Here is a 63,413-nt window from a genome sequence, read left to right as displayed (position 1 = left end):
GCCGATTGCTCCCCTCCCACAGAGGGGATTATGGTACTTGGCAGGCAGGAAGGGGCTTCCTCTGAGGGTCTTATCTAGGGCTTGCGGATTCCCTGAAATCTCCCAGGGACTTTGCCACAGTCCAGCCCCTATGCTGACAAATCCTCCCAAGACTTTCACTATCTTAGGAGCTTTATCTACACGAAGACAACCTTCGTCCTAACGCTCTTCTCCGTCTTGCAAAGATCACCCTCCACCCTGTTTAGCCTGGCCCTTCTTCTGTCTTATCTTGTGGTCGTATTATACAGGCCATTTTTTTTTCCTGCTGGGACCTGTATATCCTCAATTTATTTCATAGACTCCATGATTGGCTTACCTCTTTCCTCCACAACTTAAATCAAACCAGGTCTAGCTAGACAAGTTTGAGACAACCAGAAAAATAAACCTTGATCCAGTCCAAAGAGAAAACACTGGGGCCGGGCACAGCACAGTGGGGAGCATAGTCTGAGCAAATGCCAAAGGCCCTGGACCATCCTCAGCACCACAAAAAGGGGAAACCAAAGCTGAGATGGCTTGGTAAATGAGAACTCTTACCGTACAAGCGTGAAAACCTGAGTTCAAACCCCGATACTTACACTAAAGAAAAATTAAAAATTACTTTTGCATTCTATTCTTCTGTTTTGTAGAAGTTTCAAATATTATTGGGGATTTGATTTCTGTGTGTGTGTGTGTGTGTGTGTGTGTGTGTGTGTTTAGACAAAGTCTGTCGGTGTAGCCTGGGCCGCCCTGGAACTCACTCTGTAGACCAGGCTGGCCTCAAACTCACAGAGACCATCCACCTGCTTCTACACCCTATCCTTGGAAGTGCTGGAGTTTGCACTTCCCAGCAAGACCTTTTCTGTTAATTATGTGTATATCTGTGTGGGTATGTGCACTCAACTGCAGGCCTGAGGTGCAGGAATCCCTGAAGCAAGAATTTCAGGCAGCTATGATCCACCCACTATAGGTTCTAGAAACTGAACTCTGGTCTTCTGCAAAAGCAATCTGGGTTCTTATTTTATATGTATATATATATATATATATATATATATATATATATATATACATTTTTTTTTTGGTTTTTCAAGACAGGGTTTCTCTGTATTGTTTTGGAGGCTGTCCTGGAACTTGCTTGGTAGACCAGGCTTGGTCTCCAACTCATAGAGATCCGCCTGCCTCTGCCTCCCGAGTGCTGGGATTAAAGGCATGTGCCACCACCACCCGGCTTTTTTTGTTTTGTTTTGTTTTTTAAGACAGGGTTTCTCTGTGGCTTTGGTGGCTGTCCTGGAACTAGCTCTTGTAGACCAGGCCGGTCTTGAACTCACAGAGATTCTCCCACCTCTGCCTCCTGAGTGCTGAGGTTAAAGGCATGCGCCACCAATGCCCTGCAGTGTGGGTTCTTAACTGGTGAGCCATCTCTCTGGACCCCTCTCCTGTTCATTCTTATGAAATACCCCCATGTTGCTGTGTGTGGCTCTCTCTTCTTAGTGTCTAGGATGCTCTCTGTTTCTTCTGGATGTTTGTTATTTACATGCTATCTTATTGCATTTATCTATTTGTGTGTATGTGTGTGTGTGTGTGCCACACTTTGTGTGTGGCACTGTTTGCCTATGGAGGACAATTTTAGGGAGTCAGTTCTCTCCATCTACCAAGTGGTTTCTGGGGATGGATCTCAGGTTATCAGGCTTTGTGGAGTGTCCTCTTATGTGCTAAAGCAGTGAATATTTTTAATCTCAGCACTCAGAAGACAGAAGCAGTGTGAGTGTGAGTTCTAGGTCAGCCTGGTCTACCTAGTGAGTGTCAGGATAGCCAGGGCTACACAGAGAAACCCTGTCTCAAAAAAAAAAAATTAAGTGGCTGGAGAGATGTCTCAGCGGTTAAGAGCGCTGACTGTTCTTCCAGAGGTCCTGAGTTCAATTCCCAGCAATCACATGGTGGCTCATAACCACCTTGAATGAGATCTGGTGCCCTCTGCTGGCTGTATTTATACACAATAAATAAATTAAAAAAACACTTAAAAAATTAAGTTAAATTTTGTGTGTGTGTGATCCATGATTGAACTTAGATGGTCAGCATTAGCAGCCAATTATCTTTACCTGCCAAGCCATCTCAGACCAGGCTGGCCTCAAAGTCACAGAGACTGCTCACCTGCCTCCACACCCCTCCTTGAAGTGCTGGAGTTCGAAGCATACAGCCCCATGCCCAGCAAGATTTATTTTTAATTATGTGTATATCAGTGTGTGGCTATGTGCACTAAACTGTGGGTGTCCTCAGACTCCGTAATTTTTTTTTCAAAGACAGGGCTTTGCTATGCAACCCAAACTCGGCCTCATTTCTCCCTTTTTGACCTTTCCTCCCTCCCCCACTTCTTTTTTGAGCTAGGATCTCAGGTAAGCCAGACTGCCCTTTAGTTTACTCTATAGACAAGGCCAGCTTTGAATTTAGCCTTATCTTTCTGCTTCCCTGCCAAGAGTGATTTCAGTGTGCCTCCGCCCACCATTCAAAGCACTTCTTAAACAGAAAAGGTGTGGTACAATAGAACTATTCTTCTTGCAAGGTAATGGCAGGGTTGAGAAAAACGCTTCCGAGTACACCTCAGACAGAGTGACAGCACGAGTTTCAAACCATTTAATAAAATGCCTTCTAGCCAGGTAGTGGTGGCGCACGCCTTTAATCCCAGCACTCAGGAGGCAGAGGCAGGCGGATCTCTCTGAGTTCGAGGCCAACCTAGTCTACAGAGTGAGTTCCAGGACAGGCTCCAAAGCTATGGGAAAACTCTGTCTCAAAACAAACAAACAAACAAAAAAGCCAAACATATAAATAACTAAATGAAATGCCTTTTTACATCTTTTGTTCTTGCCATGGAAATATTTTATACTTTTTTTTCCTGTGGAATTAATACACCTCACCCAAGGGGAGACCAGAAAACACAAATGAGCAAAACAAGAAGAGAGATGTTTGAACTAAGGACAGAGCTATATTTTTCATATTTAGTCAAATTAATACTAAAGATTTATTTTTATTTATTCATGCACGAGTGCTTTGCTTACATGCCATGCATGTGTACCCTGTGTGTATCTAGTACCCTTTTAGAAGAGGTCGCTGGAGTTAGGAATGGTTGTGAACCACTACGTGGGTGCTCGGACTGAAACCAGGCTCTCTGCAAGAGCAACAAATGCTCTTAACCCCTGAGCCAACCTCTCTAGTCTCCCCTCCCCATTTAGAGACAAGGTTTCACTGTGTAGCTCTCTATGTAGACCAGGGTGGTCTTGAACTCACAGAGATCTGATTACCTCTGCCTTCTGAGTGCTGGCCGTGATTAAAGGCACGTGCTCCCACATTTTTACATGTTTGAGTGTTTGTGTATGCACATTAGAGCCGTTCCCACGGAGGCCAGAAGATGATGGCGGGTTACCTACAACTAGAGTTACAGGTGGTTGCGAACTGCCTTCTGGGAGCTGAGAGTCGAGCCTCGGTTCTCTGCAAAAACAACCACTTTTTTGTTTTGTTTTTTTCAAGACAGAATTTCTCTGTGTTGTTTTGGAGCCTGTCCTGGAACTCGCTCTGTAGAGCAGGCTGGCCTCGAACCCACAGAAATACACCTGCCTCTGCCTCCCAAGTGCGCCACCAATGCCGGGCCAGCCACTACTCTTAATGGCTAATCCGTCTCTTCAACCCCAAATCAATATTATGCAAAACAAAAATCCTCAGATTGCACATAGGAGAACAGCTTAGTTAGACCCTCAGACGCTTTAAGCACGTCTAGACCCGCCCCCTTATTTACATAGGCCGCGCTCATAGCCAGACTGCGCTCCGCCTCTTCCTGTATAGTCTCCCTTTCCGGCCAGTCGGGCTTCCAGCTCCGCCCCCCAGCGGCTGAGTTTCGGCTCCTGCGCGTGCGTAACCCGGAAGTCTCGCGCCTTGCTTCTGGTTCCCAGTGAGTCTCTGTGAGGGAAGACGAGCGCGTGGCGGAGGCGCTATGGGGAAGCTGCGCCGTCGCTACAACGTGAAGGGGCGACTTCAGGCGGAGCCGCGGCCCGCCAAGGGTCCGGAGCCACCCCCTGTGCGGCTGGAGCTCGAGGGTGAGAAGCCGGGGACCGGGTGGGTCGTTGGAGTGGAAGCGGGTTCCACGTAATCCGGGCAGGGGGCGTGACAGCCTGTCTGTGTGCTGCGGTCTGGGTACGCTGCTGGGAGTTCGGGACACAGATGAGGTCTTTGCATCCATTCCCAGGCCCTCCACAATCATCTCCTTTCCAGTGGCTCGAAAATGTGTGTTTCAGCCCAGACCTGTGAGCCGTGCGCCCGGCTGCTTTGATGCTTGAGTGCTGGGGCACTTGTGAGCAGCAGGGACACTGTTCTTGGGCTCTGGGAGTAGTGACAGCGGAATAGATCTGTGGAAATCCCTGTCATTCCAGGCATGCCTGGTTACCCGAATCAGACGGGCAGAGGGAAATGATAAAACAAAACAAAACAAAACGGGCGTGCAGGTAGGAACTAGAGAGATAGAGCCAAAGACGGGAGTGGGTGGTGTGCTGGGGAAGGCCTCCCACGGAAAGTGTGATGTCAGGACCTTGAGGAGGCCTGGGTGGAGATGAGGGAGGGAACCCAGGGGCTAGGGGACATCGGGTTTGTGGGTTGCAGAGGTGAGTGGGATTTTAAAGCAGGGGGAGGTTGAGGCAGGAAGATCCCTACAAATTTGAGATCAGCCTGGGTCACACAGTGAGACCATGTCTTAATCCCTGTGAGAGATCCACAGACCTATAAACCTAGGGCTAGGCTGAAGCAGGAATGATGTGAATCTGGGGCCAGCTGGGCTCTGGAGCATGTTCCAGGCCAGCTAAGAGTGCAAAGCAGGGTCCTGTCTCAATCCCCAGCTTCTAACATAGAACAGAGGAAGTGGGGAGCTAAGGAAGACTTGGCAGAGGAGGGGAGGGGAGTGGGTAACTGCGGCACACTAGCTGTGGCATTGCAGGCTGAAGGATGATGGGGTGGGAGGCTGGAGTTGATGCTTGGACCAGGGAGATGGTGTTTGGATTGTGGTGTATTCTGAAGGAGGGCTGGTAGGACTTGCTGACTGGCTGGGCTCAAAGGTGACAAGAATGGCATTGGTCAGGCTGCTGGAGAAGGCAGATGTGGGCTGCTCAGGGGGGCCACATGAGCTCAGTTTTGGGTGTGAGTGCTTGGGGCCCTGCTGGGGTTAGACTAGAAGGAAACCCAGAAGCTATTGCATCAGCTGCTCAAGGCAGGCAAGTTCAGGGGCATAAACAATCTTGGGTACAGATGGTGTTTATTTGAGTCTGACTTGGCTCACTGAGAAGAGTCCAGCTGCGAAAGGGAGGGGAATGGAGGAGATCTGGGAGGAGGGTGCTGGTCTTGAGCTTGTGAGGGCTTACCCTTTGTCTCAGATGCTGCCTGGCGTCCTGAAGGGATGACAGGAGCGGAGCATTGGGTGGAGTACTAGAGGGCATGACCACCAGGGTCAGACTGGGCTGGGAGGAGAGTGAGCTGAGCGGAAGAGCCATCCAATAGATTCAAGTGTGTCTTCCAGGCTCATGAGACTAAGCATGCTCCCAGATAGAACGCCACCATCTGTCAGAGAACTCCTCCCAAGGGTGTGCTTTGATCCCTTGGCTGGATCAGGAAGGTGGTGAGTTTGTAGGAAAGGGCATCAGAGAAGTATCTGTAAGTATTAGGTCTGTTGTGGTTGTTACGGTTTGGGGCTAGTCACGTCACATACCTGGGCCTTCGTTTTCATAGCTGTAACACGAGACCTACCTTTTCCTCAGTGGAATCATACACCCCCTGGCTCTTTGTTTGTTTGTTTGTGGCTCTTGATTTAAAAGTAGATGTGGCACAGCCCACAGCTCAGCCTAGTTCTGAGCACACTTGAGGGTCTCATGTATCCCAGGCTGGCCTATGTAGTTGAGAGTGACTGAACTCCAGGTTCTCTTGCCTTTCCCTCTCAAAAGTGATTACAGATGTGTGCCACCATACTTGGTTTTATGTGGTACTGGGTTTGGGACTCAGGGCTCTGAGTATGCTAGCCAGGCTCCCTACCATCTGACCTATATCCCTCAGACCCTCTATGGAATGTCATAGCTTGTGACGGTTGTGACACAGACCCTAGTCCAGCACTCAGAGATTCATAGGTGACATAGACCACCTGCAGGAGTCGGTGACCTAACTTGATACCTGTCATGAATAAGCATCAGGGACACTCCGTGACTTCTGCTGCGCCTTGGTCAGACGTGCTGTCTTTTTTAGACAAGGATGTGTTGAAAGGAGTGGATGCCAGCAATGCACTGCTGTTGCCGGGGAAGAAGAAGAAGAAGACCAAGGCACCGCCCACATCAAAGAAAGAGAGGAAGCCGCTGACGAAGAAGGAGAAGAAGGTGCTACAGAAAGTCTTAGAACAGAAGGAGAAGAAGAGCCAGGTGCGTCTCTGTCCCTCCGTGTACTCTCTGCTGCAGCCAGGTTGCCTTGTAGAACTTCCTGAAAGGAGGGGAGTGTTTTGTGTCCATACAGTGACACTGTAGCCACTAGCGGCATGTGGCATCTGAGACTCTGAGCATGCTGGCCTGTTTTTTAAAATGTGACATGTACTTGAAGAGGTGTGTGTATAAAAATATGGATGTATGTTAAAATCAATGAAGCCAAAACTGACACAGCTCTCACTGGGTGAAAAAGGTTATATGGCCATGTGGGTAGTCCTGGGACTGACCAGATGAGTGGTCATGTCTATCCCCAGGTCAGCAGGGAGTGCGTGCCTTTTTCAGTCTGCTTGCTGGGCATAAGGACAGCCAATAGTCACATCACACAGTGCTACAGAACTGTGTCCCATGACCCTAGATCTTGTAAGCATGAAGGCAGAGCTAACCTGTCTCTCAAGAAAGAGAAAGTCATGTGGAGTGACATCCTACTCTGCGTTGTAGAGTCTAGTAGTAACTAGGTGGAGCCCCCCTTTAAGCCTGGCCTCCTGCCAGGAGAAAGCCTGAGACCCGGGCAGTGGTCAGTAGCTACCTGCTAACTGATGCACTCATGCCTTTCCCAGCGTGCCGAACTGCTCCAGAAACTGAGTGAAGTCCAAGCGTCAGAGGCTGAAATGCGTCTCTTCTACACCACTGCCAAGTTAGGCACCGGGGACCGCATGTATCATACCAAAGAGTGAGTCACAGAGCCTGGGAGGGCTCGCATAACTCATGGCATCTTGCATGGGTGGGAGTGTGTGGAGGGTTATCCATAGTGAATGCTCCTCTGGCAAAGGCCGTGCACCTGCCTGGCATCTTTTTTTTTTTTTTTTTTTTTTTTTTTTTTGGTTTTGGTTTTTACGAGACAGGGTTTCTCTGTATTGTTTTCGAGGCTGTCGGTCCAGCCCAGCCTCTAACTCACAGAGATCCGCCTGCCTCTGCCTCCCAAGTGCTGGGATTAAAGGCGTGCGCCGCCACCGCCCGGCTCCTGCCTGGCATCTTATATGTCACAAGTAAGTCACATTTTTTTCTCACCCGGCATGCCTTGATCCCGTACCTCAAAGGCCCCACTTGTGATTAGGCTGCCTCTTGAGGTTTTTTTGTGGTCACTGTTCAACTGCATATAGGTGACATCAAGAATTCAGAAGCTTGCCGGGCATTGGTGGTGCACGCCTTTAATCCCAGCACTCGGGAGGTAGAGGCAGGCGGATCTCTGTGAGTTCGAGGCCAGCTTGGTCTACAGAGTGAGTTCCAGGACAGCCTCCAAAGCCATAGAGAAACCTTGTCTCGAAAAACCAAAAAAAAAAAAAAAAAAAAAAAAAAAAGAATTCAGAAGCTTCACACTGAAAGCTCACTTTCCATCTCGGCTTGACCATTGCAACTGTGGGGCCATCCCAAGCCAGCATTCCCGCAGGGCAGCGCACCGCAGACCAGCATGCACTCTCAAATAACACGCACAGCACGCACATACAAACACACCACAGCTTCTCTGTTAGGCACTGCTCTTGGTTGAGTGTGCACTGCCTCAGCCTCACTGGACCTGATGTAGAACAAGGAACAAAATACTCCTTTCCCTTTGGAAGTTGTGGGTGTTCATTAGCCAAATACTCATATAGACTCCGCACCAGAAAACTAAGGCAGAGACAAGGGGGCATCTAGGAAAGGTACTGGCGTCTGGACTGAGCCCAGTGACACACGGTCTCCCTGGTAGGTGACTTTGAGCAGACACTTGAATGTGACAGTCTGTACGAAGTGTGTCTTGGGGAAGGAATAGCCAGTGCAAAGGGCCTGGGGGCTAAAGGGGTGTGGCCTCTGGCCCATGGTGAGGGACTCCCCACATATCCATGTCGGGTGTCCTGAGGTCCCTGCCTGAAGTCTCTGCTCTTCCAGGAGGAAGCCTGACCAGCCAGCAGCCCAGGGCCAGGAGAAAGTCAGTAGCCTGGGTGGGGCCCACAGGAAGCGCCACAGATCATCATCAACAGAGGAAGAGTCTGAGTCTTCCGGGGATTCAGAGCCTGAAGAAGCCACAGCTGCCCAACCTGGGGGCAGCACAGGGACAAACACAATGCATCTGCCGCCAGCTCCTTCTGAGGCCAAGAACCCTGCACCTACCCTCCAGCCCCCTCCATCTGGGACCTCTGCACCTTCAGAGTCACTGGCCTCTGCCCCACCTCTACCCCTGGCCAAGCCCGCCGTCTTCATCCCTGTGAACCGCAGCCCTGAAATGCAGGTGTGTTTACTCTTTGTGATTAGAGACACAGGTTAGTGGGGTATCTTGGTGGAGAGGAGCCTTAGTGTCCACTTGTAGGAACGGGGTAATGGTTATGGGGCTCTAGTGCGGGATGGGTGGTAGAGCAGTGTTTCTAGGGCCCAGGTTGTTGCTGCCCCCTAGCCATTCAACAAATGGCTATTCATTTTATTTTTTTTTTTATTTTGGGGGTGGGGGGAGTGGATTTAGAGAAAGAGTTTCTCTGTACAACAACCCTGGCCATCCTGGAACTCACTCTATAGACCAGGCTGGCCTCAGACTCACAGAGATCCACCTGCCTATGTCTCCCAAGTGCTGGGATTAAAGGCGTGCACCACCACAGCCCAGCTATTTTATTTTTTAAAAGACAGTGTTTAAATTTCATTTTACATGAAAGGGTGGTTTGTGTGCCTATATGTATGTACGCCACATATGTCCCTGCAGAGGTCAGATGAGGGTATTGGTTCCCTTGGGACTGGACCTACAGATGATAGCTGTGAGCTGCCGTGTGACTGCTGGAAATTGAACTCAGGGCCTCTTCCAGAGCAGCCAGTGCTCTTAACCACCAAGCCATCCCCTTAGCCCCTGGCTATCCATTTTAGATACTGTGTATCATACAATGACCTGTGTGTGAGTGGGGTACCCTCTCTCCTGCTGTTGTGCAGCCCCTCTCTCTATCTTCTCCCACAGGAAGAGCGCCTCAAGCTCCCGATCCTTGCTGAAGAGCAAGTCATCATGGAGGCGGTGGCCGAGCACCCCATTGTCATTGTGTGTGGCGAGACTGGCAGTGGGAAGACTACACAGGTGCCCCAGTTTCTCTACGAAGCAGGCTACAGCAGGTGGGCTGGGCCAGGGATACCCTCTCCTCCCTGGGCACAGTGGACACTTAGGTTCCGGGAGCCACTAGAGCCTGAGCTCCAGTAGACACAATCCTGACTCTACTGTGTGACTTTAGATAAATTGTCCACCTCTCCAGGCCTGTTGTCAGCTGTGAGATGGGGGTGGTGACACTAGACTCGGTGGTTATGTGGGTCCCGTGACTAAAGCTGGTGCTTTAGTGTAAGGTGCATGGAGTAGTGTGTTTCCTGGTGTTACCATGGCCCCCTGTGGGCCTCTTACGACCACTGTGTGTCAGGGCACTACTCTCGGTAACTCATGCCCACCACTGTGGCTGGCCCCCTTGGCACGTGGCCTTCAGCAGAGGGATCAGCATGTGGGATGGTCAAGGGCCAGACTCCTTTAAGAGTGCAGTCCAGGTGAGCCACCCAAGCTAAAGGGAATCCTCTCACATGCACACTCAGTCTGTGCACATGGAAACTTTTCTTGCCGGGTTCTGTACACTCTGAGATTTTCTCTACCCTGCCACCCACCTCAACTCACTATGAAGTTAATTCAGTTGCCAGAAAAGTTGTCAAGGTGATGCGAGGTTCTAGTATTCCTGTCAGCTGGGCCTGCACTCTGTCAGCATTACACTGTTATCTGAGCTCAGGCCTCATCTGTTCAGGAATGCCATGCAGATCTGCCCTATGCCCTAGAGGAAACTTTCTCATCCTAACAGTATCCCTTAGAGATGTGTCCCAACCATATACTAAGTTCTGCTAGGTCTCCATCAGTGCTGTAGAGTATGGGCTATCCCCTGTAGCTGTGCTGTTTTGACACTAGACAAGCGATATTTGTACCCTGTGCTTTGGGTTTCATCTTCAGTGACTAGTGACCCTGGGTTGTAAGTGTCTCTGGGACAAACAGGCATGGCTAATGTGTCTTCTTCCCCAGTGAGGACAGCATCATCGGTGTCACAGAGCCCCGTCGAGTGGCTGCTGTAGCCATGTCCCAGCGGGTGGCCAAGGAGATGAATCTGTCACAGCGGTGAGTCCCTGATTCCTAAGGAGATAGGGGGTTGTTACAGTCTTGCCAGGAAGAGGGTGCAGGTGGGTGTTATTTTTGCCTTACTCACAGGGATGATCCAGCAGAGCCCTCTTAACCTGCTAAGGCGGGGGCTGCAGAGCAGGGAAGGGGCCTGCTGAAAACCCAGCACTTGTCAAAGGACAGTGTACTTAAATAGAACCTTGGCTGTGAATAAGTGGCAGCCAGCTAGCAAGCCAGTGGTATAAGACCATGTAAACCCAGAATTCTTATTGTAAAACCCTCTGTCTGGGACTTATGTTTCTTTACACTGTGGTTCTGGAAATGGAACTTAGGATCCTACATGTACTAGGTAGCCACTCTGCCACCCAGCCCCAAATTTTTAACTTTTTATTGCAAAATATTTACATGTCCACAAATAGAGAGGCTAATGAACCCTAGATACCTTAGGGCCAGTGTCGGTAGCTGCCATCTGTGCCTAGTCCTGTTTTATCTCCATCATCTTGTCAGGGCGTGGCTAGTAGTGAAGACCGGCCTGTCTCCCAGTGAGCTTGGCCATGCTCTGTCCTAGATCTGCAGTGTGGCTGGTGACATGAATCTGGATATCACCCAATGTTCTCCCTGTCCTTAGCCCCAGAGACTAGAGCTTGGGATGAGCATGTCTGGGGAGGGTCCTTCCCTGTCTCCCTTGAAGGGACCATGTAGCCCAAGCCACAGCCGCCTGTCGCTCTGGAGATGTCATTAGCCCTGAGATGCATTGCGTCTTCACCCCACAGGGTGGTCTCCTACCAGATCCGCTATGAAGGGAACGTGACAGAAGAAACCAGGATCAAGTTCATGACGGATGGTGTGCTGCTCAAAGAGATCCAGAAGGTTGGTGGCCTATCCAGGTGTCATACAGAACACGCAGCAGTGGAGAGTAGAGTGTCACCCTGGTGTCATCACCACTGTCCCTGCCATGTGTGACTTTGAGCAGGTCCATTCTTACTTAGAGCTTCAGTTGCTTGATCAGTATGCTGGTGCCTTACAGAATCATTTTCAAGCAAAAGTTGTCAGTGACTTAAGGTACAGGGTCAGCATAAGCAGAGAGGGCATGGACCAGTCAGCATTGTTACTCTGCACACTCATTTTTGCTAGAGAGTCTGGGGATATGACTCAATTGGTACAGAGCTTGCCTAGAATGCATGAAACCCTGGGTTCCCACTCCCCAGCACCACTGGGGAAAAGAAATAACAAAACACATCATCCAAGCACTTAGGACATCTGTTTTCAACCTTCTTAATGCTGCAACCCTTTAAACAGCTCCTCATGTTGTGGTGACCCCAACCATAAAATTATTTTCGTTGCTACTTCATAACTGTAATTCTGCTACTGTTATGAATTGTAATATAAATGTGTTTTTCCAATGGTCTTAGGGACTCCTATAAAAGGGTTGTTTGACCTAAAGGGGTCATGACCCACAAGTTGAGAACCACTGACTTAGGAGCTAGAGGCAGGAGAATAAGAAGTTTAAAGTCATTTTTGGTCACAGACCTTGAACTCAGATCTGCCTATCTCTGCCTCCTGAGTGCTGATATTAAAGACATGCACCACCCCACCAAACAACAGGAAAAATTTTTCCAAAAAGAAGAGAAAAAGGGAGCCGGGCATTGGTGGCGCACGCCTTTAGTCCCAGCACTCGGGAGGCAGAGACAGGCGGATCTCTGTGAGTTTGAGGCCAGCCTGGTCTACAGAGCCAGTTCCAGGCCCGCCTCCAAAACAATACAGAGAAACCCTGTCTCGAAAAACCAAAAAAAAAAGAAGAGAAAAAGGAGAATTTTGAGTGTGCAATAGCAGCCTGGCTTCTGGTCATGCACAATTCTCCCATGGGCTTCTAGGAGCTTCTAAGGGAGTGGGAGCAGTCTAGGATTTTTTTGTCACATGGTTCAGTGTCTGTGATTGTGGAGGTTTGGTGACACTCTGGTGTGACTCCCACACCCCCTCAGGATTTCCTGCTGCTGAAATACAAGGTGGTGATCATCGATGAAGCCCACGAGCGGAGCGTCTACACAGACATCCTTCTCGGCCTCCTGTCCCGCATTGTGGCTCTCCGGACCAAGGTGTGTGGGAAGTCCACAGGGAGGGCAGACTAGTGCCACCTTGTCAGAGGTTTGGTCTGGGAGGGGTCCCAGAAGGCACAGCTTTCCTGGGCATGAGTTATTGTCAGTGCCAGCCCATACCATTCTGCGATGCCCCTACTAACTCATGGGCCTTGATCCACTGTCACACATGAGTGACCTCTCCACATCCACCAGGCTCAGGCAAAAAGCTAAAGCTGGGAAGGCCTTGCTAGAGCCAGCTAAAGGGTACCCTCAGAGCTTCAGGCTCTGGTGGGTTTGTAGGGCTGCTGGTTTGAGCCCTCTGCTCCCTAGGCCTACTCCTCCCTCCCCAAGCTTGCTCCTCTTTCCAGCTCTGTGCTCAGACAGTGGATATGAGGGACCAGCTTTGGGGACATGCTATCTGAAGGGAACTTGATGAGCGGCCCTGTTTCTCTCCTTCAACAGACCAGCTCAGTGGAGAGGTGGGTGTTCTGGGGGGTGCCGTATACCCAGCCATATGAAAGACACTGGGAATGGACAGTGGCCAGAAAAGGGTAATCTACCATTCCTGCCCTCCTGGAGCCACCCTTTGACCAGGATGGCAGGCAGTAGGCAAATTCAGGGTCTGTGAACTGGAGGTAGATAAAGAGACAGGGGAGCGCCAGGGAGGTCTAAGAGTCAGTGGCAGTCTCCCCAGAATGTGAGCTGAAAGTGAGGGTAACTACAAGCAGCATGGACAGTGGGTGAGGGGAGTTCCCAGCTCTGACACATCCACCTGTCTTTGCATCCAGCAGTTCTAGAATATTTTGTGTCCCTCCAGAAAGAAACTCTTGGGTCCTATGACTGAGCCCTCCGCCATCCAAGTGCTGACCCTATTCTTCATTTGGCTGTCCCGTGAAGGTTGAATCCCACCATGGCCCCTTTAGCTGGCTTCGTGTTCAGGGCACTGGCCCCTGTCACCTGCAGAGCCCCAGGGGACAGGCTCCCTGTGAGAACCTGAGGAATGCAGTTGCGGTTATGTGTAACCAGGGGGCTGAGAGGTCTCCGTGCTGCCTCTGAGTCACCAGACTGTCTTCCACAGAGGCACCTGCCCCTCAAGCTGCTCATCATGTCTGCCACGCTTCGAGTAGAGGACTTCACCCAGAATAAGCGACTCTTCACCACACCTCCCCCAGTCATCAAGGTAAGGTTTGGGTAAACCCCTGCTGGCTTCATCCTGACCTTGATCCATTGACAGTCTTAGGGGTTGGTTCAGAGAGAGGAGGCCCTGGGCTGCAGCATTCCCATACCTTTGGGGATCTGTCACAGGTTGAGTCCAGGCAGTTCCCTGTGACAGTACATTTCAACAAGCGGACCCCGTTGGATGACTACAGTGGCGAATGCTTCCGGAAGATCTGCAAGATCCACCGGATGTTGCCTGCAGGTGAGGCCTGATGGGACTGGCACATCCCTCCCTCACTGAAGACTCGGGTTTGTCCTTCATCCCTCTGACCGCACAAGCAGGGCACAGTCAAACCACAGTGGCATGACGACTGTTCCAGAGCCTTAGCGCACGCACGCACGCACGCACGCACGCGCACACACACACACACACACACACACACACACACACACCCAAGGCAGAAATGGGAGTATGGAAGCATCCTCTTGAAAAGGGCAAGCAGGGATGGCCTCTGTTCCTTAGATTCTGTTGGTTTTGTGTTGGTTTTGCAGTCTGTCAGCTGTCCCTCACCACTCTGCTGGTCTAGGGTAATTGGCTCCCTCCTATGTGGTTCCTGTTTCCCTGACTCCTGGTTCTCCCAGCCCCTCAGCAAGCTGTTCTTGCGAGGATAAGTTTGCCAGTTGACTGGCTGGGTTCTCTCTGCAGGTGGCATCCTGGTGTTCCTCACTGGGCAGGCTGAGGTGCATGCACTGTGCCGCCGGCTTAGGAAGGCCTTCCCCACCCGATGCTCCCAGCCACAAGGTAACTGACCTCAGTCCCCTGTCAGAGCACGCCTGAGCCTGGCAGCTGGTGCCATGATGGGATGTCAGCCTCCACCTCAGTGTCCTTGAAGGGAACCTGCACCTGTGCCCCAATAATATGCTTATCATTGGCAGTAATTTTGCTGTGGGTGATAAGAGTTAAGTGCCAGCTGCCTACATTGGTCACAGGAGTCTCTTTCCACCCTCTTGCCCCTTTCCAGAAAAGGAAGAAGAAAAGGACTCAGCGGAAGGGATGCGGAGGTTTAAGAAGTCCCGGACGAGGGCCAAGAAGGCCCAGGCCATGGTATGTGGAAGCCTGTGGAGCCCTATGTTAGCCAGTTGCCAGCTTCATGTAGCTCTTAGGATTTAAGTGTCATTAGAATGAAACGAAAGTAAAAGTCTGTTTCATCTAAGGTGGCTGGAAGCCACGTGGGGCACAGTGTCCTGGTGGATAGTACAGCAATGGAGGCTGGAAGGGGGGGGTTGTGTTATGATTTACAACACAGGGTCTGCCTGCAAGGACCCTGGAGCATAGATAGAGCCCTGGTTTCTCGCTGAAGGAAGGAGATCTGCTGTCTGAAGCTGGAGGGCCGGCCAGGGGAGAGACCACCCCCAGCATCCTGGATACATCTGGATGCAGCACCAGTGGTGTGGCTATTCAATTATAGCTACTCGGTGGCCTCTACCCTCTTTTACACCTAAGGTGGGCCAGGCAGATTTTTTTTTTTTTTTTTGGTTTTTACGAGACAGGGTTTCTCTGTATTGTTTTGAAGGCTGTCGGTCAAGCCTGGCCTCGAACTCACAGAGATCCGCCTGCCTCTGCCTCCTGAGTGCTGGGATTAAAGGCGTGTATCACCACCGCCTGGGTCAGGCAGATTGTTAAACTCTGTGTATATAACTCAGAGCAGCCTTGTGAGATGTACCCCACACTTATGTCTAATTTATTTGTTTGTTTATTCAGATAGAATGTCACAATATAACCCTGGTAGGTCAGGTACTTCCTATGTAGACCAGGCTAGCCTTGAACTCACAGAGATCAATTTGTCTGTGCCTCTAGAACACTGGGATTAAATGTTTGCACCACCACATCTAACTCATACCTAATTTTTGAAAGAAAGAAATTTTCTTTAGATTGATTTTATTTTATGTGCATGAGGTTTTTTGTGTGTATGTATGTGCAGCACGTGCATGCCTGGTTGGTGCCTGGGGAGGTCAGAAGAGGAAGTCAGATCCTCTGGAACTAGAATTGGAGATGCTTGTAAGCTGCCATGTAGGTGCTGGAAGTCAAATCCAGAGCCACCTCTCTAGCCCCCAAACCTGGTTTTTAATCTAGGAAACTGAGGCAGAGGTTATTGTCCAGTGACCTAACCTCATAGGTCCCTGTGAGGAGATGCCCTTTATGAGCAAGTTTTTCTTTCCCTGTGTGTGGCTTTCTTCACACTCAGGTCACCTCACGGTGTTGATGTCTCCTCCACCAGGCATTGCCCCAGATCAACCTGGACAATTACTCTGTGCTACCAGCAGGAGAAGGCGATGAGGACAGGGAGGCGGAGATGGACGATGAAGAGGAGGCCCTGGGCTCTGACTTGGATCTGGACCTGGGTGACAGTGAGGCAAATGAAGGTGTGACCTGGCAGAGCTCTGCCCTCCTGTTGATTGCTTCTTGATTTCAGCACGGGTCTGCTGAGCCCCTCTTGGCATGATAGGCCCTGTTGGCCCTGGGACCAGAAGAATCTAAGTCCTGTCTTCTTACCTGTGACCCAACACATCCTGGCTCCTGCTGCTTTGTGAGCACAGAGAATGGGTCTCTCTCTCTCTCTCTCTCTCTCTCTCTCTCTCTCTCTCTCTCTCTCTCTCTCTCTCTCTCTCTCTCTCTCTCTGTTTTTTCAAGACAGGGTTTCTCTGTGTAGCTTTGGAGCCTGTCCTGGAATTAGCTCTTGTAGACCAGACTGGTCTCGAACTCATAGAGATCCACCTGCCTCTGCCTCCTGAGTGCTGGGATTAAAGATATGTACCACCACCGGCCTGCAAGGATGGGCCTTTCTGATAGAATAGCTCTGTCCACTGCAGTCTCCTGAGGTCCTAATACTTGTCATGGTAGTGCTGGGGTCATCATCCCTAGGCTGGCCTTTCCTGGGCGGACACAGGTCTCATACAACAGGGAAGGTATCTAGATTCTCAGGTCCTCTTGAGTATGTTGATGTTGATGGGACAGCTCCTTGTTGTACAACTTGGGCTAGGTATGGTAGCACAGACCTGTAGTCCCAGATGCTCAGAAGGCTGGCTCAATTCTGGCATAAGCTGTGTATCTTTAGAGAGAGAAACTTACTTGAAAACTTTTGGGTCCAGAAAGGACTCCTTCCACACAAACAGTGCCACACTGCCCAGACACAGACGTGGGGCCAGCTTGCCCTCTGGATGCTGCTCTGTGGCAGGCATCAAAGGCCTATGCTGGGCAGCAGTAACAGCTTTCAGGGGCTTCCTAGTACTGTATCTGAACATGAGCCCTCAAACCTGGGGATGAAGGGATGGGGAGCTACCAGGTAGCTAGAGGCAGGCCTATGCCTGTGGCATCTGTCCATACCGGACTCCAGTGTCCCATACTTGACCACAGGTGAGCAGCCAGATGCCTCCCTACCCCTTCACGTGCTCCCGCTCTACTCTTTGCTGGCCCCGGAGAAGCAGGCGCAGGTAATGGGACAGCTCTTGGGAACATTAACTTGGGGTGGGTCAAGCCTCAGGTGCTTTTCCATCTGTGTACTGACCAGCCCCTGGTAGTGGGGGGAATGATAGAGACCACTGGCCGTCTCATAGACTTTCACCTGATTCTGATGTTGTCTGCCCACCCCTCATCCCAGGTCTTCAAACCTCCTCCAGAGGGGACAAGGCTGTGCGTTGTGGCCACCAATGTGGCTGAAACGTCCCTGACCATCCCTGGCATCAAGTATGTGGTGGACTGTGGGAAAGTTAAAAAACGCTATTACGACCGTGTCACAGGAGTGTCCTCCTTCCGTGTCACCTGGGTCTCCCAGGCATCCGCTGACCAGCGGGCTGGTCGTGCAGGCCGGACAGAGCCCGGCCACTGCTATAGGTAGGCCACTTGTTCCTGTACCGCACGCATTGAGATAGAGAACTGCCGCTGCCCTCTACGGAATGGGCCCTGTGTCCTCAGCTCCATAGCCCTTCCCACACAGCCGACCGCTTTCCCCTGCCCTGGCTGCTGTGTTTGTGATGGGTGGTCCACAGCCCTTGAGTGGAGGGCATGGTTGGGCCCGGAGGTGTGGTTGACTTTCTTCTCTCTGGCCCCTACTTCTCCCCACTTAGGCTGTACTCCTCAGCTGTTTTTGGGGACTTTGAGCAGTTTCCTCCCCCAGAGATCACTCGCAGACCAGTGGAGGACTTGATCCTGCAAATGAAAGCCCTCAACATCGAGAAGGTTAGTTTTGACCAGTAACCTCCCTCATGCCTTCCCAGTCGTCTGTCCTCCCAGAGCTGCGCCTGCCAGGGAAACCAAGTGAAGTGGTAGCCTGAGGTTTGTCAGAAGGGGCCATGGTGGCCCTCAGTCTCTAGTGAGGACAGCTTTCCTGTCCCCTGTGGGACAGGTCTCACACTGTTTATGGGCATTCACAGATGTCCTGACGTCCTAAGATGGAGTTGGACATTCCTGTCCCCACTCCAGAATGATGTGGTCCAGTGAAGAGGGTCTGCTAATGCTGCATGCTGTGCCCTAACCCTGTCATATGACAATCAGATACCCACTTAACAGATAAGGAAACCAAGGCAGGGAAGAGTGCCCTCTGTTCAAGAACACATCTAGTAAGTGACAACCCAGGTGGCTGAAAATACATCTGTTCCTGTCCTAGAACCCAGAAGAGAGTTAAAAATGAAGAACATACTTTTTTTTTTTTTTTGAGACAAGGTTTCTCTGTGTAGCATTGTAGACCAGGCTTGCCTTGAGTTCAGAAACACCCACCTGCCTCTGCCTCCCAAGTGCTGGGATTAAAGGCGTGCACCTCTACCAGCCAGCTCGAAGAGGGTACTCTCTCTCTCTCTTTTTTTTTTAATAAAGATTTATTTATTCTGCATGCAATATACAGCCTCCATGTATGCCTGCAGGCCAGAAGAGGGCACCAGATCTCATTACAGATGGTTGTGAGCCACCATATGGTTGCTGGGATAGAACTCAGGGCCTTTGGAAGAGCAGCCAGTGCTCTTAACCTCTGAGCCATCTCTCCATCCCCGAGGCTACTCTTAATTGGTTTAGGAAGATGGCTCAGCAGGTAAAGGTACCTGCTGCCAAGCCTGATGACTTACGTTTCAAGGAACCACATAGTAGAAGGAGAGAACCAACTCCTGCATGTTGTTCTCTGTCCTCCGCACTTGTTCTGTGGCACATGTGCACACACACACACACATACAAAAAGTAAATTTAAAATTAAAAAATAATTTAAAAATAAAGAATATACCTTTGACTAGGGATGTAGCTTGATTGGTTGAATGCTTGCCTCGAGAAAACAAGGCCTGGGTTTGATACTCAGCACCACATACACTGGGTATGGGGTGCATAAAACTGAAACCCAATACTCAGGATCTAGAAACAAGAAGATGAGAAGTTCAGGGTTAAAAAGTTAGGCATAGTGACCCACATCTATGGCCTCAACACTTGGAAGCCTGAGGCAGGAGAGTTACCACGGCTGAGGCCAGCCTGAAACATGGGTTTCAGCACAAGAATGAAACCATGTTTTTCTCTTTGTTTTGAGACCGGGCCTGATGATACAGCCTTGGTTGCCTGGAGCTCCCAGGCTCAGACTCAGAGAGATCTGCCTCCTGCTGCTGCCTCCCAAGTGCTGGGATTAAAGGTGTACACCACCAGGCCTGGCAAGACCCTGTCTCTTAAAATAAAAAGGCTGTACCCTCACTGTGTGCAGTGGCACAGGCCTATGCCCTTATCTTAGGATGAGTTCTGGCGAAGAAATCTGTCCCTATAAGGAGGAGTGGGAATCCCCGGTGATTTTATTTTCTTTGTTACAAACAACTGATTCAGAGTTAAGAAAACTCACATCCTTGAATGTCATGTTCATACCTGTGGCCATGGTTATGTTTTTCCATAAATAATACCTTAATTGTCAGGCTGTATTTTGAAGTATTACACGATGATTTGTATGTATGTTGTTGCTTTTAAACTCCCAAAATTTAGGCAAAAAGGATCACCCCTGGCACACAGTAGTAGGCTTAATTTGGGGTCATCCTAGCACATAGACCTGCAGAGATCTTGACAACTTCCAGAGCATTTAGGACCCATGTCTCAGTTAGCGTGACTCATGACCTGGAGACAAACTGGAGGGAAGAGGGACCAGTACCTGGTACAGCCAGTGTGACCTCGTGTGACCTTATGGGGCTTGCTTCTCTGCCCCTCTCCTACCTTCCTGTACCCAGGTCATCAACTTCCCGTTCCCCACGCCTCCCTCTGTGGAGGCCCTCATTGCCGCCGAGGAGCTGCTGATTGCACTGGGGGCCCTGCAGGCACCTCGGAAAGACGAAAGGTAGGAGGGGGTGGGTGGACCCAAGTATGCTTAGAGCCTCCAAGTACAGGTTCTATGGCTCCTACTCACTGTGACTCTTGTACCCAGATTGAAAACGCTGCAGATATCGCAACTGAGCTGCCCCATCACTGCACTGGGACAGACCATGTCCACCTTCCCCGTGGCACCCCGCTATGCCAAGATGCTAGCACTGAGCCAGCAGCATGGCTGCCTGCCCTATACCATTGCCATTGTGGCTGCCATGACTGTGCGTGAGCTCTTTGAGGAGCTGGACAGGTGGGTTGGTGACAGCCGGTCCCTTGGAGCCCTGTGTTCTCTCTTTGATCAGTGGTGGCCTGGGGAGCCTGTCTGGAAGAAGGGGTGCAGCAGTGAGGATCTGGAGATGCTGATGGTCAGTGGGCCATGTGTGTGTTTACAGACCAGCTGCCAGCGAAGAGGAGCTTGCAGAGCTGAAGGGCCGTCGAGCCCGTGTGGCCCAGATGAAGAGGACCTGGGCTGGGCAGGGGGCATCTCTGAAGCTTGGTGACCTCATGGTGCTACTAGGTTGGTGCCTCCTCCAGGCCATGAAGGAGGGAGGGTGGCGGACAGCTGGGAGTGGGTTGGAGCCAACTAGTGAGAACACCCTACCCTGCCCCACAGGTGCTGTGGGAGCCTGTGAGTACTCTGGCTGCTCACCCCAGTTTTGCCATGCTAACGGACTGCGATACAAGGCCATGCTAGAGATCCGGCGCCTGCGTGGCCAGCTGACCACTGCAGGTACAGCCCAGGCGACAGTGTGGGCAGACATCTCGCCCCCCCTCTGCACATGCTTGGGTTTAGTGTGATGGAGACTCAACACGTGTACATTTGCCTGCCCATTAAGGTGGACTCAACCCCAAGTCAGCTCCAAGTGCCCTTAGACAGGTTCCCTTGCACACTCATCAGGCCATCTGCCCCTTGGCAGCACCCCTCTGGTCCTCTTCCCCTGTTCTAGCCAGGACCTTTCTTCCCTCCCATATGTCCCCAGAGTTCTGGTCTCATGGGTACAGAATTCACACTCATCTTAGCCACAGCTGGTTCCTGTTAGCAGCATCTAGGATTCAAGCAGTGATACAGGGTGGTCACCGGGTTCAGGTTGCATCTGCACAGCCTCATCCTTCTCCAAGCCTAATTGGGAACTCAGTGCTGTTCTAGTAGCTCCAGGCTTCGTGGATCAGTGGCTGTTCTCCAGCCCACACTTGCCCAGTAGCAGGTCGTCATTTGGAGGCCTGCTGTCCTGTCTACTGTCATACTTACACAGCTTTATCCTCAGGGCAACAGCCTGCAATTGTGGACAGCCACCTGACAGTAATGACAGGTGACTGTGTGGAGAGACAGTTCTCTCACTGCAGGCCATCTTTCACAGCAGAGGGGATGATGGGGCTGAGGTTATGTACAATCCTACCACCTGGGAGCCTGGAGTGGCTGTCCCTTGGCTGGGCTTTGCAAGCATGGGAATCTAGGCCTTGGCCTTGGAAGGGGCGCAGGGTTGAGCCACTGTTGACCTGTGTATCAGAACCAAACACTATGTGGATGGGGCCCAAGTGTTGGGTGATTTCCTGAAAGTCTGGCCAGCTTCTCTGACCCTGGACTTACACCTCTTTCTCACCTTCATCCCAGTCAATGCAGTGTGCCCTGAGGCTGGGCTTTTCCTAGACCCCAAAATGCAGCCTCCTACTGAGAGCCAGGTGACCTACCTGCGGCAGATCATGGCAGCTGGCCTGGGTGACCACCTAGCCCGCCGGGTTCAGAATGAAGATCTGCTAGACCCCAAGTGGAAGAACGCCTACAAGGTGAGACATAGGCCTGCCCTTTGCGACTGGACCCACGACCCCTGAGAAAGCCCCTCCAAGAGCAAGTGAGGTTTAGATACCACCCTCAGCTTCAAGCTTACTCTCTAGAGATGCATTTTACACCATAAGTCAACTCCATGGCTTTACTATGTTCCCCATGGCCAGCATCAGTACAGTCAACCAAGAGTTTCCTCTGCTCTGGAGAAACCCAAGCCTCCTTTCTACCCATCCCGCAGCGTCTCTGGCTTTCCTTGTGCTAACCACTTTACCAGGAGGACCCATGTGGTGCTTGGTGTGCTGGGGCTACCTCCCTCTCCCAGCATTGAATTTTGAGGTCTGTCCACACCACCAGGGCCTCACCTTCAGTTTTGAAACAGGTTGATCCTCCTGCCTCAGCCTCCCAAGTGCTAGGGTTCCAGGCTGTGGCCCCATAAGGAGATTACATTTTACTTTGTGCCTTTGTGAATGGTGCTATGGTGCATGTATGGGAATCAGGATTTCAGAAATCTTTTTTCTCCTTTCACCATGTGGGTTCTAGGTAGGGAATGAACTCACGTTACCAAGCTTGGTAGCAGATGCCTTTATCAACTGAGCAATCTCACTGGGCTGTAACTCCCTGTTTATTTTAGTGTGTGGGGCACACATGTACAGGCAGACAGTCAACAGGTCATCAGGCTTGCATGGCAAGGGTTTTATTCATTGAGCCATCTTTCCAGTCCCATGCTTCAGCTCTGTTGATGGCCAAGAAGCAATGTATCCTCAGTAGTGCCTGGTCGTTGATTCTCTGGCTTGATGGTTGGATCCTGAATGTTGGACTTGAAGGGCCTAAAGAGCTCAGTCTTTTCTATGACCTGAGCCTCCATCCACCTCTCTCTGCAGACCCCTCTCCTGGATGACCCCGTCTTCATCCACCCCAGCTCTGTACTGTTCAGAGAGCTGCCTGAGTTTGTGGTCTACCAGGAAATAGTGGAGACCACCAAAATGTATATGAAAGGTACTGTGTAGTGGCCAGAACTCATGTCACAGGGTGGTACCAATGGGCCCTGTGGCACACCCTGTCTGGGAGAGCATGTGAGACCTCCTGACTGTGCCCTCTGGTGGCCTCAGGTGTCTCCACCGTGGAAATCCAGTGGATCCCATCCCTGCTGCCTTCCTATTGCCAGTTCGATGCGCCCCTGGAGGAGCCAGCCCCCACTTACTGTCCAGAGTCAGGACGGGTACTGTGCCACCGGGCCAGTGTGTTCTGTAAGTCAGGGACACTTCCTTGGTCTGTCCACCTGCAGCCATGAGCTTCTTAGACTCATCAGTCCATGTCCTGCTCTTGGACATGTGGCTGAGGATGTCACCCTAGCCCTCCTGTCCCTCTGATGGGCTTGGGAGGATGCATGCAACACGGGCCCTTTGTCACGTATTTCCATCCTCCAGACCGTGTGGGCTGGCCACTCCCTGCCGTGCAGGTGGACTTTCCTGAAGGCATTGACCGCTACAAGTACTTTGCACGGTTTCTGCTGGAGGGACAGGTAGGTGCATGGGCTATCTGTGACCTGTTTCCTAGGTGTCATAAACTGTAAGCCCCACTCAACCAGCCTATGCTCTCTCGCCAGGTCTTCCACAAGCTGCTTAAATTCAAGAGCTGCTTACTGTCTAGCCCCAGCACCATGCTGAAGACTTGGGCCAGGTACACGAGTATATTCCTATACTGTCAAGGCAGGCAGTGACAAAGAGGCTCCTCCAGGGCTCCTTTGTCAGTCATGTATGCTGGAGATGTGACGTGACAGCTATAGGAGCCTCCTTCGTTCTGGAGTTGTCAGTGAGCCTAGCACATCTCACTCCTCTGAAAGATGCAGGGGCCCCTGTACTCTTACCCCTGAAACTCCCTACCTGTCTTTCTCCTAGTGGCTGTATCATTCCAATCTTGCCTCCCCTCATTTTTGTGTCCCCTCCTTATATGGTCCCCAGTCTTGGTGGTAGGGCCCAAACTAGCCCAGTGTACCCTCCTGGTAAGTACCCTACGGGCTGGTTGGACATAACGTAGGGAGGGGTACTGATGAACCCTACCGCTGCCGCTGTGTACTGGAGGCTTCCTGTGCTGAGTGATAGGTCCCAGCAGCTGTCACTCATCCCTTCTGAGTAATCAGCTGCCCCTTTCTTTTCCACAGGCTGCAACCAAGGACAGAGAGCCTATTGAAAGCCCTTGTGGCTGAGAAGGCAGATTGCCGTGACGCCGTGCTGGCTGCATGGAAGAGAAGCCCCAGATGTGAGTGTGACCAGACTGAGGTGGGGGTGTTACCCAGTGGAAGGACCTAGCCATACTTACCATGGGCCATGGTAGTCTGTCCAACCAAGTCCTTGGCCTGGCACTAACTAACCCTGGCCCCCTCTTCCCGCAGACCTGCTGCCTGAATACTGCGAGTGGCTCCCGAAGGCTATGCACACCGACGTTGAGAAGAGCTGGCCCCCTGTCACTGACTGTTGACCACACACCCAGCTACAGTCAGCTGGCCCCTAGGCTGTTACTAGGAGACATGCTGTGGTCCTGGAAGCCCTTTCTGACCTTGGCCCAACTCAGAGCCAAGCTTGCTGCTGCACTGACCATGAGTGCCTTCTTGACTGTTCCGACAAGAGAGTAGAGTTTGTCTCTCTTCAGGTGACCTGAGCGCCTGTGAATGTACAGGACCACACTGGGACAGCAAAGTGGACAGCTCCCCCAGAGCACCTGTCCAGCCCCAGAGCATCTTGGGCTCAGGTGCATTTCAGACTTCCGTGACCTGGGGGTGTTTTCCTGAAAGGTTGGCTTCAGGTGAGGGATGAATATAGCCCAGAGCCCTGTTCTGGTTACAAGAGTTCTGCTTTGGCACCCACAGACCTCTAGTTCTTTTTTTTTTTTTTTTTTTTTTTTGATATTTCAAGACTGTATAGCCTTGGCTGTCCTGGAACTCGCTCTGTAGACCAGGCTGGCCTCGAACTCACAGAGAAGTGGACAATTTTCAGAAGATGAAATAGAAGTGGCCAGCAACAGACAATACAAAATATTCAACCAGGACTTATGGTTCAGAGGCACTGGCTACTCTCCTAAAGGACCTGGATTGGATTCCCAGCACCCACATGGTAACTCACAACCATCTGTAACTCCAGTTCCAGAAGATCCACTTCTCTCTTCTGGCCTGTGCAGGCACTGTACACATTTATGCACAGATAAACACATAAATAATAAAAGTAAAACCCAACCTTATGAGCCATCAGAGAAATGCCAGTCAAAACCACAGGAGAGGTTGGAGATTTAGCTCAGAGTTAAAGAGTGCTTGCTGCAGCTGGGCATTGGTGGCACATGCCTTTAATCCCAGCACTGGGGAGGCAGAGGCAGGCAGATCTCTGAGTTTGAGGCCAGCTTGGTCTACAGAGCGAGTTCCAGGACAGCCTACAAAACAATACAGAGAAACCAAAAAAAAAAAAAAAAAAGGTGCTTGCTGCTTTCACAGAGGACTGAGCTGGGTTTGGTTGTCAGCTCCCACACGACTGCTCACAACCATCTGTAGCTCCAGCTCCAGGGGAGTTACATGAGATTTCACCCCTGTCAAATGGCTTTGTACATGAGAATAGCAAATGAACGGGGTGTGGTAGTGCACACCTTCAATCCCAGCACTGGGAAGCAGAGAGAGGAAGGTGGATCTATTGAGTTCCAGCATGGTCTAGGCCAGCCAAAGTTCTTGTACACCAATACTGGGAATGGAAACCAGTCCCATCACTGTGGAAATCAATATGGAGGCACCTCAGAACTATAGAAAGATCTACCTTAAGACCCAGCAATGCTACTGGTATTTACCAGAGGACTCCAAGACAACACGCCACAGACACTAAGCTGCACTACCAGCCGGGTTCCCATCAAGGCAAGGAATGGGTAAAGAAAACGTGGCTTATATAAGAAGGGGAGTCTTTTCTCTTATTTGGGGGCCCTACGGGTCATGTGAAAGCAAAACTGGGGTGCTAAGGGGACTAATGGGAGGAGAGGGCTATGGAAGAGGGGACATTACCAAAACAGACGGAAATTACCCTGTGAAACCCTGTGTAATTTTTGTAAAGAGGCGGGAGGAGTCTAAGTTTTGGTTTTGAGACAGGGTCTTACTTTGTTGCCCTTACTGGCCTACAGCTGTGTGTGTGTGTGTATATATATATATAGGTCAGGCTGACCCCAGATTCCTAGAAAATGACTGCCCCTGCCTCCCAAGTCCTGGGAATTGAACTTGAGTCAGTTGTCAGTCTTGGTGGCAATTTCCTTTATCCAGTGAGCCATCTTGAAGGCCCTTGTTTCCTACTTCTTTTTTTTGTTGTTGTTGTTGGTTTTTCGAGACAGGGTTTCTCTGTGGCTTTGGAGGCTGTCCTGGAACTTGCTTGGTAGTCCAGGCTGGCCTTGAACTCACAGATATCTGCCTGCCTCTGCCTCCCGAGTGCTGGGATTAAAGGCGTGGGCCACCAATGCCTGGCTCCTACTTTCTTGAAGCAGGATCTGGTGTAGACCAGGCTGGCCTTGAGCTCATAATCCTGCCTCCACCTCCCAAGAGCTAGGACAGAGGGTGTGTGCCACTACACTTGATGACCTTATACCTGCAGGTGATAAGGGAACATTGTGCATTAGTACCATTTTCCTTGAGCTTGGGGACTAACTCCTGGTCTACTGGTTTCTTCACTGAAGTCATCCCTTAAACCGCCCTGCTTTATCCAGGAATGTTGGAGAAGCAGCTAGGACACCTGGACCTCCTATCTCCATGCCTAGCATCTGTGAATAAAACTATCTTTCCCCAACCTTGCTCCAGTGATCAGAATTCTAGTGGTTGTAGAGGCCTACCTTGGTAACAGGAGATGCTCAGTCTCTCAATAGGCAGTAAAACAATCGTCCCCAACGCACTTAGAAGTTAAAGCACCAAGGGCTGGTGTTGTGGCTCAGGGTGCCAACCCCAGTGCCACACAAGCCAGATTGGAGTGGTTCACACCTGTAACCTCATCCTTGGTGAGGATAAAGAATTTAAAAGATCAAGGCAATCAATCACCGAGAGTGGTAAGCAGAGACGACCAGGAGCACCTCCACGTGTGCAAATGAGAAAGTGTCTCAGCCCAGGTTAGCCTCAAACGCCTGGGTGCTGGCATGCACCACCATGCCTGGCTTAAGCAGTGCTACATTTGAGGTAAGCACTCTACAAACCGAGCTAGACCCCAGACTTCAAATATGTTTAAGTAGACGTTTGCCAGCCCACTGGCGCTCCTGCGTGTAAGCATCCTTGCTCTCGAAGTAAAGGGCAGAAAGTCGGGGGCCTTATGTGTGCTACACGGTAGTGACAAGCTTCAGAGTGGCAGAACAAACCTAAGGGGAATGACTAAACAAAGCACGGGGCCCCCGAGTTAGGCAATGTTACCTAGCTGCCTACAGCATCGGCTAGAACATTCCCCACTGCGCCTCCAGCGCCAGCTTGCAAAACTACACGTGGCCGCCAGAAGGAGCCTTTGAAACACTGATGATAGAGCCAATTCCCTTTCTTCCAGCCTTCCGGGGCTTCCAAACCTCAGTTCCACCTGGTTCTGCCCCATTCACTAAAGTCCAGACACCGGGCAGCTTTCTGGCTCTTTCATCTCAAAGATTCCGCTCTGCGCTCAGGGAAAGTGCCCGCGTGGGCTCCGGGTCATGCGGATCTCGTGGATGTGCCCGCAGTTCTGTGCGTCCTCATAAAACATCCCTGGGATTAGCCTCGAGTTGGAACTTGAGCTCAAAAAGGCTGAGACTCCTTGCATGGTCTTGGCAAGGTTACTGGGCTGCTTGACGATCTGTTTGGACGATGGATGCACATTACACGACTATAGGCGCTCAGGAGCCGCCGGTTATAGAAACTCATGTTTCCCTCCTCCATTCACCAGTAACCACAGGAGTTGATTTACAAATGCGATTCCCGCCATCCGCACAGTCAGTCTGCCCTGTAGGGGCCTTTCTGGGGCGCGGGCTCTCCGCGCAGTGGGAAAGGAGGTCTGAGTCTCTAGTGTTGCTTTCTGACTAGATTTACTGAAAGGGTTAAAAGAAAAAAAAATTTCAAAAGTGGAGATGCCGGGGATTGAACCCGGGGCCTCATACATGCAAAGCATGCGCTCTACCACTGAGCTACATCCCCTTGCTGGAAGTAAGGTTTTCCGAAATAGTGATGATTATCGAATACACGCTGTTGTGACGTCTTCGGTTTTTGTTCATGATGTGGGCGTCATAGGTTGAGATGTCAGAAAGAAGAGAAGGAGGCGTAAAGAAACACAGACGAGAAAACGAACAGGAGAGAAAGAAAAAGCAGGAGAGAGAGAAAGAACACAGAAAATAAGGAACTGGATGACAGCCGCTGCGTGTAGCTGCCTATAAGGATGTATCTGGAAAGTAGCTAGCATGGTTCATCCTCGTTAGTATAGTGGTGAGTATCCCCGCCTGTCACGCGGGAGACCGGGGTTCGATTCCCCGACGGGGAGGCCGCATGGAGGATTTTGCATTTTAGAAATTCACCTTGGAGGATCTGAGTAAAAACATAGGCCTCTCTTTCCTACTTTGGCGGATTTTACAGGGAATCCCTGAATTCACGTAGGGTGCCGTGAATGTGTTTGCATAACGTGGTCCAGTCTCTGGCCATCCGTTTAAACAGTAAGAGGGTGTCCCTCTCCAAAGAAGTCTCCCAGTTTTCTTTCCCATCTTACTCCATTTTCGTCGTGAAGATCGGTTTGTTTATTTATTTATTTACAAAAACTCTCTGAGAAACCTAAAGCAGGTACCCACTTCTCACCAGATTTTTGTTTTTTTAATTCCTCCTTGGCCCATAACCCAGGCAGGCCTTGGACTCAAGGAGCAATTCTGCCTCAGCCTCCCCATGCTTAGCTTACAGAACTTCATCTCCTCCACTCCCGTTTCTTTGTTTTTTTTTTTTGAGACAAGACTTTATGTATCCAAACTGATTATTTTTTAGATTTGATTATTTTACTTTATTTGTTTTGCCCAAATGTATATTTGTGCACTCTAGAGGTGTCTGCTCTTGGTACAGTAGAGGGGTCAGATCCCCTGAAACTGGAGTTGATAGTTGTGAGCCACCTTGTGGATGCTTGGAAACAAGTCAGCCTGAACTAATAAGTGAGGTCAAAACAATCCTGGGCAATTTAATGAAACGGTCTCAAATTAAAAATTTTAAAGGTTGCTGGGAGGTGGTGGCGCACGCCTTTAATCCCAGCACTCGGGAGGCAGAGGCAGGTGTATTTTTGTGGGTTCGAGGCCAGCCTGCTCTACAGGCTCCAAAGCTACACAGGAATCCCTGTCTCGAAAAACCATAAATAAATAAATAAATAAATAAATAAATAAATAAATAAATAAATAAATAAAATATCTGAGTGCAGTGTTTACCTACCATATGAGGTGGGAATGAGGCGGGAGTAGGATTCCAGAAGGAAGCAAGACCTCCTGTTTCTTCGAAAGCATCCCCATAGGTGACACCTGAATCCCCCCCCCGCCCAATCCCAGATCAAGATTCCTTTCCTCTCCCCTGGTCCCTTTCTTCCCTCCTCTGGTCCCCCTCAATGTCCCTTTCTAGGCCCGCTTCTGCAGGCGTGGCCCAGACACCACAGCTCCAGGTTGGACCGCACACACCAATCCCCACCTTTCCTGAATGTGGCCACCTGCCCATGCCATGCTCTCAGGAGCCAGGGAAGCCCCGTGTCCGCAGGGAGCTTGCCGACCATCTAATCCCTCCTCCTGCCTCTCACTGCCCACCTCAGAGACCTCACGTCCTCCCTTGGTCGCTCATACAAGCCCTCGCCTTTCTGCTCACCGAAGGGAAGGAAGCAGGCAGGGCCCATTCCCGTCCCCACCTGTTCCGTTTCCCCGAGCTTCGAGCCCGAGCAGGTGTGCACAGGAATGTAGAGCACGCTCGGATCCGGGACAAGTGCCGCCCTGCCCAGGAGTCATTACTCGCTCAGCCAGCGTCTGTTACCCCTGGCAGCAGCCTGCATTCAGAGGTGGCTCCCCTACTGCTCCAAGAGGGGAACAGGAGGAGCAGAACTCTAAGCCAAGAAAGGCTTAGCCGTGCGTTTGTTACTCGCTCAACAAACATTTAGTAAGCACCTACTAAGCGTTGCCTGTACTGGGGTCTTCCGCCACGGCTGAGGCCAGCGTAGGTGTGTCCTTCCAGCTAATACACAGGGAAAATGGTAAATAAACTCAAAGTTCACAGTAAAGTCCTGGGATGGAGGCGTTCCCTGAAGGACCCTTGTAAATAGTGGCCTAAGGGGGCGCGCGGGGACCAGAGCACGCGAGTCACCAAGAGATAAGATCTGAGTAGTGTGGATTTCCGGGCAACAGATCTCAGAAAAACCAAGGACGCAAAGGTTTCGCAACAACAAGGAGAGGAGAAAAGAACACGGCAGTAACAGCCGCCGAAATAGCTCAGTTGGGAGAGCGTTAGACTGAAGATCTAAAGGTCCCTGGTTCGATCCCGGGTTTCGGCAGCTCTCCGTTTTTTTCTTTTTGCACTCCCTTCCAATTAATGGGATGGTTTTGTTTTCCTCACGGGAGTCCCGAGCATCGTGCACCGAAGCCAAAGGCTCTGGAAATTTCCCAGATGCTCCTGTTTTGGAGTGAATCGAAGTGTTTCCTAAAGCGTATGCCGAAGCGTGTACTGTGATGTTTATTGAAGTCGGCTGGTGTACGCTTGGCGCCTGTTTATTAAGGTCTGCGGTCTGAATTCAGGTGGAAAAATAAAAACTCAAGTAGGGAATGTACATTTCAAAAGTGAGATTCAGTCAAATCGGATTTACTTTTCATTTTTATGAGTCAGTGTCGCGGAATGCGAAGAATCTTAAAGGAGCTTCTTGCCAAGCCAGTGCTTAGCCCTCTTCCTCGTTAGTATAGTGGTGAGTATCCCCGCCTGTCACGCGGGAGACCGGGGTTCGATTCCCCGACGGGGAGATCGGCAGATTTCTTTTTAACAAATTCTTTCGTGTTTTCCATTGTCTTCCAGCCTGTTTAAACTCAATTCCCACGGGCATATTTCACCCCGTCGCAGAAGAATGAGCACGATCCTTACTGATGTGCTCCATCCCCTTGCAAACGAGCTCAGCCCGAGTAGCAATTCGCAAGAAAGACACTGTCCTCACCCAGCACTCCCTGGGTGTCCCTGGTACCCGCGTCACAAGATGGAAGCCTTGACCCGGCTCACTCTGCGACCCACACTGCGTCCCCTTCCTACTCCAGCCCCTGTCACAGATAGCCTTCTGATGTCCGGGAATTTGGGACGTTTTCTTGTCCCCGTACAGTTGTACATCTTCCCGAAATGTCACCATCCTTCCGTTCATTTGTTCCTTTGTGGGGCCCTTAGCTAGAGAGGGTTGGGTGGTCAGTAAAAAGGAGCCAATCACCAGAACTGGGGAAATCATTCCACGCTGAGGGAGCAGCGAGTGCAGATCCCTGCGTGGAGGGAGAGGGGCAACCTCGGCTTGCTCTCGCTTGAGCCTTGTTCAAAGCCGCTCTCCCTTTCATCTGCCGGGTCCTCTCCCAGGGCCTCAGACCCAGAGGAGGAAGGGCCAGGCCGATTGCTCTATCCCCGGTGAGCAGCGCAGCCTCCAACCCCCTGAGACCCAGGGGCAGGATGATGTGGAGCTTCACACACGGGGCAGGGGGATGGCGATGAGAACGCAGCAGCCCTTTGCCGCAGTCCACACCAGCGACTGCGGCCACGTCTCATTTTCCTCCAGCCTGTAGACGGTGTTGACTGTTCCAGCAAGCAGGGTTGGGCTTGTGGCCTCTCCTCCTGGCTCCCAGTCAAACAACAAGCCCCGTCCTACACCCCACCCCCGGCACTGTTCACGGAGACATTGCAGAGTCTGAGACCTTGCTCCAAATTTGAGTCCTAATTGTGGAGTCTGAAAGTGTTAGGCCATTTTTCAAATCCAGAAAATTCTTCCAGGAGGAGGGCAGGCGGAGGGAGGGGGAGATAGAGAGGAAGGGCTTCAGGAAGTTTTATAAACTCAGTGATCGAGTTTGGAAAGCATCTCAGGGGTGAGGAAGCAGATAATACTGGGTGAAGAACACTGGTGTCAAGTCCTTATTTATAGAGGACTTATTTCATTTCGCTTTCTGTTTGTTCTCTGAATCAGGTAAAAATTTAACCTATACCTACGCAATAACAAATACATTTGTTTGGGAACTATAAGACAATTAATTTTACTAAGGCCTTAAATCCCTCTTAAATAAATACACGTAAATTTAATTTAGAGGAAGAAAGAGGGGAAAAAAAAAACAATTCAAAACTACCCAAACCGCCATTCATAGAGTATAGCAGGGATCTTCCAAGATCTAGAAGAACCGTGGGGGGGATGTAGCTCAGTGGTAGAGCGCATGCTTTGCATGTATGAGGCCCCGGGTTCGATCCCCGGCATCTCCACTTCTTTTATTCTTCCTTTCTATTCCTATCTCTGGGTCTTTGAGCCAGAAAAGATATTCTTGTAAAGCCCACCATAGCAGTAGCCTCTTGGAACTGAGAATTTTACATTCGTTCTTATCCTGCTCGTAAAAAATTTTAAATTCGTCGCTACGGGGATCTTAAGAGAGCAGGCAGGAGGGAAAAGTAAGGACCGTGCGGGTATGAAGATTGCAAAGCCACAGGGAGGACCACCAGGGGATTTTGCATGTGGTGACTCTGTGACACTGACCCCCGGGGGCTTTTCTTCCTTAGAGATGCACAGTGTCTTACCATTCAATTAAAGGTGCACTTCAGTGCTGGCCTCGATAGTACACACATATACTAAAATTGAAACGGTACAGAGATTAGCATGGCCCCTGTGCAAGGACGACACACAAATTTGTGAAGCGTCCCATAACAACAACAACAAAAAATGCACTTTAATCCCAGCACTTGGGAGGCGGGTGGATCTCTGAGTTCGAAGCCAACCTGGTCTATAAGAGTAAATTCCACGACAGCAAGGGCTACGCAGAGAAACCCTGTCTCCAAATACATAAGAGCCCCGTATGTTCTACAGATGCACAGCAGTAACAACCTCACTGTCATCATCATATCCCTGACATGTGACTGGACTCCTCTAAAATGCTAAACGCAAACAAAGAAACATAAACCATAAATAAAAACTAAAGAAAATAAAAACAGAAATCAGATCTAGATGAAACGAGGCCTTTGTTTCTATATTTTTACTTTTTGAGACAGGGTCTCATTAAGTGACTCTGGGAGTCCTGGCACCGACAACATAGACCAGGCTGAGCCTTGAACTCACAAAAATCACCCGCCTCTGCCTCCTCAAGGCTGGGGTTAACAGTTTGGGCCATCATGCCTGGCTTTTTTTGGGGGGAGGGGCGGGGGAAGAGCAGGTTTCCAGGCAGGGTTTCTCTGTGGATTTGGAGGCTATCCTGGAACCAACTCTTGTAGACCAGACTGGTCTCGAACGCCCAGAGATCCTCCTGCCTCTGGGGTTAAAGGTGTGTACCAACACCGCCTGGCCCTTAATTTTATTTTTAAATTTTTACTTTCTTTTTTATGTATGTGGGTTTTTGTCTGCATGTTTCTGTGTACCATGTGTGTGGAGTGTCAGGTCCCTTGGAACCAGAGTTACAGATAGTTGAGAACAGTCATGTGGGTGCTGGGAACTGGACCTGGGTCCTCTGGAAGAGCAGCCAGTGCTCTTAACCACTGAGCCATCTCTGCAGCCCCATACAATATAGATAGATCATATTCACCCCTCCAATTCCTCCAGGAACATCCTGTCCCCATGTCCTCCTCCCAAATTCATGACCCCCCAATATATGTGTAACTCACTAAGTCCAATTTGTGCTCCCCATGTACCATGGGTGGGGCCATTCACTGGATTATGGTCAACCGACCAGGGACCGTCCCTTCCTAGCAGCCATCAATTCTCCAGAGCTCCTCAATCCGCTTCTCCATCAATGTTGGACTGTCGACTGGCTGTTGTTGTGAAACAGGATTTTTACATGGTAGCTCTAGCTGACTTGGAACTCACTATGTAGGCTAGGCTAGTCTTGAACACACAGAGATTCACCTGCCTCTGCCTCTCAAGTGCTCAGATAAAAAGACATGAATCAACACTGCCAACTTGTTTTCTTTTTTAAAAAAATGGAGAGAGCCAGGTAGTAGTGGCTCATGCCTTTAATCCCAGCACTTGGGAGGCAGAGGCAGGTGGATCTCTATGAGTTCGAGGCCAGCCTGGTCTACAAGAGCTAGTTCCAGGACAGCCTCCAAAGCCACAGAGAAACCCTGTCTCAAAAAAAAAGAAAAAACAAAAGACAGAGAGAATAAGAAATTGATTTCCTTGGCTCTCCTTATTCTTCTCATGTGGGTGCTGGGAACCAAACCTGGGTCCTCTCCAATAGCAGTAAATGCTCTTAATTTGCTGAGCCAGAAGAAAAAATATAATATTCTCCCAGATTCCATGCCTGCCTAAACCCTTCTGCCCCACTGTCCCCTTCCTCTCTTCCTCTCTTCCTTCCTTCCTTTCCTTCTTTCTTCCTTCCTTCCTTTTTTCTTTCTTTCCTTCCTGAGACAGGGTCTCTTTATGTAGCCCTAGCTGTCCTGGAGATTCTCTTGCCTCTGTCTCTCCAGTGCTGGGTTAAAGATGTGCACTACACACCCAACTTTCCTTCCCATCCCCTTGTCTCATGCGTTCCATTGCCCTGCCCCCTCTTCCAAAAGCCCTGTTTTCCCTCCCTCTGTACCCCTAGTTTCTTAGTCATAATTCATATGCAGATATAAAAGTTGGGAGCTGATACTCCCACATAAAGGAGGACATGGGATGTCTCTTTAAAAACAGGGTTTCTCTGTCGCTTTGGAGGCTGACCTGGAACTCACTTTATTTTTTTTTTAATATTTTATTTATTTATTTATTGTGTATACAGCCTTCTGCCTGCATGCCAGCAGAGGGCATCAGATCTCATTCAAAGTGGTCATGAGCCACCATGTGGTTGCCCTGGAACTCACTTTATAGACCAGGCTGGCCTCGAACTCACAGAGATCCGCCTGCCTCTGCCTCCCGAGTGCTGGGATTAAAGGCGTGTGCCACCCACCACCGGACTAGATTTTATTATTTTTAAAGTATTTTTATATGCAGGTGTTCGCTGCATGTCCATCTGGATACCATGAGTGTGCCTGGTGCCTGAGGAGGCCAGGAAAAGGCGTCAGGTCCCTTGGAACTGAAGTCAGTTCTCTTAACTGCTGAGCCATTTCTCCCACCTATTTCCATATTTGAGAAAGGGTCTCCCTGAGTAGCCCTGATCTGGACCTCACCCCGTAGATCAGGCTAGCCTCAAACTCAGAGATCCACCAGTCTCTGCTTCCCTAGTGCAGGGCAAAGTTTTTGTTTTTGAGACAAGATACCTGATATGACTCACCATTTACATCCTGACACACTGGCTTAATGAGCTTGGGGAAGGTTCTTTCTCCCTAATGTCAACAAGGGTTAAAATAAGTTGACGGTTATTTTTCAAATGATCTGTCCTGTCCAGTCTGACAGGAAACTAATGACCTGCTTCCATTTTAACCTTTATCTTTTACCTTACCAATACTTGGGATAAGTGAAAACACCAGGAGGATTCATCACTGCCAAAGGCTTGTGCTAGGAACGGGGCGGGCATCTCCGGCGTTATGAGTTGTTGAAAATACGCTCTTTCTTTTGTTTTTGTTTCTTTGAATTTTGGGTGTTTTTTTGTTTTGTTTTGTTTTTGTTTTTTGTTTTCTTGAGACAGGGTTTCTCTGTGTGGCTCTGGCTGTCCTGGAACTCACTCTATAGGTCAGGCTGGCCTTGAACATACAGAGCCTTTGCTCCTGAGTGTGGGGATTAAAGAAATGAGCCACCAATGCCCAGCAAAAATATGGTGTTTCCATTAGAGAACCCTTCGGAAGAGGGGGAGGAAGTGTTGTAGCATGCAGTGGTGTCAAGTGCACCACAAGAAAACTCACAGAACCAACTAGCCTGGGTTCATAGAGGCTCACAGAGACTTAACTGACAACCAGGGGTCAGGATGGCACTGACCTAGGTCCTCCGCATATATGTTACAGTTCTGTAGCTTGGTTTTCTTGTAGGACTCCTCACAATGAGAGCAGTGGATGTCTCCAGCTTTGATGCCTGCTTTGGGGACCCATTCCTCCTACTGGATTGCAGTGAGAGGAGGTGCCTAGTCTCACTGCAACTTGATACACCATGGCTGCTGATATCCATGGGCTGCCCGCCTGTATCTGAAGAGACTCAGTGGAGGAGTGGATGGAGTCGGGGGAGGAGGGAGACTGGAAAAGGGGAGGGAGGGAAAATTTGGTTGGGATGTAAAAACCAAAAATAAATAATAAAATGTGATTTTTCTTTTTTTTTTCCGGCGCGCGCGCACACACACACACACACACACACCCCACCCTTCAATATCTATGTAAGCAAGTAAAAACTGTTCTGCTCTGCCAACTTGAGGTGACTCAAAAACAATCTTTGGGTATCTGTGTAAGCAAAAACAAACAAACAAAACCACTTAGTCTTATCATACAAGTAAATAGTCAGGGATGTATATTTTTGGGTGGGAGAGTCATTGAGTCAGGGTTACTGGGAACTTATCTTCAAGAGACTGGAGTCAGTGACAAATGGCTGGTGGGTACCAATGGATGGGTGGATACTACATGGATGCCTAGCATAAAATGGAACTTCATCAGCCATAACACTGGATCCAGAATCGAGTGCCTGTGGATTCTATGCTTTCTTTGGCCTCCTCAGGAGCTACACGCAGGTGGTGCCTGCGTAGGTGCAGCCAAGCACCCACACACATAAAATAAAAATAAATCTCTAGACAGACAGCGTGGGGCCATTAAGATGACTCAGGGAGTAAAGTGGTAGCTGCAAGCCCAACCCCACCCACACAAGGTGGAAGGAGGGGACTGACTCCACAAGTCTGATCTGACCTCACCGGCACATCGTAACACACGCAGCCCACTGCTCCACCCTAATAATAAATAAAAAGTTATTAAGAAGAAAGGAAGACTGGGCGTGACAGTTCTGTCCCAAATCTCAGCACGTGGCTGGGCAGATGCAGGAGGCTTTCTGTGCATTCAAGGCCCATTTGATCTACAAAGCGAGTTCCAGGCAGCCAGGGCTATAGTCAGACCTTGTGTTTAAAAAGAGGGTGGGAAGAAAGGAAGGAAGGAGTGACAAATATTCAGTGCTTTAGGGTGCAGAGTCAGGAGGCACAAAGAGTTCCCTTAAACTTCTGGCGACCTAGACTCAAGCCAAACTAAAATTTATGGCTTCTATGGAAAAAACATTCAAGAGTAGGGGTTATGAAGAAGCCAAGTGGGGGTTTAAGAAGGACATTTTAGCTGGGTGCTGGTGTGTATGCCTTTAATCCCAGAACTCACACTTGAGAGGCAGAGGCAAATGGATCTCTGTGAGTTCAAGGCCAGCCTGGTCTACACGGCTAGCTCTAGGACAGAGAAACCCCGTCTTGAAAAGCCAAAAATAAAAGTAAATAAAATTTTTTTCCGAGACAGGGTTTCTCTGTATTGTTTTGGAGGCAATAATTTTTTTTTTTTTTCGAGACAGGGTTTCTCTGTGGCTTTGGAGGCTGTCCTGGAACTCGCTTGGTAATCCAGGCTGGTCTCAAACTCACAGAGATCCGCCTGCCTCTGCCTCCCGAGTGCTGGGATTAAAGGCGTGCACCACCAACGCCCGGCTCGACAATAGATGTTTTTAATATAGGCTTATGTATGGTGTGGGGTCCCGAAGAGTGTGGAAAATGGCTCCTTGCTGGGTTGCTCGTTTTTGTGATGGTGGATAGGACTGGGGTGGGGTTTGGAGTTCCTGTTTTCACAGGGTTGCTAGGAAACCTCCATGAGAGGACTGATTCTCTAGGGCTCCTGCCAGGATTCCCAACTCTACAGGCCAAGTCAAGCCCACAGTGATACAGGACATGGGTTACCTTTCCTGTAAACAGTGTGAGATTCTCCAATGTTCGGAAGGAATGAAACCATGACCAAAGTCAAAAACATTCAGGCCTAGTATCTGTCTATGAAGGCAATTTAAACTCTGTAGAAGAAGTGTTTACTGAAAATATTAACTGTACTGCATTTGTTTTATTTTTAATTTTATTGGCCAAGGTCAGACCTCAGCTTGCAAAGCAGAGGGAGAGAGGAAAACACTTCCTGTTTATGAACAAGGGTAAAAGGCTAGACTCTATGGGCCTTAATTCACACAGGATCCAGTCATGGCCTGCTCTGAAAACCAGACTTCAGTTCAGGGCTATGTGTTTTTAATTTGGAGAATTCTTGTCCTGGAACTTGCATCAAACTCAGAGATCCCCCTGCCTCTGTCTCATGAGTACTGGAACTAAAGGCATGTGCACCACAGCTGGACTCAGTTTTGTTTCTAGAGACAGGGTTTCACTGTGTACCCCTGACTGGTCTGGAACTTGCTATGTAGACCAGGCTGGCTTTGAATTTACAGGGCTCAGTCTGCCTCTAAAGTCCTAGTGAAAGACCCCGGCCCAGTATACACAGGCAGCTGAGGCTTATGGAAAATTCCGTTTCCCCCACAGCTGAATAGTCACTACTATCAGAAGGGAACTCTGCCCAGGGACACAGGTGTCTGCTGTCTGCATAGCCAGCCCAGCAAGATTGAGCAAGCACAGAGACCTATTGTTCCTCAGATAGGGCCAAGGCCGAGACTTGAGTTCCAAGCAAAACCTCAATTGCCCTCGTTCTGAGCCCCAGCCTCATTTAAATTGCCCAATCAGGGTCCTGTAACTAGGCTTCTCGCTTCTGTACTGCGCTTTTTGCTATAAAAGAACCCCTGAGTCCCCAGCTCGGGGCTCTCAGTTCCCGAGACTGAGATGCCCCCGGGTACCCGTGTATTATCAATAAAGCCTCTTGCTGTTGCATCCAAGCTCGTGGTCTCGTTGTTCCTTGGGTTCGGGTCTCCCTTCCGTGAAAGTATCCCTTTTGGGGTCTTTCACTAGGATTAAAGGTGAATGTCCCCATGCTGTGTCTCAGCTGGTGAGAGGCCTCAACCTTCCCTCCCAAGTCCCCACCATTTCCTGTCTTTCTGACCTGCCTCAGGACAACGATTGTACAGCAGGCAGGGCAGGAGTCTGTTTAACATTACTGACTTCCACTCTTAACAATGACATATTTAAGATCAGGCAGTGCTCAGAAGCAGAGGCAGGTGGATCTCTGAGAGTTCAAGACCAGCCTGGGGCTAGTTCCAGGACAGCCTCCAAAGCCACAGGGAAACCCTGTCTCGAAAAACCGGGGGAAAAAAAAGAAAAAAAAAAAAAGACCAGGCAGTGGTGGCCCACATCTTTAATCCCAGCACTCTGGAGGCAGAGGCAGGGGGATCTCTGTGAGTTTGAAGCCACCCTGGTCTACAGAGTTAGTTCCAGGACGGCCAGGGCTACAAAGAAACCCTGTCCCGGAAAACAGAAAACAAAACAAAAAACCCAACCAAAACCAAGTAATTCTCCAGATTTTTCAAATTTGAACCGTGTAGAGTCAGAGCTGACAGGGTGGACCACGGCTGGGTCTTGTGTGAGCTGAGGCCAAGTTCAGCCTTTCTGTGCTTGTTCATAACCGAGAAGCAGAAGACAGCAGCACTCTGTTTTTCTCTTGCTCTACAAGCTGGGGCTTGCCCTTGGCCCTGGTAACCTTGTCTGGTTATACAACCTACGACAAAACAGACTTCTGGCTCCATACTTCCTTTTGGGGAGAAAAACACCAGCTGACCCTTGTGCTTAGTCCCGGTTCCCTATTACTAAACCAGTCACACACACCAGGTGTGACCTTCAGACCAGGCTGATCCAGCAGCCCCCACCCCCATCAGGAAGCTTGGGGCCCCGCCCTGCTCAGCCCATCCCACGCAGAAGTCCTCAGCCAATCCCTCCCTGTTGCCGGGCCCCTTCCTCTGTCCCCATTGGTGCCAGCTTTGAAGCAGTCGCCCCGGTAGCCCGCAAAGGACGGATCCGTGTGTGGAACGAACTGCAAACGGAGTCCAGTGAGTCACAGACCTTCTAGCACGTTCGAGCACTTCCCATTCTAGGTTAGCAGGTTTGGGATTTTAGGGCTGTGACTTAATACCTAAGTCCTGAGGCCAAGTAGGACATGAAGACATCGGAGTCCCTTTCAGAAAACAGACTGGCAGCTGTGATAATCTGCCCCCACTCTGTGGGGGACATCTGGGGGACACAGGATTTCATGTGGGTGGCAGTGCCTGTCACTGTGACTTGTCTGTGAGTGCCTCTGGCCTCTGTGACTAGTATTGTCCCCTCCTTTCCCATCAGGGTTGTGACAGCTTTGCTGGAGGGCTCACTCCGGGCTGGGAAGCTGTGTTGGGGTGCAGCCGCCAGCTCTGAGGTGAGGCCGTTTCCTCCCTGCTTGCCCTGTGCCCTTGAGGAGCAGGTGACCTCTGTTTGTCGTGAGAACACACTACTGATGGGTTATTAAAAATAAAGCAAAATAGAATAAAAACAATTTGGATGCGGAGTTAAGAGGGGGACTGGGTAGGGGTGTCCAGGAAGGAGCTGCAGGGAGGAAATGGGAGAGGTATGATAAAAATACAATGTATGTATACATGGAATTCTCAAAGATTATTTTAAAATACATATTTTAAAGTGAGAGGCTGGAGCTGAGTGTGGTGGCTCACACACTTGGAGGGCGGAGGCAGGTGGATCTTTGGGGGAATTCAAGGCCAGCCTGGTCAAGGTGAGTTCCAGGAGAGCCAGGGCTGTACAGAGAAGCCTGTCTCTGTCTCGAAAAATCAAAATAAATAATAATAAAAATGCATAGTGGTAGCTGGGCGTTGGTGGCGCACGCCTTTAATCCCAGCACTCAGGAGGCAGAGGCAGGCGGATCTCTGTGAGTTCGAGGCCAGCCTGGTCTACAAAGTGAGTTCCAGGACAGCCTCCAAAGCTACAGAGAAACCCTGTCTCGAAAAACAAAAAAATGCATAGTGGTTTTCGACATAGTTTCATACCTGTAATAAAATGCATTTTGGTCATGTTTGTTGGAAATAAGATAAGAACCTGATTGTTCTCTTCCCCCAGACCCTCCCTGAACATTCCTTCCTTTCCCAGCTAACCCTTGGCCGGGTCCAGCCCTCCAGCCTTCCTCCTCTTCTCCCTCCCCCACCTCTGAAATCAAGGCTGTTTGTCTTTGAACCTTCTAGACTTTGGAAAATGCTGACACCACAAAGCTGATGACTCAACCAAGAAACAGGAGTCATGAGGCTGAAGGGGAGAGACAGCCAAATATAGCTTGGGCGTATCTGGAAGCCTCTATCGCCGTAGAACCCGCCTCGGTGTTTTGTCCCTTCTAAGCTTCTGACTGAAATATAGAAAGAATTGGCCTGCACGGAAATCTGAGAAACCACCGGGGTGTCCCAGAGAACGACATTTTCTCAGTGGCATATGACTTCATTCACGGAAAAAAATCACAGAAATTAAAGTCAGTTTTTAACACTACATCTGATCTTGAATTATTATGAATTCCTAAACCTAAACCAGGGGAGCCAGACACATCTGAAATCTCCCCACCTGGGTGGTAGAGGCAGGAGGATCCCTGTAAGTTAGAGCCCAGCCTGGTCTACAGGGTGAGTTCCAGGACAACCAGGGCTATCATGGTGACCCTGTCTCAAAAAAACAAAACCCTCAAAAAATGCTGGGTTTAGAGGCATGCACCACCATTCCCAGCAAAGGTTCATTTTATTTTTAATAAGTGTGTGTGTGTGTGTGTGTGTGAGTGTGTGTGTGTGTATGAGTACATGCCGCATATGTGTCAGTGTCCCCAGGGACATTTGAGCCCCTGAAACTGGAGTCACAGCCATTATGAACTGCCTGACATGCCTACTGGGAATTGAACTCATGTTTTCTGGAAGGTATACCTGCTCTTACTGCTGAGCCATTTCTCTGGAGACACCAGAGATTTTTTTTTTGAGACAGGGTTTCTCTATATAGCCCTGGTTGTCCTGAATCTCACTCTCTATATGTAGACCAGGCTTGCCTGGAACTTGGATATCCTCCTGCTTCTGCCTCCAGTATGGTGGGATTGAAGGTGTGTACCACCACATCTGCTAACATGTACAAATTTTTTTTTGTTTTTGTTTTTTCGAGACAGGGTTTCTCTGTGGCTTTAGAGGCTGTCCTGCAACTTGCTCTGTAGACCAGGCTGGTATCGAACTCACAGAGATCCGCCTGCCTCTGCCTCCCACAATTTTTTAAAAATTTTCTTTGCATTGGTGTTTTGTCTGCATGTATGTCTGTGTGAGGTCTTGGAGTTTACAGTTAACTGCTATGTGGGTGCTGGGAATTGAACCTAGGACCTCTGGAAGAGCAGTCAGTGCTCTTAATCTCTGAGTCATCTCTCCAGCCCCAATTCTTTTTTTTTTTCAATTTATTATGTTTACAGCATCTGCCTGTATGCCTGCAGGTCCATGGGTTTGCTGGGAATTGAACTCAGGACCTCTGGAAGAACAGCCAATGCTCTTGACCTCTGAGTCACCTCTCCAGCCCCACACGTGCAATTCTTAATGGGTTTATATCTTATTTAATGAATTAAGAGTTGGGGGTTGGATGTAGCTTAATGGAAAATGACTGAAGATTTCGGTTAAAAATCTGGGTCTTAGCTGGGCAGTGGTGGCACACTCCTTTAATTCCACTACTGGGGAAGCAGAGGAAGGAGATCTCTGTGAGTTCCAGGTCAGCCTGGTCTACAAAGTGAGGTCCAGGACAGCCAGAGGTACACAGAGAAACCCTGTCTCACAAAACAAAACAACAATAAAAAATCTGGGACTTACACTTGGTATGGTGGCACACATTTTGATCCCAGCACTTGGAAGGCAGAGGCCTGCCTGGTCTGCATAGCTTGTTCCAGATAGCCAGAGCTACATAGTGAGATCCTGTCTCAACAAAAATAAAAAATTATAGGGCTTTAAAAGGCTCAGTCTCTTAGGTAGGCTAAATATGAGCAAAGTTTTGGAAATTTGATTTTTCCTTAGTGACAATCAGATAGAACCTTCTCGAATTCAAGGACACCAAGTATATACAGGCTCCAGAAGAGCCTGGAAAGATCTGGTTCTGTGGGACTTCAGGTTAATGACAACGGTTTTCAAGAACTCCGTGGATTTTTTTTGCCTTTAACGAATTCAGATTCATTTTCCAAAATCGGGGAGAGATCTCCCCCTTTATAATTTTTTAAAATTTATTAAGCTTTCTTTTTCTGTTCCCCTGGTTTTGAGATTTGCAGAGTCATCCACCCTGTCACAGTGCCAGGGAGCTGAGGGCTGGGCTCAGGGACCGGCCGGGGCTGAAGTGGCTAAGGAGGGGAGGCCTCCAAAGGGACCCCAGTGTGACAAGAGCCAGAAGCCCTAGGTCGCTAGAACGCAGAGGCCACAGGGACCCCCCCCCAGACGGGGTAAGCCGGTGGGGGTGGGGTCTCGGGCAGGAAGCCGCACTGCGCATGCGCCGAGTCCCGCTCCGGCCGCGCTGATCCGAGCCGGGTTCTCGCGCCGACCACGTCGTGATTTGACAAGTCACACACGCTGATCCCTCCGCGGGGCCGCACTGGGTCGCAGCCCTTCCCCACCACACAAAGCTCCACCGCTCTGTGAGCGCCACCCACGAACACTCCATGAGCTGACCTTGCCGGCTCTAGCCAGGCGCTTCCGCTGCAGAGACGGGAACCGCCTGGGGAAGTAGTCCCTAACCGCATTTCCGCGGAGGGATCGCGGGGAGGGCGGGGCTTCCGAGGATTATATAAAGCGACGCCGGGCGGGTCGCCGCTAGTTCCGTCGAGACCCCCGGGTCCTGTTGCCGTGTGTCTGTGAGGACTGCTGCCGCCGCCGCCGGTGAGGACAAAGCCGCCGCGTATGGCGGGACTGAGAGGCCGGGGCGGGGCGTGGGTGGGTGAGTAGGGGGACGGACACGAGCGGCTGCCCGCGGCCTGGACGTTCCGCTTCCGTGGCCCGCGAGGAGAGCGGCCGTCCTGAGGCGGAGGACCCAGCGGCAAGATGGCGGCCAAGTGGACACCCGAGGGGGAAGACGAGCGGCCCTGAGGCGCTCGACGAGGTTGGGGGAAGCAGGCCCGCGACGTCGCTGCGGCCGGTTAAGCCAGGAGCTTGCGGCTTACCCTTTATTTATTTTTTGACGGGTTGCAGGCCGTAAGTGCCTCTGATGTGAGGGCCGTGGGCGGGTGACCGTAGGGAGAGGTCGGTCGGTTTTTCATCCGTTGCGAAAGACGGAAGTGCGACTGACGAGTGGGGTAGGGAGGGTGATGACAGTTAAACCTGGCCTACGGCCCACATGACGTCGCGGTTTCTGTGGGCTCATAATGGGTGGTGAGGCCATTTCCCTGACTATAGCTTTCGCTCGGTCGTAGGACAGGGTTTGGGCCTCGGCCTCGGGTTTAGCCTCTCGAGAGTGGACAGGAACCGGAAATCAACAGAGGGTGGAAGAGAGTGAGCCTAGATTGAGTTTCTTGTCCTGTTTCGGTTAGAGAGAGACTCGCCGCAAAGCCATGGCTGGCCTGAATCTCTAGACTAGAACCTTGGCCTCTGCTACCCACATGATGAGATTTAACGCCTGTGCCACCACCCAAGACTCTATTGCTATGGTCCGGGATTCCTGCAATTTCGTCCCTGATGAGTTTTGAACTATTTGGGATAATGACTTGTGGGTCCTTTTTCCCCCTTCCTAGCATGTGTTCTGACCCAAGTTTGTTTTTGTTTTTTTTGTTTTTTTTTGTTTTCGAGACAGGGTTTCTCTGTGGCTTTGGAGGCTGTCCTGGAACTCACTTTGTAGACCAGGCTGGCCTCGAACTCACAGAGATCCGCCTGCCTCTGCCTCCCAGTGCTGGGATTCCAAGTTTGCTCTTTTGTGGTGTGGGAGGGTTGAGATAAAATAGGAAATCGCTGTCTATGCCCTCCCAATTCAGAGACTGCCTGTCCTCAGTCTCAGTACTGAGAGTAAAGGTGTGAACTGGCTCAGACCTCTTTTTCTTTTGCAAAGTCTATAGTCCTTACTGGATATGAAGGACGAGACGGGATCTCACATCCTGCCTATGTGGGGTAGATCCTATCAATGACTACAGTGTGAATGCGGACCAGGCTTTCATCCAATCCATGCAGACATCTAGGAAATGACTTTCAGCCATTAGTACTGCATCTCCACCTACCAAGTTGATAATATGGAGCAGGTTCACCATACCTAGATGACTTCCCTTTGGAGACATGGTTTCTCGGTGTAGCCCTGGATATTTTGGAAGATGAGGCTGGTCTTAAACTCAAAAAATTCACCTGCCTAAGTCTCCCAAGTGCTGGGATTAAGGACATTCTACAACCCCCAACTACCACTCAATAGGTTTCTTATTTGAACTATGATTTTATGTTTTTTATATTTGGATTTAGAATAGAATTCTTCAGACAGGATCTGTGTAGCTGCAGTTAACTTATGTAAAATAAACTGACATCCATTTCACAAAGATCCAACTGTTAGTGCCACCCCATGAACAGTAAATGTCATTCCTGACCTGTTTTTTTTGTGTGTGTGTGACAGACAATGCAGATCTTCGTGAAAACCTTAACTGGTAAGACCATCACCCTGGAGGTCGAGCCCAGTGACACCATTGAGAATGTCAAGGCAAAGATCCAGGACAAGGAGGGCATCCCCCCTGACCAGCAGAGGCTGATCTTTGCTGGCAAGCAGCTGGAGGATGGCCGCACCCTGTCCGACTACAACATCCAGAAGGAGTCCACCCTGCACCTGGTCCTCCGCCTCAGGGGTGGCATGCAGATCTTTGTGAAGACCCTGACAGGCAAGACCATCACCCTGGAGGTCGAGCCCAGTGACACCATTGAGAATGTCAAGGCAAAGATCCAGGACAAGGAGGGCATCCCCCCTGACCAGCAGAGGCTGATCTTTGCTGGCAAGCAGCTGGAGGATGGCCGCACCCTGTCCGACTACAACATCCAGAAGGAGTCCACCCTGCACCTGGTCCTCCGCCTCAGGGGTGGCATGCAGATCTTTGTGAAGACCCTGACAGGCAAGACCATCACCCTGGAGGTCGAGCCCAGTGACACCATTGAGAATGTCAAGGCAAAGATCCAGGACAAGGAGGGCATCCCCCCTGACCAGCAGAGGCTGATCTTTGCTGGCAAGCAGCTGGAAGATGGCCGCACCCTGTCCGACTACAACATCCAGAAGGAGTCCACCCTGCACCTGGTCCTCCGCCTCAGGGGTGGCATGCAGATCTTTGTGAAGACCCTGACAGGCAAGACCATCACCCTGGAGGTCGAGCCCAGTGACACCATTGAGAATGTCAAGGCAAAGATCCAGGACAAGGAGGGCATCCCCCCTGACCAGCAGAGGCTGATCTTTGCTGGCAAGCAGCTGGAGGATGGCCGCACCCTGTCCGACTACAACATCCAGAAGGAGTCCACCCTGCACCTGGTCCTCCGCCTCAGGGGTGGCATGCAGATCTTTGTGAAGACCCTGACAGGCAAGACCATCACCCTGGAGGTCGAGCCCAGTGACACCATTGAGAATGTCAAGGCAAAGATCCAGGACAAGGAGGGCATCCCCCCTGACCAGCAGAGGCTGATCTTTGCTGGCAAGCAGCTGGAAGATGGCCGCACCCTGTCCGACTACAACATCCAGAAGGAGTCCACCCTGCACCTGGTCCTCCGCCTCAGGGGTGGCATGCAGATCTTTGTGAAGACCCTGACAGGCAAGACCATCACCCTGGAGGTCGAGCCCAGTGACACCATTGAGAATGTCAAGGCAAAGATCCAGGACAAGGAGGGCATCCCCCCTGACCAGCAGAGGCTGATCTTTGCTGGCAAGCAGCTGGAAGATGGCCGCACCCTGTCCGACTACAACATCCAGAAGGAGTCCACCCTGCACCTGGTCCTCCGCCTCAGGGGTGGCATGCAGATCTTTGTGAAGACCCTGACAGGCAAGACCATCACCCTGGAGGTCGAGCCCAGTGACACCATTGAGAATGTCAAGGCAAAGATCCAGGACAAGGAGGGCATCCCCCCTGACCAGCAGAGGCTGATCTTTGCTGGCAAGCAGCTGGAGGATGGCCGCACCCTGTCCGACTACAACATCCAGAAGGAGTCCACCCTGCACCTGGTCCTCCGCCTCAGGGGTGGCATGCAGATCTTTGTGAAGACCCTGACAGGCAAGACCATCACCCTGGAGGTCGAGCCCAGTGACACCATTGAGAATGTCAAGGCAAAGATCCAGGACAAGGAGGGCATCCCCCCTGACCAGCAGAGGCTGATCTTTGCTGGCAAGCAGCTGGAGGATGGCCGCACCCTGTCCGACTACAACATCCAGAAGGAGTCCACCCTGCACCTGGTCCTCCGCCTCAGGGGTGGCATGCAGATCTTTGTGAAGACCCTGACAGGCAAGACCATCACCCTGGAGGTCGAGCCCAGTGACACCATTGAGAATGTCAAGGCAAAGATCCAGGACAAGGAGGGCATCCCCCCTGACCAGCAGAGGCTGATCTTTGCTGGCAAGCAGCTGGAGGATGGCCGCACCCTGTCCGACTACAACATCCAGAAGGAGTCCACCCTGCACCTGGTCCTCCGCCTCAGGGGTGGCATGCAGATCTTTGTGAAGACCCTGACAGGCAAGACCATCACCCTGGAGGTCGAGCCCAGTGACACCATTGAGAATGTCAAGGCAAAGATCCAGGACAAGGAGGGCATCCCCCCTGACCAGCAGAGGCTGATCTTTGCTGGCAAGCAGCTGGAAGATGGCCGCACCCTGTCCGACTACAACATCCAGAAGGAGTCCACCCTGCACCTGGTCCTCCGCCTCAGGGGTGGCATGCAGATCTTTGTGAAGACCCTGACAGGCAAGACCATCACCCTGGAGGTCGAGCCCAGTAACACCACCAAGAAAGTCAAACAGGAAGATGGACGCACCTTTCTCACTACAGTTTCTAGAAAGAGCACGCCTTGTGCATGTTCTTGGGCTTGAGGGAAGGTGTCATAGTTTACCCTGTCTTTTAAGCTGTTAACAAGTTTCATTGCACTTTGAATAAAGTTCTTGCATTCCCAAATGTGTCTGTTCTTGTTTTGGCTTTAGTTTGTTGGTTCCTGGTACTGGAATGTGGAGGCTATCAAGTTTGTGTCATCAAGTCTATGTTAGATACCATTAGGTGAGAATGTTGAAATTTATTGTGTGGTAGGTATTTGGGGTATAAATGGATTTAAAAGATTTGTTACAAGTGTCTGGGTTTTGACTTTAAGTAGTTATGTGCTCTCTCTGCCTTGTGCCCAGTAGTTCAGAAAAAGATATTCAGTCTTGAGTTTAGATGTAGATGAGCTGCCTTATCATGCTGGCAACTGCAAGCACTGTAAGAAACAAATTCTTTGTATTTTTCCAAAACAGGGTTGCTCTGTAACAGCCCTACCTGTCCTGATACTAGCTTTGTAGACCAGGCTGGCCTCAAATTTACCTGCCTCTGCCACATCTTCTTAGAAATCACCTACCAGGACTGGAAAGATGGTTCATAAAAATTTGTTCCTCGGGGCTGGAGAGATGGTTCAGCGGTTAAGAGCACTGACTGTTCTTCCAGAGGTCCTGAGTTCAATTCCCAGCAACCACATGGTGGCTCACAACCACCTTGAATGAAATCTGGTACCCTCTGCTGGCTTGTAGGCAGAAGGCTGTATATACAATAAATAAATAAAATATTTAAAAAAAAATTTGTTCCTCTTCCCAGGTGGTGGCAGCACATGCCTTTAATCCCAGCACTCCGGAGGCAGAGGCAGGCGGATCTCTGAGTTCGAGGCCAGCTTGGTTTACAGAGAGAGTTCCAGGACAGCCTCCAAAACAAAAGAGAAAAAAAATGTTAATAGTTTGAAAGATGGTGGCGCACGCCTTTAATCCCAGCACTCGGGAGGCAGAGGCAGGCGGATCTCTGTGAGTTCGAGGCCAGCCTGGTCTACAGAGTGAGTTCCAGGACAGCCTCCAAAACAATACAGAGAAACCCTGTCTCGAAAAACCAAAAAAAAAAAAAAATAGTTTGAAAGAATAATAGTTGTAGCTGAAGTTGGGTATGGTGGCACTAACCTTTAATCCCAGCACTTGGGAGGCAGAAGCTGGTAAATCTGAGTTTCAGGCCAGCCAAAGCAGTGTGGAAAATTGGCTTCCTCAAGTTCTATGTGATTTCAGGTTTTAATGTAATTAGGACAGTACTCCTTACTAATTACATTAAAAACTGAAATCACATTGAAGTACTGTCCTGATTTTGCACAGTGTGTAATAGGTGCCTAGTGAGGTTAATATGTGTATTGTATATTAGTGGGCCTGGAGAGATGGCTCAGAGCTTCCTAAGAGGATCAATGTTAGGTTCCTAGCACCTAATTGCATCTCATTGCCACTTGTGAGTAGCTCCAGTGCCTCTAACATGGACTTCCCCTAAAGATAATTGAAAACAAGTTAAAAACTGAAACTGAAAAAAAACCTTTTCCAGAACTCAAGCTTTTTTGTACGTCCTCTGATTAATCTTTGGTGTGGCAGGTACCTTTTAATTTGCTGAACCATCTAAATAGCCCATCCCCAGAGTTTTATTTATTTTTTAAGGAGAACCATTTCAAAGTACTGAGTGAAAAGATGCAGATGTGACTGGTAAAATAATGAAAAGTTGATATTTTCTTGTTTCTAAATTCAGCTATTCTATATATTTTCCCTTGAGCCTTTCTGTTTTATGGGATTTGCTAGTCAGTATATGATTTCTTATGGTCAAGGAGTTTGATATACTGGAAATAAAACCTGTTTGTCTAAAGGATATAATCCTGAAGTTTGGAGACGTTACCAAAGTGACTTAATAGTACTATTTAATTTCACAGTTAAAAAAAAAAGATATCATGGTCATGAACCACCCCCCAAAAAAAAGATACCACGATAAAAAACATTTTCAGAGATTTTTTTTCCTGTGTTTGTTTTTGTTTTTCGAGACAGGGTTTCTCTGTGGCTTTGGAGGCTGTCCTGGAACTCGCTTGGTAGTCCAGGCTGGTCTTGAACTCACAGAGATCCGCCTGCCTCTGCCTCCCGAGTGGTGGGATTAAAGGCGTGTGCCACCAACTCCCGGCTAAATCTTTTTTAAAGTTCACTTACAGAGGTGAGGTTGAGTCAAAATATGGTTTGAATAATACATGGCTCCAATAGCAGGCCCATGCTTCCGGACTGGCAGTCCTGGCGAGCAATGCTCATTTCTCCCCAAAGAGGGCTCTAGGGCCACATGCAGTTGACTAAGCAATTGTTGTTCTCCAGCCCTTAGCCAAGGGTCCTACCACAGCTCTGGCTGGATTACATACAGCAGGTAAGAGTGCTCAAAATTAACCACTTCTCCCTTAATCTGCCCATGTTCTGCATGGTCCCCTATCCTCTCCACCCAAGTTGTTCTTTTTTTCCTAAAGTCATCCCTCCCCTGTTCATTTTTTTCACAAGGTGTCCCTTGTAACCCAGGGTGGTCTTGAACCTCCTCATGCCTCAGTGTTGTGCAGGACTGCCTTCCAAGCCACACTGCCACCATCCTCATCAAATCAGTTGTGCCATGGCCCAATGACTTCAGCTGTGGCACCTTGTTGCTTTACAGAAGGAGGGACAAAGAGGGTCTTGGGACCATCACCTAAAATCTAGCTACTCCTCTCGACTGCAGTTCTGTTCTGCTTGCACATGGCCTCCAGGAGGGGCTAAAGAAAATGGGGAAGGAATAAGAGAGAAGCAGACTTCATCTACATAGCCACAGTGAAGTCATTCATCCATGCTTTCAATGTGGCCGCTTTCGGGAGTCATGCATACTCCTGCTCCCAACTCCTCACACATGCTCTGTAAGTAAGTTCAATAAACTCATTTGTTTTTCTGGGTGGACTTTGGTGGACTCAAACCTTTTGTCCTTAAGCTCTTTGGAGGAGGGGCAAGTGTGGCTTCTATCTCCCCCAGGGATGGAATTTTAGCAACACTGAATCTTTCCAAGTGCTGAGATAGAGTCCTTTAGTGGGTTAACATTATCTGGTAGTCACTCATAGTGACTGGCAACTGGAGATCTAGGTTCAGGGGCTAAAGGAAGGAGCACAGGCTAGAGGGGCTCAGAGGAGACCACAGAGGATGGAGAAGGGCAGGGTAATGGTAGAAAGCCTGGGTGCCTCCAGGAGGTGAGTACCTGACTGACTTTCTGCTTGGGATGGAAACCTTGGCCATGCACAAGCTTAGCATGTGAAAACCCAGGGAATGGATTGATCCTGTAGCTAGCACTGGAAACTCCCAGTGAGCCCCAGGCACATTGGAGAACCGTGCTGTGGTGAAAGGCTGGGGCTCAGAGGGTAGAGCTCTTTAAAGCCAGGAGGCACAGGGTTCCATCATCTGCAGCACAATATGTAGGGCCTGGTACAGGTCTGCAATTCCAGAGGGGAGATGGGGGCTGGAGCCCTACCTCACCGTGAGTGGGAGGCGACCTGGACTACACCAGACTCCATACAGCTGTTTTTTTTTCCCCACAGTATATGTAATTAACTTATTTTTCCTCAATAGGGTTTATTTTGTGGTTGTTCAAAGCTTTGTTGAACATCCGCTTGGAAGCTGCTCCTGGGGAGGAAAACCAAAGCACGGGAGCCCAAATCTGCTCTGTGATGATGTTTGAAGGTCTGGTTCCTGTTCCAGCCAGGCTGTTGAAGATGTGATGTCCTCTGGCAAACTTGTAGGCTCTGGCCATAATGGGCTCACAATGTTCATGTAGGTGGAAAAATCAAGCTGAGTTTATTCCTCATTTTTTTTCCTCCTGTGTTGAGGACATGAATTTTTGATAGGAGATGAAGATTAGGATACATCTTGTCTTCCTCAGAGATGATCATAGAAAATCAGAACCGGGGATGGGGGTGGGGGTGGTACACACTATAAGCTAGCACTGAGGAGGCACAGAGGAGCACCATCATTAGGCCATCTGGGCTACAAAATGAGACCCTGACTCAATTACCTAAAACATAAACAAAACCCCCAAAACTCAGAGGAGCCAGCTACAATGGCACATACATTTAATCTCATTGACCCCTGGAGTTCAAGGCCAGCTTGGTCTACATAGCAAGTTCCAGGTCCGCCTGGGCTACATAGTGAGAGCTTATCTAATGATAAATAAGTAGTGCAGGAAAGGGACTGAAAACATGGTTCAGCATTTCCTGCTCTTGAATAGGACTCAAGTTCAGTTCCACATCAATGGCTCACAACCTCCTGGAACTCTGGCTCCAAGAGATCTAACTCTCTTCCGGACTCCACAGGCACTGCACTCAGGTACACAAACCCACACACATATTCATAATTAAAAATCAGAAATAAGCCAGGCAGATGTGTATACTTTTAATTGCTGTCCTGGAACTCGGTTTGTAGACCAGGCTGGCCTCAAATCCACTGAGATCTGCCTGCCTCTGCCTCCCGAGTGCTGGGATTAGGGATTAAAGTTGTGTGCCACCACCACACTCCACTCTAAGAATTCTATTTTTTTAAAAGATTTATTTAATATGTATATGGTGTTCTGCCTGCATGTATCCCTGAAGGCCAGAAGAGGGCACCAGATCTCATTATAGATCGTTGTGAGCCACCATGTGTTGGCTAGGAATTGAACTCATGACCTCTGGAAGACCAGCCAGTGTTCTTTTTTTTTTTTTTTTTTTTTTTTTTTTTTTTGGTTTTTCAAGACAGGGTTTCCCTGTGGCTTTGGAGGCTGTCCTGGAACTCGCTTGGTAGACCAGGCTGGTCTCGAACTCACAGTGATCCGCCTGCCTCTGCCTCCCGAGTGCTGGGATTAAAGGCGTGCGCCACCAACGCCCGGCCAGCCAGTGTTCTTAACCTCTGAGCCATCTCTCCGGCCCCACTCTAAGAATTCTTAGCATTCTAAGAATTCTTAAATGACTTCCATCAGGCCTCACAATTTTCTTAGAAAGAAAAGCAAACTGTGGAATCACATTCCTTTTTTTTTGAATTGCACTTCCATGTGGGTGCTGGGAATTGAACCCAGGTCCTTTGGAAGAGCAGCTAGAGTGGCCAGTGCTCTTAACCAATGATCATCTCTCCAGCCCCAGAATCATATTCTTTTAGAAGGTAAAGAGATGGAATGCAAGGCCGGGTGTTGGTGGGGCACGCACCCCTTTAATCCCAGCACTAGGGAGGCAGAGGCAGGCGGATCTCTGTGAATTTGAGGCCAGCCTGGTCTACAAAGCCACACAGAGAAACCCTGTCTTGGGAAAGAGAGAGAGAGAGAGAGGGAGAGAGAGGGAAGGCACTAGCCGAGTGTTGTCTGCCTCTTCTCGGATCTCTCACTTGGATGTAGGCAAGCAGCCACACTGCTCATGGGCAGCGGCTTTGGGTGAGTAGCGAGGACAACCCTGAATGAGTCCTCTGTGGACAGACTGGTGACAGGTGCTTGGTGCCCACCCCTCAGGACCAAAACTGGCTGGTTCTGCGAGCAGACTGTTCTACAATGACAGCTTTGTTCTCTCGTGTGAGTCAGTTTCCTCTGTTGTCTGGAGAAACATGTAGCTTTTACCATGGGGAGGAGGTGGGAAGGGAGGGAGGGGAGGGGAGGGGAGGGGAGGGGAGGAGGGAAGCCGAGTTCACTGAAATCACCAGGCACTCTACAGTTAGATTGCATTGATATGTGTGTCAGGAGTGCGTAAGGCTCAGAGGTTAAAAGTCCTGACTGCTCTTCCAGAGGTCCTAAGTTCAATTCCCAGCAACCACATGGTGGCTCATAACCATCTATAATGAGATCTGGTGCCCTGTCTGACCTGCAGGCATATATGATGCAAGGAGTGTGTAAGAAAGAAAATCAGAGAGGTCTAAGGTAAAAGGTGATAGTTTTCCCATACAAGTCCACAGATCTCTAACTTCAGGGTCTTTGTGGTTCTCTCTCTCTCTCTCTCTCTCTCTCTCTCTCTCTCTCTCTCTCTCTCTCTCTCCCTCCCTCCCTCCATCCCTCTCTCTCTCCCTTCCATTTCCTTTCCTTCATCCCTCCCTCTCACTCTTTGAAATGGGTCCTAACTATGTAACCCCATTTGGCCTAGAACTAAATAGAGTTCTTATCTCTGTCTCTTAAGTTCCTTGATTAAAAAGGTGCACCAAGAAACTCGAGGGATGGCTCAGTGGCGCATGCCTTTAATTCCAACACTTGGGAGGCAGAGGCAGGCGGATCTTTGAACTGGAGGCCAGCCTGGTCTACAGAGTAAGTTTCAGAATAGCCAGAGCTACACAGAGAAACATTGTCTCAACCCCTCTCCTTCCCCCAAAAAGGCACTGGCTTCTCTTGCATAGAAACCAGGTTCAGTTAGTAGTACTTACATGGCGGCTCATAACCATCTGCAACTCCAGTTCTAGAGAAATCAGGCTGTGTTTTGGCTTCTGTGGGTACCAGGAGTGCATGTTGTGCACATATATGCATGCAGGCAAAACACTCATACGTATCTTTAAAAAAAAATCTAAAAAGTAAAATAAAAACACCCACTACCACCACACCTGGCCACACCTGGCAATTTTCTTGCCTCAGTGTTACAAGATGGCTGCCACAGCTCTGGCAGTCACAAAAGAGGAAGGAATAGGAGGGTGAGGTCAATCCCACCTGTTTGGTTTTTAATTTTTGTAGTTGAATCGAAACAAAAACTTTGATGTATATGAGTACAGTGCCAGCAGAGGCTATAGAAGGCATACAATCCCCTGGACCAGAGTTACAGATAGTTGTGAGCAGTCATGTGGGTGCTGGGAACAGAACCTGGGTCCTCTGCTATACTATAGCAGCCAGTGCCCTTAATTGTTGAGTGGACTCTGCAGTCTCCACATCTGTTTCTTTTTTTATTATTTTTTTAAAACCTTTTTTTAAGATTTATTTATTTTTTATTATGTATGCAGACAGGCCAGATGGTTGTGAGCCACCATGTGGTTGCTGGGAATTGAACTCATGACCTCTGGAAGAACAGCCAGTGCTCTTAACCGCTGAGCCATCTCTCCAGCCCTCCACATCTGTTTTTTTTTATGGAGAAAACAAAGGCCTTCACTTGCTCAGCATTTTTCTGACGTCTCATTTGTCCTTAGTGTCATTGATCAGAACTGGGACAAGCTGCTTTTTGTAGCCATGGAGATGACTGGGAAGAAAGGGGTGGGGTTTGCTGATTGGCTCCTGACTGCTCCCCGCCACACTGCTGCACTGCCCTCCTCAAGGTTCCATTGGTCTGGGAGGCCAGGCCTCTAAGCCTCTAAGCCAGCACTTGAGAGGCTAAGGAGGGCTTGACCTGTTCAAGGTCAGCCCTGGACTACAGAGTGAGATTCTGGCTCAAAAAAGCAAAAATACAGTGTCTGGGGAGATGGCTCAGTGGTTAAGAGCTCTGGCTGCTCTCACAGAGGTCCTGGGTTAGATTCTCAGCACTCATATGATGGTTCACAACTACCTGTAACTCTAGTCTCAGGGGATACTATGCTCTCTTTTGATGTCTGTAGGCACCAGACATGCATATAACACACAGAAATAAATATATATATATATATCCAAATCACCCATTCAATACAATAATTGAAAAAAAGAAATGGAGACATACAGATAAATTCAAAATAAATTTTTAAAACTCCTGATTGGGCATGGAGGTATATATCTTTAATTCCAGCACACAGAAGACAGAGGCAGCTGGCCCTCTGTTAGTCTGAGTCAATTCCAGGCCAGCCAGGCTACATAGTTAGACCTTGTCTCAAAACAGAGTCTAGGAAAAAGTGGCTACTCACATTTTGCGCTACATAAAAGACATCAGGGCCGGGCTGGAGAGATGGCTCAGAGGTTAAGAGCACTGACTGCTCTTCCAGAGGTCTTGAGTTCAATTCCCAGAAACCACATGGTGGCTGACAACCATCTACAAATCAATCTGGTGTATATGTAATAAATAAATAAATCTTTAAAAAATTAAAAAAAAAAAGACATCAGGGCCTGGAGAGATGTTTCAGTGTTAAGAGTGCTGGCTGCTCGTGCAGGAGACGTAAGTCTGAGTCCCAGCACCCTGTCATCTCACCATCCCTCTACCAAGCCAATGTCCATCATCTGTCCATCCGGCAGCCACCTGTGTCAGGCTTTCTGAGTACCTGACAAGAAGCAACAGAAGTGGGGAGGGGTTTATTGGGTGTTCAGTTTCAGGGGATCCAGCCAATTAGGAGGGGAAAGCATGGAGATACCTGTGGTAGCTGGAGGCTGCCGGTTGGACCCACAATGGCTCAGGAAGCAGACAGAGGATGCTGGTATGCCGGACTCTCTCCAATCCCTCTTTTCTTCAGTTTAGGACCCCGGCCTGTGAGGTGGTACCACCTACATTCAAGTTTATCTTCTCTGGAAGCAGCCTTCCAGGTATAAGCTAAGGTCCCCTTGCTAATGCCTTAGCTACATTTTCTTTTTTAAGGAAAGGTCTCATGTAACCCAGATTGATCTTGAGCTTTCTACATGGCTAAGGGTGACCATGAACTCCTTATCTTCCTGTCTCTACCTCTTGAGCACTGGGGAGACAGATATGTGCCACCGTGCCTAGTTCTTGTGGCGTTGGTTAAAGCCAGGGCTTGTGCACATTAGGCAAGCCTCTACCCACTGAACCACATCTCCAGCCCCTCCACATGTTTGTAAAGCCAATGAGATTGACAATGGAAATTAATACGGTGCCAGTAACTGTCAGCTTTTGTCAAGCTATGCAGATTTGTCTTTGAGACCTGGGATTTGAGGACCTTAAAGAACGAGGTGGACTACCGTCTAATATATGAACAACCTTACTTCAGTTTCAGTGTGCTTTTATATATGAATGTAACAAAAAAAGCAGTGATCCAAGGAAGGTTGAAATCAGAAAACCATGTAAATAAATGCCAACGAGCACATTAACAGAGCAACCTATTCCTGTAGATGAAGTTTCTGTCCAGTCTGGTCCCGCAGCCCTTTAGTTCCAAATAAATACACAGAGGCTTATATTAATTATAAATTGTTTGGCCAATGGAACAGACTTCTTATTGGCTAGCTCTCTCAATTTATTATTATTTCAATTATTATTTCAAATAATTATTATTTCAGTCTCTGTATCTCCATGTAGTCTTGGCTTACTGTAGAATGCTCCCAGTAGCTACATGGCTTCTCTCTGGAGACTCACTCTCTGCGTTCCCTTTATCTGCCTTTTCCTTGTCTGGTAGCCCCACCTATACTTCCTGCCTGGCTGCATCCTGCCTGTCAATTGGCTGAAACAGTTTTATTCATCAACCAATAAGAGAAACATATATTCACAGCACACAGAAGGACATCCCCCATCATTTTCCCAGAACTTTCTCAGGACAGACCAGTTTAAACACAATTGCCTGGCACCAATGTAGATTCAATCTGGGAAAGCAAGAAAGCAAGGCCAAAGGCCATGTACAGATTCAGGATACACTGAGGACGGTACTCAGCAAATCCTTTCACCAGATTGGGTTCTATAGCCATGTTCTGACACCCAACAAGAATAAACACGTCTTATCAATTGAATGTAAATATTTGTTGCAGGAGGCATGCAATCGTGTTCAAGAACAATCCAGGGAACAAAATGTGCCTGAGGTAAAAGGCCCTCTATTTGTTTTCCTGGAGCCTCAAGGCATTGTTCAACATGTGTTATTCTTTGGATCATGCTCGAACAAGTAACCATTCTGTCTGTTTTATTACCTACCTTCCATCTATATATGTAGCCATCTATGTATCTATTTATTTGTCTACCATCTACTTATCAATCTATTATCCAATCTACCTACTTCTTACTCTATCCACCAATTTATTTGTCTGAGTCATTAGAAAGTGGATTATAAACCTCACTTTTTTCTTTGAGGTGCTGGGGATAGAACCCAGAGCCTTGTACATGCTGAGCAAGTATTCTCCAACCAAGCTGTAACCCCAGCCCTGAAACCTCACACACAGTTAAGATTTATTTATTTATTACATATATAGTGTTCTGTCTACACACCAGAAGAGGGCACCAGATTGAATTGTAGATGGTTGTGAGCCACCATGCGATTGCTGGGAATTGAACTCAGGACCTCTGAAAGAGCAGCCAGTGCTCTTAACCTCTGAGCCATCTCTCCAGCCCCACACACAGTTTTTATTCTGGGTGTTATCTTGCTGCCCTACAACATGCAGCCATGACACTGTTATCTAACTAAATTCCAGAACTCTGTATGTGGGCATGTGTGCGTGTGCATGCATACATGCCTGTGTGCATGCATGGTACATGTGTGGAGATCAGTTTTCTCTTTCTGCTATGTGGGTCCTCAGAATTGAACCCATGTTGTTTGGCTTGGCTGCAGTTGCCTCTCATTGGCCCTCAAATTTTTTCTTAAACAAAACAAAACAGTTCACAGGCACCCTGTTACCTACAGACACCCTGCTGATTAATAGCCCACCAGAACTCCTTACTTTCTCTGACTCAGCACACTTCACCACCTGTCCCCTCCCCCAGACTCCCCAAACCCTGCTACTATTGGCCCTGACCTCCACTATTGGCTGCACTGAGTCAATGTGAGTGAGCTGGTGTCTGTCAGTGTGACAGCCTCCAATCCTGTCCTGGGACCAGCTGTCAGGACTGGTGTCAGGACCCTGGCCTGAGGTGTTTGGGGTCCTCCACCTTTCAATCTTGTTTCTCTCAAGCTCTTGGGGTGACTGGGCACATTCTTCAATTCTTCAGCCTTAACGCTCTGCTCTTTCTTTCACGCGCTCTGCTGTCTGTCATCTCTGCCTTCCTGGTTCCCTGGCACTCCACTTTTTTTTTTTTTTTTTTTTTTTTTTTTTTTGGTTTTTCAAGACAGGGTTTCCCTGTATTGTTTTGGAGGCTGTCCTGGAACTCGCTCTGTAGACCAGGCTGGCCTCGAACTCACAGAGATCCGCCTCCCTCTGCCTCCCCAGTGCTGGGATTAAAGGCGTGTACCACCAATGCCTGGCTGGTCCTAAATGTTCCATCACCAGTGGAAGCACGGGGGCATCTCTAGGCTGACTCAAAAAGTGGGCTAAATGGCCAGTTTACATAGTCAGAAAGGAGATTGCTTAAGGGTGTTGCATTAGCTCTGGGCATCAGATGAGCCACCACAGAGGACATAATCCCTCTCTGACTTTACCAAGGCTGTGTGGCGTAGACTTTACCAAGGCTGCTGATGGCAGAAAGATCCAGAACGAGCTTTTCTTTTTTGCTTTTTTTGAGACAGGATTTCTCTGTGTCTTGACTGTCCTGGAACTCGCTCTGTAGACCAGGCTGGCCTCAAACTCACAGAGATCCATCCACCTCTGCCTTCCAAGTGCTGGGATTACAGGTGTGTGCCACCACTACCTGGTGTGAGCTTTCTTCTGTTAACATTTATTTATTTTCTTATTTGTCTATTTATTGTGTGTACAGTGTTCTGCCTGCATGCTTGCCTGCAGGCCAGAAGAGGGCATCAGATCTCATTGTAGATGGTTGTGGTTGCTGGGAATTGAACTCAGGACCTTTGGAAGAGCAGCCAATGCTCTTAACCTCTAAGTCATGTCTCCTGCCCTGGGGTGAGCTTTCTTCACCAATCCTAGCTGAGGCAGAGGCCAGATTTACACTTGAGCTGCAAGAGTCTGTGGTTACTGTATATACGGTTTCCCTGTGTTGTCTATGGTGTGTCCAGAGAACCCAGGCTGTCCTGATGGTTGTCCAGCTGGATGCTTGCTGGAGAGTCCTCCATGCAAAGCACACAGGCACCAGGTAACAGTCTGGCAGCTGTCAAGCATGCCTGGCCTCCAACATCTTAGCATATTTGTTGGAAAAATAAACATTGAAACTTGTGCCTATGGGTTTGTTAGATGTCTCAGTGGGCAAGGATGCCTGCTACCAAGTCTCACGGCTTGAGTTTGATCCCTGGACCTCACATGTGGAAGGAAAGAGCCACTTTCTGCAAGGTGACCCAACTTCCATGTGTGTGTTGTATAGCACACACATACATATACAATAAATAAATAATAAATCAACTGTAATGAAAAGTGTGCTTACAATAAAGTCCCTCTGCTAACCTTATTTAATGCAGTCAAATAATCTTAGGGAGAGCAGAGCTTTCACTTGTCTTAAGTTGCTAATCACATGTGGCACCTGTGGTTCAAGTACAGACAGGCGTGGTGGCTCAGTCATGTCTTCTCAGCACTGGGGAGACTGAGATAGAGGACTGCCGTGAGTTCAAAACCAGCTTGGATTTCAGGGTAAAAGCCTTCTCTCAAACAATCAAAAAAACAAAACAAAACAAAACAATGGGGGAATTGAGGCTTAGTACATTAACTGCCTTCAAATAAAAGTTGCTCCCGATTTGGACCAGCCATGATAATGTGTCCAGAGCCTGTTCATTAAGCCCCCCAGCAGGGCTCCAGTTCCTCAGACATAGTCCAGTCAGGGAAAACAGAACATTTTTCTTTTTTCCCCCCTAAGTCCTCAATGACCCAGTGTTCCAATAATGACCCAATGCTTCATTTCTGTCTCTCCAGTTCTGGCTTGGAATGGGGAGCTAACGCCAATGGTGTCCTACCCTCTCCAGGAGGTGGTTTCCAGCAGCCCCCTGCAGATGCATGCTGGAGCATTTTAGAGGCGGCCTGAGAGATGCAGAGATGGAAGGAGTGGTACCCAGTTCATGCCTTAGCTCTGTCCTCACCCTCTGTGCCTGGAGCTCTGGCACCAAGAAGCTGACATTTCTTTTTTTTTTTTTAAAGATTTATTTATTATGAATACAACATCCTGCCTCCATGTGTGTCTGCACTCCAGAAGAGGACACCAGATCTCATTACAGATGGGAATTGAACTCAGGACCTCTGGAAGAGCAAGCAGTGCTCTTAACCTCTGAGCCATCTCTCCAGCCCGAAGCTGACATTTCATCTTTACAGCAACAGTGCACTGCTTCTGGTGTCACCATCTGCACGCCTTGGGCAGGTCTGGGAAGTTTCTTCCTTGTGTGTTCACTGTCTAGCCAGCGACTTCTGGGCTGGATGTCCCAACTGTCTTGAGAACCAGGGGAGGAAGTACAACTAGAATATTTTAGCCCTTTTGTTAGAGTCATAACAAGTTTTTAAAAGTATATACATGGCTGTGTGGGGGTGGCGCACGCCTTTAATCCTAGCACTCTGGAGGCATGGGCTGGCGGATGTCTTGTGAGTTCGAGGCCAGCCTGGCCTACAGAGTGAGTTCCAGGACAGGCTCCAAAGCTACACAGAGAAACCCTGTCTGGAAACAACCAAAAAAAAGTATATACATGCTTGTGAAAATGTAGCCGTGGAACCTAGTAAGAGGAGAGGGGTCCCAGGGCAGCCCCTGCATTTGAAGGGCAATGGCTGCTGGGTTTTCTCCTGCAGGAGCAAGGGAACAGAACACAATATGTGCTTCCAAGTCCCTCAATTTCTCTCTCTCTCTCTCTCTCTCTCTCTCTCTTTCTCTCTCTCTCTTCTTCTTCTTCTTCCTCTTCCTCTTCTTCTCCTTCTCCTTCCCCTTCCTCTCCTTCCTCTCCTTCTTCTTCTCCTTCTCCTTCTTCTCCTCCTCCTCCTCCTCCTCCTCCTCCTCCTCCTCCTCCTCCTCCTCCTCCTTCTTCTTCTTCTTCTTCTTCTTCTTCTTCTTCTTCTTCTTCTTCTTCTTCTTTTTCTCCTCCTCCTCCTCCTCCTTCTTCTTCTGCTGTCTGAGTTCTGGGATTAAAGGTGTGTGCCATCATGCCCTGACCCTAGTTTAAGAATATTATTTGGGTTGGATGAGAAGCAAGAAGGCTCAGAGAGTAGAGGTGCTTGCCCACAAACCTGACAACCTGAATTACATCCCAGATGCCACAAGGTGGCAGAAGAGAGCCGACTCATCTGATTTCTACAGGAGCTATAGAAATTCTCTCTCTCTCTCTCTCTCTCTCTCTCTCTCTCTCTCTCTCTCTCTCTCTCTCTCTCTCTCTCTCTCTCTCTGTCTCACACACACCCACACAGATGATAGACAGTAGACAGACAGACAGACAGACAGACAGACAGACAGATAAATAAGGTAGTTTGCGGGCTAGTATGTCTCGGCAGCAGATCTCTTGCTGAGCATGTGTGAGTCTCTAAGTACATTCTCGAGAACTAATAGAACTAATCCTTGTTTTTTTTTTTTTTGGTTTTTCGAGACAGGGTTTCTCTGTGGCTTTGGAGGCTGTCCTGGAACTCACTTTGTAGACCAGGCTGGCCTAGAACTCACAGAGATCCGCCTGCCTCTGCCTCCCGAGTGCTGGGATTAAAGGCGTGCGCCACCAACGCCCGGCCTAATCCTTGTTTTGTTTTGTTTTTTGAGACAGAGTTTCTCTGTAGCTTTGGAGGCTGTCCTGGGACTCACTCTGTAGACCAGGCTGGTCTCGAACTCACAGAGATCCGCCTGCCTCTGACTCCTGTGCGCTGGGATTAAAGGCGGGCTATCCCTCCAGCCCCACTAGTGCTTGTTTGATGAACCGAAATCTAGGCACACAACCCTTCCTGTCGGAATTTGGGTGCCTTTAATAATAATTTTGCTACTATAATCCAGGAAGCAGAAAAAAAAGCTCTTATTTTTATTTTGTGTTGTTCTGGGGATCAAACCCAGGCCCCTCCATGCAATAGGAAAGTTTTATTACTCCCGTCTGTACTCCAGCCTCACAAAGACAATTCCCCTGTACCTCCAGCCCTAGCGGCTTCAATACTCTCTTTTGGCCTCTGTGGGCACCTACACTCACAGGTACACACACACACACACACACACACACACACACACACACACACTGACACATATTTAAAAATTAAAGTTGTGTGTGGTGCTGCACGCCATTAATCCGAGCATTAGGGATGCAGAGGCAGATGGTTGTTTGTGAGTTAAGGGCCAGCCTAGTCTACATAGTTCCACTCTAGCCAGGGTTCCTAAGTGCATCCCTGTCTCAAAAAGGGGGGGGGGAGAGCAAAGCAAAAGGAACCTTATGCCTAGTCACGTCTAGATGACTTTTGCCAACCCCCACAGTAGTCTCTGGTTCCTGCACCCGGGCTACACAGGAGCCTCAAGACTTTGATCCTCCCTTATCTGCTTGGAAATTAATGGTTTCTACGATAGCTTTACCTTCAGAGTCAACTCCTGTGTCCTTGAGTGAAAACAAGGACCTCACTGATTATCTTTCTTGGCAGAGTTGCTTCCAATGTGGAAACTGCCTGGAAGCAGACTTCTGCAGGGAGACTTTGCTCCCAGGGAGGATGGCTCATGTTGACACATTACCTCCAGTGGCACCAGGTAGGACTGTGCAGAGGTAACAGTCTGCAGGAGACTGTCTAAGGTTCAAATCGTCTTTAAAAAAAGTGTGTGTGGGGGTGACATCTCCGTTGGGGACCTTG

General features: G+C 49.4%; 2 protein-coding genes and 6 non-coding genes across 8 annotated transcripts; 7 read left to right on the top strand and 1 right to left on the bottom strand.

The window, feature by feature from the left end:
- The first annotated feature begins 3,910 nt into the window (after nt 1-3,910).
- Nucleotides 3,911-25,217, top strand: Dhx37 (DEAH-box helicase 37). The gene is made up of 27 exons (XM_013120881.3): nt 3,911-4,100; nt 6,283-6,452; nt 7,070-7,182; nt 8,376-8,715; nt 9,424-9,572; nt 10,507-10,599; nt 11,373-11,469; nt 12,582-12,695; nt 13,756-13,857; nt 13,983-14,097; nt 14,542-14,637; nt 14,858-14,940; nt 16,115-16,259; nt 17,251-17,327; nt 17,495-17,727; nt 17,961-18,072; nt 20,073-20,179; nt 20,267-20,455; nt 20,598-20,722; nt 20,819-20,935; nt 21,818-21,990; nt 22,870-22,984; nt 23,098-23,235; nt 23,416-23,510; nt 23,595-23,668; nt 24,150-24,247; nt 24,381-25,217. The coding sequence occupies exons 1-27, from the start codon at nt 3,998-4,000 to the stop codon at nt 24,464-24,466; spliced, it is 3,459 nt and encodes a 1,152-aa protein (XP_012976335.1). The 5' UTR covers nt 3,911-3,997; the 3' UTR covers nt 24,467-25,217.
- Nucleotides 25,218-28,070: 2,853 nt separating this feature from the next.
- On the bottom strand, nt 28,071-28,142 carry Trnaa-ugc. Its single transcript has one exon. It is a non-coding gene; the product is annotated as a tRNA-Ala (tRNA).
- A 268-nt stretch (nt 28,143-28,410) lies between these two features.
- Nucleotides 28,411-28,482, top strand: Trnad-guc. Its single transcript has one exon. It is a non-coding gene; the product is annotated as a tRNA-Asp (tRNA).
- Nucleotides 28,483-30,425: 1,943 nt separating this feature from the next.
- Trnaf-gaa lies at nt 30,426-30,498 on the top strand. Its single transcript has one exon. It is a non-coding gene; the product is annotated as a tRNA-Phe (tRNA).
- A 388-nt stretch (nt 30,499-30,886) lies between these two features.
- Nucleotides 30,887-30,958, top strand: Trnad-guc. The gene has a single exon. It is a non-coding gene; the product is annotated as a tRNA-Asp (tRNA).
- Nucleotides 30,959-32,360: 1,402 nt separating this feature from the next.
- Trnaa-ugc lies at nt 32,361-32,432 on the top strand. Its single transcript has one exon. It is a non-coding gene; the product is annotated as a tRNA-Ala (tRNA).
- A 332-nt stretch (nt 32,433-32,764) lies between these two features.
- On the top strand, nt 32,765-32,872 carry LOC121134087. The gene has a single exon (XR_005871115.1). It is a non-coding gene; the product is annotated as a U6 spliceosomal RNA (small nuclear RNA).
- A 10,863-nt stretch (nt 32,873-43,735) lies between these two features.
- On the top strand, nt 43,736-48,098 carry Ubc (ubiquitin C). The gene is made up of 2 exons (XM_021233330.2): nt 43,736-43,875; nt 45,581-48,098. The coding sequence occupies exon 2, from the start codon at nt 45,584-45,586 to the stop codon at nt 48,014-48,016; it is 2,433 nt and encodes an 810-aa protein (XP_021088989.2). The 5' UTR covers nt 43,736-43,875; nt 45,581-45,583; the 3' UTR covers nt 48,017-48,098.
- Nucleotides 48,099-63,413: the final 15,315 nt, after the last annotated feature.

The sequence above is a fragment of the Mesocricetus auratus genome, unplaced genomic scaffold (genome assembly GCF_017639785.1).
Source record: "Mesocricetus auratus isolate SY011 unplaced genomic scaffold, BCM_Maur_2.0 Super-Scaffold_100025, whole genome shotgun sequence".
NCBI classification, from domain to species: Eukaryota; Metazoa; Chordata; class Mammalia; order Rodentia; family Cricetidae; genus Mesocricetus; species Mesocricetus auratus.
This window is presented reverse-complemented; position numbering and strand designations above follow the sequence as displayed.

Coding starts and splice junctions, on each gene's coding strand:
- Ubc (XM_021233330.2), top strand. CDS start 45,584: ATGCAGATCTTCGTGAAAACCTTAACTGGTAAGACCATCACCCTGGAG.
- Dhx37 (XM_013120881.3), top strand. CDS start 3,998: ATGGGGAAGCTGCGCCGTCGCTACAACGTGAAGGGGCGACTTCAGGCG. Junction 14,941..16,114: donor CCAAGAAGGCCCAGGCCATG/GTATGTGGAAGC, acceptor CTCCTCCACCAG/GCATTGCCCCAGATCAACCT. Junction 24,248..24,380: donor ATGGAAGAGAAGCCCCAGAT/GTGAGTGTGACC, acceptor CTCTTCCCGCAG/ACCTGCTGCCTGAATACTGC.